The sequence below is a fragment of the Electrona antarctica genome (genome assembly GCF_951216825.1).
Source record: "Electrona antarctica genome assembly, chromosome: 4".
NCBI classification, from domain to species: domain Eukaryota; kingdom Metazoa; phylum Chordata; class Actinopteri; order Myctophiformes; family Myctophidae; genus Electrona; species Electrona antarctica.
The window spans coordinates 55,823,514-55,895,602 of record NC_136809.1 but is presented as its reverse complement, the minus strand read 5'-3'; the positions used below and the strand labels follow the sequence as shown (position 1 = coordinate 55,895,602).

General features: G+C 44.8%; 2 protein-coding genes across 2 annotated transcripts; both read right to left on the bottom strand.

The window, feature by feature from the left end:
- Positions 1-1,108: 1,108 nt before the first annotated feature.
- Positions 1,109-2,185, bottom strand: LOC306922137 (kelch domain-containing protein 3-like; the record flags this gene model as incomplete). Its single annotated transcript, XM_079499532.1, has 1 exon — positions 1,109-2,185. One exon carries the CDS (start codon positions 2,183-2,185, stop codon positions 1,109-1,111), a length of 1,077 nt encoding a protein of 358 aa, XP_079355658.1.
- A 37,300-nt stretch (positions 2,186-39,485) lies between these two features.
- LOC306921518 (uncharacterized protein) lies at positions 39,486-64,839 on the bottom strand. The gene is made up of 10 exons (XM_079498673.1): positions 64,202-64,839; positions 51,358-51,470; positions 50,772-50,897; positions 49,841-50,050; positions 48,440-48,649; positions 47,039-47,248; positions 45,663-45,872; positions 41,445-41,516; positions 40,530-40,658; positions 39,486-39,860 (listed from the first exon to the last, which is right to left on the bottom strand). Exons 1-10 carry the CDS (start codon positions 64,807-64,809, stop codon positions 39,580-39,582), a joined length of 2,169 nt encoding a protein of 722 aa, XP_079354799.1. The 5' UTR covers positions 64,810-64,839; the 3' UTR covers positions 39,486-39,579.
- Positions 64,840-72,089: the final 7,250 nt, after the last annotated feature.

Below are 72,089 nucleotides of genomic sequence, written 5' to 3'. Positions count from 1 at the left end.
ATATTTTCAGATGGGGGTCGGCGGCCAAATACATAATATTTCTGGGGGTCCTTGACATGAAAAAGGTTGAGCAACACTGACAGAAACATGGGTTTTTCTGAAAACTGTCAGAATTTAGAAGGCATTTGTAGAATCGTCCTCGGGTCTAAATGGGTTAATAAACTGGACCCGAGTCAGCTCTGCATGTATTGGACCGCTATTTTTTATTTTTTTGTCTACACACCATACTGTATGAATGTACCAAGAAGACCGCTGGACGTTGCACGTAAACAGAACTGCTATACCTTTTAAACAGATCTTAAATCTGAGTGTTTCCTGTAAAAAAGTAAGACGTGCGAACGCGGGAAGCGAACGCAGTTTTTTTTAAACGTTTTCTTTCTTTTTTTTAAAGTTTTTTTATTTTATTTATTTTTTCGTGTGTGTGTGTGTGTGTGTGTGTGTGTGTGTGTGTGTGTGTGTGTGTGTGTGTGTGTGTGTGTGTGTGTGTGTGTGTGTGTGTGTGTGTGTGATACAGCTGCGCCCTCTGGTGGCGGGCGGGTGGTGTGACAGACAGACAGACAGACAGACAGACAGACAGACAGACAGACAGACAGACAGACAGACAGACAGACAGACAGACAGACAGACATGCCTATGTTACATAGTAATCGCTCACTGGGTATAGATATTCCACAATTTAGAAATTTAGCAGACTCTCTTAATCCAGAGCGATTTACATTAACAAAAAATACCTTTTTTGCTTTGAATGCCAGCATCAGTTTTTTTTATCCACTGTTAGGTTCATATAAGAACCTGATGTTGGATAGGAAATTGTGGAGGGCAGCGATCCAGGAATCCCGAGTTGGTGTTGGCTAGACCTCACTCTCGCAGCAACTTAACTTAACATATGATTTTGATGACTCGTTTTATGTGTTTGATGCATTACAATGTTTTTGTTCTTGCTTACTGTAAATCGCTCTGGATTAAGAGCGTCTGCTAAAGGCCTAAATTGTAAATTGCATTGGTCCACCCAGAAGGAAAGCATGTTCTGTGGTCAACAGTCTGTCTAGGAACACCTGCAGGAGACCCGGGTATGAATCCCTCTGTGCGTTCTACATGATTACCATTTTTATCCTGTTTCTGTCGTCATGGCTGCCAGTTCCCACCTGATGTTGTGTGGGAGTCCAGACTGCTCCAGACCGTTCTGAACAACAGCTAGTTTGCATAATGTCTTGAGGCTGGGACTGAAGTGTAAGATCTGTAAGATGAGTCGTGATCCATAGAGGACGATGTGATCTCCCACCAGGCAACAGTACATTAAACCAAACCAATCCGGACCTTTCCCCTTGGGCTCAACCTTCGTCCAGGAGAAGGTATTGGGATTAAACTTCCACAGATCATTGAAGACTTGCTTCTGCTTATAGTTGGCGCCACCAAATATGTACAGCTCTCCATTGTAGACCAAAGCTGCATGACTGTAACGCTGTTCTGGAAGAATCTGTGCAGAAGGTGTGTTCACCCAACAGTTGGTCTCTGTGTCAAACACTCTGATGTTCTTGTTCTCGCAGCCCCCAAATACAAACATCTTTGTCCCGATGATGTTGGCAGAGTGAAGAGATGAAGTCGGTGCTGGTGTGCCACTGGTGTTGATTAGAGACCAGGTCATCGTGGTGGTGTCCAACTTATAGATGTCATTAGTGCGTCCGGTCAGCTGGGTATATCCTCCATGGATAAACATGACCTTCTCCAAAACACAGGCTGAGTGGCGGTACCTCTCCTCTGGAACAGTTCCAGTTACGTTCGGCTTGAACCATCTGTGAGTGTCGACATCAAATGCATAAAGAATGTTGACCCAGTCCCCCGTTATGGTAAACCATTTGTTAACCTCTTTTGTCTTACAGTTCACAATCCCTCCCCAGATATAGATTGTATCTTCTATCAGTACAGCTGTGTGTCCATAGCGCATGGAGGGAACCTCAGGGGAACATTCTCCTCTTCCGGTTGTCAACGGGGGCAACGTCATCCAGCACAAAGTCATTGTGTTGAAGACGTGAACATCAATCTGATCCTTGTTGCTGTAGGTCTTCCAGTTATAGAAGAACCCTCCAAAGGAATACACCTTGTCCTCCACTGGTCCAGCAACACAACCAAAGAAGCATTGGGATGTCTGTGGTCCTCTTCTCAGGGTCGATGTCCAGGTCAACATCTCTACCTGACTGTCTCTGTCTAGGTCTTCAAAGTCAATTATTCCCTTCAAAGTGTCTCTCCAGATGTGAGCGACATCTTATATAGGCCGACAAACTCTACTGTGACGTCACTCATAACACAAACTGATGTCGTGCATAGTCAGTGTTGGGGAACGGCGTTATAAGTAAAGGCATTACTGTAATGGAATACTTTTTTGTAACGGGTTAGTTTGCAATTACTATTATTAATCTGTTACCTAGTTACCTTTTCCAAAAACAATGGTGTTACTTAATTACATTTAACTATGAAATCTTGCGTTTTTTTGACACTCAAAATCCCCATACATTTTTGTCACTAAAAATCCCCACACATGGGGAAAGCCCCCATACATTGTGCCAAGGTCTCGTGACATCACTATGACATCATCATCCCCATAGATGGGGAAAGCCTGCCCCAAAGTTTGGTGCGCAGCCGCGCCCGGCAGCCGGAGAAAAGTAGAGTTATCCACAGGGCCGAAAATTAAGGCCCGGCCCTACCTGGGCCCTCGTCAAACCCTGTACATTCAAGACACTAGCCCCCACTGCCACCCTTAGATCTCCATATATGGAGCTGACCCGTTCTGACATTCCATATGTTGATCTGACCTCGTCACACCCTGTACACTCAAGACCAGGGTTTAATGGCGGGATCCCCGGGTACAGCGCACGAAATGTCCCGCAAAATAACAGATATGAAAGCTGTCAACACGCATTGAAACGGCGTGTCGACATTTTTCATCGTCTGTTTTTTGGGGGGTAGCCGACCCAACGCACGTTACGCATTGGAACAAGCTATGGGTTTGAGAGGCTGATTGATGTAAACCGTAAACTTACAATATTAGATATTTAATAGCCTATTTAAAGTTGTCACTTGTCACGACGATATAGCTGTAGCTCTGTTTTGGAACATTGCACGAATAAGATGAATGAAAGAGGTAAACTTTTCGAACAGAGACACTAGCCTACTTGGACATAACTCTGTTGGCGTTACTTCAGTGAAAACTAAATGGACATATATTAATCAGACTCCTGTCCTGGAAATATAATGGAACGTGAGTACCGTAAATCCTCCAATAAAGTCCTCCTTTCTATTAATTACTGGGCCCCTATTAATCACCGGGAATGGCGTTGAATTAAGTATATAAATTCCGGCCTCCTTTTATTAGCCGGGTTTTTTTGCGTTTTGTTTTTTAAGTGCCGTATCTGTTACCTTCGCTGCTCTGGCTGGCTGTGCCTGTCACGTCAGCGTCCAGATGCGGTTGGTCGCGCTGCTCGATCGGCTCGCGCACAATACAACAACAATGTTAACTTCGGGAGAGAACGCCAATAAGCACTGTTCATGGCCACGGACAATAAAACTACCGGTAATGAGCGCAGCAGTCTAACTGCAGAGGAGGGAGGAAAATGACAAAACCAAGCAAGTGAAATCTATCCCACAGCCTACTTGTCACAGTCTCTCTCCCTCAGTCTGTGACTCCAGCATGGCCACTCCCACATTAATTTCCACCACACTGCAGTCACACCTGTCTTCAACTCCCTCGTCAGCCAACCTGTGAACACTTTGCCAATCAACCTGCTCCTATAAAACTGGACTCTTTACAAACTCTTATTGTCAGTTCATAGTTTGATGTCATGGTTGCTTGTCCCTGGATTCCTGTTTTGACTACTTTGTCATTTTGCAATTGCCTGATTCCTGCCTACTACTTCAGCGTAAGATCTGCCTTATTCTTTATTAAATACGTATACATCTATTATTGTTTGTTGTTACTCTGCACTTGGGTTCGACTCTGTCTACATCCATGACAGTATGAACTGACCACAAATATGAACCCAGCAGAGTTACAACTATTCAAGAGGAAGGTGGGGGAGTTTGAAAATGTTGTGGATCATCTCATGGCCTCTCCCCCTAACCTGCATGCTAGACTTCAGGAGGAGATTTCTATTCTGCAACAGTGGTTCAAAGAGAAGCCATGGGTTAGCCATTTTGTTACACACTTGGATGTTGTCCGTAGGAGGCTTAATGATTTTGAGACTAGCTTGCTTCATGCTTCCCAGCCAGCTCCTCACTCTATTCGGCTTGGAGTCATGAGTCTGCAACCCACCAGCCCTGTATCTGCTACCAGGTCTCCAGTGATGCAGTCCCTGTCTCAGCCTGCTTCCAAGCCTGCCCTTCAGTCTGCCATCAGTGTCACTCAGCCTGCTGACACCCAGCTAGCAGCTTTGCCTCCTGCAGCTCTGCCCGCTGCAGGTCCAGCTCCTGCAGGCCCGGCTCCTGCAGCCCTAGGTCCTGCTCCTGCAGCCCTAGGTCCTGCTCCAGCAGCCCTAGTTCCTGCTCCTGCAGCCCTAGTTCCTGCTCCTGCAGCCCCAGCTCCTGCAGTCCCACCTGCAGCTCCGCCCCCTCCACCTGCAGCTCCGCCTTCTCCGGCTGCAGCTCCATCTCCTCCGCCTGCAGCTCTGCCTGCAGCTCCGTCTCCTCCGCCTGCAGCTCTGCCTGCAGTCCCTGCGGTGTCGCCTCCAGAGCCTGCAGCACCTCCGGCGTCGCCTCTGCCTGCAGCACCTCCGGCATCGCCCTCCAGAGCCTGCAGCACCTCCAGCGTCGCCTCCAGAGCCTGCAGCACCTCCGGTGTCGCCTCCAGAGCCTGCAGCACCTCCAGCCTCGCCTGAGCCTGCAGCACCTCCGGCATCACCTCCAGAGCCTGCAGCACCTCCAGCCTCGCCTCTGCCTGCAGCACCTCCGGCGTCGCCTCCTGAGCCTGCGGCATCCCTGCCTTCGGCCCAAGTGTCTCCTGCCTCGTCTCGGCCTCCTGGCCGTCCGCCAGACGACCCCTCCGCCTCGTCTCGGCCTCCCGGTCGTCCCCCTGATGACACCACTGCTGCCTTGTCTCGGCCTCCAGGCCGCACTCCAGATGACCTCTTGTCGGCCTCGTCTCGGCCTCCTGGCCGCCCTCCAGATTACATTTTGTCGGCTTCGTCTCGGCCTCCCGGTCGTCCCCCTGACGACCTCTTGTCGGCCTCGTCTCGGCCTCCTGGCCGCCCTCCAGATGACATCTTGTCAGCCTCGTCTCGGCCTCCAGGCCGTCCCCCTGAAGTCAGCAGCTCTGCCTCTGGCCATCGTCCCGGCCGTCCTCCAGAGGTCGTCTGTTCTCCCACGTCCCGGCCCCCCGGCCGGCCACCTGACAACACCCACTCAGCCCTGGTCCATCATTCAGGCCGCCCACCTGAGATCACGTGCCTGGCCCCTGTGTCCCTCCTCCAGACCACCTGTTTTGACTACTTTGTCATTTTGCAATTGCCTGATTCCTGCCTACTACTTCAGTGTAAGATCTGCCTTATTCTTTATTAAATACGTATCTATTCTTGTTTGTTGTTACTCTGCACTTGGGTTCGACTCTGTCTACATCCATGACACTACTAGGCTACTACAATGAGTGAGTAATGAGTTTGTGACATGATGATTGGATCACTGCAGTGTTGCACTGTTCTGATTTGATATTATATGAAATAGCCTATCATACATTTTATTTTTACGTTATTATTTGCATCTGAACTTGTCAGTAGCCTAACTGTAGGCCTTTACATATATTTGAATGTTAAATAAATAGGATAGACCACAGTACTGTGGTAGTCTATCTCAGTTGAAGTTATATACCGGTATATTTGTGACCAGATTTGACTGAGGGACTGCCATTGTATTTTTATTTTGTTCACGATGAAAGCAGGGAATCATATAGCTTCAAATGACAATGACATTGGTTGTTCAAGTTAAATTGATGTGTTGATGTTATTATGGTATTTACCATAGGCAATATGCCAATAATCGAACAGTTAAAATGACCATTGAGCACCTGCAACTGCACTGTTTAATATTTCATGAGGACTTGGTTTCAATAGGCTACATGAGCCCAATACATTTTACTGGGTTCTAACTGACCCAAAATGTGATTTGTTCATTATGATCAGTTTGAAAAGTAGAAATATAGGCCTCCTTCTTATAGCTGCCTCCTTCCAATAAAAGCCCGGTATCGGGATCGGTTGAGACAAATAAAAGCCCGGGTTTCTAAAAGAGGATTTACGGTAGTAGGCTACATACATTGTGACTGAACAGCGGGGAATGTCGATGGATGCAGTGCGCAATTGTCTTTGATTTGATTGATTTTAAGATAGACGCGAAGAGCGGCAGAGCCTAAATCAATGTATAGTGTCATACTATATTGATTTAGGCTCTGCCGCTACATAATATTAGTATACATACTATTATTTTCTTTTGGACGGGAATTCACAGGATTTCCCGGGCAAAGGTTGGAAAATTCCTGGGATTTAAAATTAGCCAAATCCGGGAAAATATTAAACCCTACTCAAGACATGTGGTGTCTAGTTAGTTAATTACTGCGAGAGCAGGGCTCGACAGTGCGACTAGGTACTCGCATATGCTACTAAAAATAGCACCGTGCGAGTTGTAAAATTCAATTTGTAGCACCGGTGCGACTACAGAATTTGACCATTCAATCGTGATAAAGACAAGGCAAGTGCACATTCTATAGTCGCGGTTCTATACCTAAATTTATATTTCTTAGTATGGCGGTGTCGTTCGCCAAAAAGAGCAGATCTACAAGCTAACAACGTGTCGAGGCTCAATGCAGCGTTCATTTGAAGATCTGTCCCCTTTGCTCCCACCGCCCCGCCCCTCCCTGTGTTGCTGGCTGCAGTTCTCTTCCCTGTCAGCAGCGAACGCAGCAGGATAGCATGATAGCATAGAAGGAGTTGCTTGGACCCCGACACGTTGAATACTAAACTTATTTGGAAAGTTTGGAATGTTCAAACATCACTCGATATAACTTTTACCAAACGTGGGTGAAACAGTGTGCAGCCGTGCACGCAAAGAGTGCACGTGCGCACGCACATGGAGTGGACGGATTGATTGATAACCAAAACAACCCTTGCTTAGCACCTCGCTTACAAAAGTGTGTGCGCAGGCTGCGCAACGCAATACGAATGACCGACCTGTCACCTGGCTGCCGCTGGATACATATTAGTCAGTGGCCTGCATAACGAGCAACGGAAAAAAGGCAAAGATCCCCCCACCACCTCCTTCCACCACGCCGAGGTGTATATGTACGAATTGTTTTGTCTGAACTGAAGCAGTCAAAGCCAAGGAGAATGTTACAATACTAGTCTATCAGCATAAAAACAAATTGATTAGGCTATAGATTATATAAAAATCACACCCGTGTGAACTGAGTGGTGCAAGGTCTTATATAGCCTGATCAGCTGTGGTCTGACGTAATGTCAGTGACCATAGTAACCATGCTCGTTTTTTTGGTACGAACAAACACGGGTACAAAGCCAGTTGTTGGAGTGGTTTGCACCACTCAAAAACAACAAAAAATCCAGATGAATATCAATATTGTGATCATTTCTGAAAAGATATTGTCATATAATATTTTGCCATATTGCCCGCCCCTGCCTCACATCACTTTATTAAAGAAAAATCACACCTGTGTGAAGTGAGGGGCACTCTTATCATCATACATCATCATGAATCATCTCATACTGGCCAATCAGAATGCCTGTTGCCTGTGATTGGTTAGCTGATTTGCTTACATATGACGTAAATTTTCCTTTCAATGTCAATGGCGTTTAATGTTTAATGTATGTCATATTTAGCTGAATTTTGACCTAATTTCTCCGTTCATTGTCAATGGCAAATATTGAGACGTGTGGGGACTAAAGCTGTATCAAAAACACATTATTTGCTAACTTTTCATCGTGCTCCTAAAATAATTTGTGTGCTACTAGAATTTTCAACTTAGTAGCACACGTGCTACTTGGAAAAATGCTAAGCGTCAAGCCCTGTGCGAGAGTGAGTAACACCAACTCGGGATTCCTGGATCGCTGTCCTCCACAAATTCCTATCCAACATCAGGTTCTTGAGCTCTGCAGTGTTGTCAGCCAAGCTGTCGCGCCGCAGCACGTCTACATATGTGGTATGCTTCTTTCCCCTCATGGCTTTGCCCTGGGTTGGCTCCGACAGGGTCAATTTACTTGCCTCAAGTTCTGGGTGCCTGACACAGTGCCCTGCCAGCCTCATCCTTCTATCTCTGACTTTGTCTGTGACCCGTGGTAGGTCCCCATAGAGGTCCACATTTCTGATGCGGTCCGTCCATGTGACTAGGGCTGTCGCACTTATCACATTTATCGCATATCTATTACAAGTTGAAACTTGGGGGCAGAAAAAACGCACAGGCGCAATAAACCGCAGGATCCCTGACAGTGGGCCGATGGACGCCCTGCAGCGGCCGTCGCGGCGGCCACGGACGCAGCGAACGCGGAGCCAACAATGCCAATGGCACTGTAGCCTGGAACTCACCTATGCTTTCTATGGCATAGGCAGCTCCCGGCAGGATCCGCCGGCAGAAACTTTGCGCAGCTGCTGGACATGAGACTAATTACTTAGAGCGACAGAGAGAGAGAGAGGAGTGTGTGGGTGTGCGTGTGTGCGTCAATTTAACAAAGGTGCAGACGATCAAAAATCAGCAGAGAGTGTTCGACGTTTGCGCTACTCTATGCCAATTTGAAGTGGACTCGGACCCAGACTTTTTTTTCTCCCTGGAAATAAAAACGTCTGGGTTTCCGAGGCTAGTGGCACTTGGCCACCTCCAGCCAAAAAAAAAAGGACTCTTGGTTAGAGACCTGCTTAAATCAATGACCGATGCTCCTGCGCTGATTGTGCCCAAGAGAGTTTGAGCAGAAACCAAACTCACTCGCTATCTACAGGAGGAATTAATTACCAATGATGATCCTCGTCTGGTGGCGTGAAAACCATGGCTAGATTCCTTCTGCTTTCTAAAATTGTGTAGGCTATTTGTGCACCAACCGAGAGTTTTCAGTGCAGCGGGGAATATCGTTACTGTTCTGTTTGCTGCTTGTTATTATGATAGTTGCTCCATGAGTTTGGAAGTAAAGCAGATTTGTGTTAAGCTGTGTCATGGTCTGCTGATTAACAAGCTCTTCTTTACTTCCAAACTCACGGAACAACTATCATAATAACAAGCAGCAACAAACAGTTACCAATTTGCGTTCCTCTCTGAAGCCATGCACATAACATGCTCATTTTGGTTTTGCTGTTGCGCGGTTATATAGGCAGCTGAGCCTCTCATTTGTATTGAATTAAGTCTAAGACTGATTCTGTCGTTTTGCACAAAACCGTTGCATCATTCACTGTAGACCTACATTCATTTTAGTTTGAACCATGTTCTTATAGCACAATGCTGCATGTGACTTTGCATTTGACAAAAACCTCGTTAAATTAAGACTGATGTCTGAAGTGTTGTGCTGTGAGGCCGCTGAGCCGCCTGTCCCTGTTGGGCCATACGTTACAGGTAGGCTATGAGTCATTTTGTATTAATAAATAAGACCAAGGCAATAGGCCGCCTTTCTGTTTTTGTTAACTCTAAGTTGTATAACGCTGCTGCATTCATTGCACATTTGTGTTCGGGTATAACAAATAGACGGACCAGCTACCTCGTTCAATTAAGATGATGTCTATTAATGTTGCACTTTTATGAAATGGCCTACAGCTGCCTAAACTGCATGTGTGTGCTTTTGTCTCCTTCATGTTTTTGAGGTGGTGGAGGAGACAAATAACGGGTGCATGGTGTCGAGGTACTTTGTACTTGAAGTCCTCGACTGGTTTCCAGGCCCCTCGACTGCTTTCCAGGCCCCTCGACTGCTTTCCAGGCCCCTCGACTGCTTCCAGGCCCCTCGACTGCTTTCCAGGCCCCTCGACTGCTTTCCAGGCCCCTCGACTGCTTTCCAGGCCCCTCGACTGCTTCCAGGCCCCTCGACTGCTTTCCAGGCCCCTCGACTGCTTTCCAGGCCCCTCGACTGCTTTCCAGGCCCCTCAACTGCTTCCAGGCCCCTCGACTGCTTCCAGGCCCCTCGACAGCTTTCCAGGCCCCTCGACTGCTTTCCAGGCCCCTCGACTGCTTTCCAGGCCCCTCGACTGCTTTCCAGGCCCCTCGACTGCTTCCAGGCCCCTCGACTGCTTCCAGGCCCCTCCACTGCTTTCCAGGCCCCTCGACTGCTTCCAGGCCCCTCGACTGCTTTCCAGGCCCCTCGACTGCTTTCCAGGCCCGAGGTACTTGAAGTCCTCGACTGGTTCGAGCACCTTCCTGCACTCCTTTTCTACTGCCAGTCCTTTCTCGACTATAATCCACTAACTGTAAACCTAACTGTATTCCACTGTAAGGTTCTTAGCTTACATATGATTTTGATGACTACTTTGATGTATTTGATGTATTACAATGTTTCTGTTCTTGCTTACTGTAAATCTCTCTGGATTAAGAGTGTCTGATTAATGCCTAAATTGTAAATTGCATTGGTCCACCCAGAAGGAAAGCATGTTCCGTGGTCAACAGTATGTCTAGGAACACCTGCCAGACGCGCAGGAGTCCCGGGTACGAATCCCTCTGTGCGTTCTTTCTACATGATTAACATTTTTATCCTGTTTCTGTCATGGCTGCCAGTTCCCACCTGATGTTGTGTGGGAGTCCAGACTGCTGCAGACCGTTCTGAATGACAGCTAGTTTGCATAATGTCTTGAGGCTGGGACTGAAGTGTAAGATCTGTAAGATGAGTCGTGATCCAAAGAGGACGATGTGATCTCCCACAAGGCAACAGCACATTGTACCAACCCAATCCGGACCTTTCCCCTTGGGCTCAACCTTCGTCCAGGAGAAGGTCTTTGAATTCAACTTCCACAGATCATTGAAGACTTGCTTCTGCTTATAGCTGGCGCCACCAAATATGTACAGCTCTCCATTGTAGACAAAGGCTGCATGACTGTGACGTTGACTGTGAAGCTGTGCAGAGGGTGTGTTCATCCAACAGTTGGTCTCTGTGTCAAACACTCTGGTGTGCCTGCAGCCCCCAGATACAAACATCTTTGTCCCGATGATGTTGGCAGAGTGAGCTGATGAAGCAGGTGCTGGTGTGCCACTGGTGATGATTAGAGACCAGGTCATTGTGGTGGTGTCCAACTTATAGATGTCATTAGTGCGTCCGGTCAGCTGGGTATATCCTCCATGGATAAACATGACCTTCTCCAAAACACAGGCTGAGTGGCGGTGCCTCTCCTCTGGAACAGTTCCAGTTACGTTCGGCTTGAACCATCTGTGGGTGTCGACATCAAATGTATAAAGAATGTTGACCCAGTCCCCCATGATGGTAAAGCAGTTGTTAACCTCTTTTGTCTTACAGTTCACCATCCCTCCCCAGATGTAGATGGTATCTTCTATCAGTACAGCTGTGTGTCCATAGCGCATGGAGGGAACCTCAGGGGAACATTGTCCTCTTCCGGTTGTCAACGGGGGCAACGTCGTCCAGCACAAAGTCATTGTATTGAAGACGTGAACATCAATCTGATCCTTGTTGCTGTAGGTCTTCCCGTTATAGAAGAACCCTCCAAAGGAATACACCTTGTCCTCCACTGGTCCAGCAGCACAACCAAAGAAGCTCTGGGATGTCTGTGGTCCTCTTCTCAGGGTCGATGTCCAGGTCAACATCTCTACCTGACTGTCTCTGTCAGTCTAGGTCTTCAATGTCAATTATTCCCTTCAAAGTGTCTCTCCAGATGTGAGCGACATCTTATATAGGCCGACAAACTCTACTGTGACGTCACTCACAACACAAACTGATGTCGTGCACAGTCAGTGTTGGGGAACGGCGTTATAAGTAAAGGCATTACTGTAATGGAATACTTTTTTGTAACGGGTTAGTTTGCAATTACTATTATTAATCTGTTACCTAGTTACCTTTTCCAAAAACAATGGTGTTACCTAATTACATTTAACTATGAAATCTTGCGTTTTTTGACACTCAAAATTCCCATACATTTGTCACTAAAAATCCCCACACATGGGGAAAGCCCCCATACATTAGTGTAGTTTAGTTTAGTTTAGTTGCACATATGTACATAACAACAACAATATGGTAAAAACAAAGAAATACAGAAAGCAAATATTTCAATAAGAAACAAGATTAGTTACATACTGTACGTGCCAAAAAAACCCAAAGGGGCTTATCGAGTGGCCTTCCTATAGAAGCTACCAGTTGAGCTTAGATAACAGAAAGATTTAAAAAAAAATAATAATATAAAAATATTCCAATAATAAATAACAAATAATAACATGACTAGGGCGTGTTGCCCAAGTTTGTTAATAAAAATTGCAGTAATTGTCTCTTAAAAGAGCTAAGACTAGTACAGACTAATATGAGACGGTAAGTTATTCCAAAAATGTGGTCCTCTGGAAAATTGGGCCGATGTTGTCCTGAAGAAAGCGGAATGAAGATCAATGGATGCTCTGGTGTAATGATTATGGTTTTCGTTATTAAAATGGAATACATTTTGAAAACAGGCTGGGAGTAGTTTATGAATTGATTGGAATAAAAAAATGCATATTTGAAGTTTGTTTATATCAAAAATGGGAAGAATTTTCAAAGACTGAAACAGAGGAGTGGAACTGGTGAATTTGCTAGAAAAAGTAATCATTTTGATAAAACGTTTCTGTAATAAAAAAATCACACCCGTGTGAACTGAGTGGTGCAAGGTCTTATATAGCCTGATCAGCTGTGGTCTGACGTAATGTCAGTGACCATAGTAACCATGCTCATTTTTTTGGGGTCCCACGTACAGGTACACACACGTACAGGTAAACACATACACACAAACATAGATACAGACAAAGCTGGTTGTTGGAGTGGTTTGCACCACTCAAAAATACAATTGAGATTAGATGTGATTACATTGTGCCAAGGTCTCGTGACATCACTATGACATCATCATCCCCATAGATGGGGAAAGCCTGCCCCAAAGTTTAGTGCGCAGCCGCGCCCGGCACTTGGAGAAAACTAGAGTTATCCACAGGGCCGAAAATTAAGGCCCGGCCCTACCTGGGCCCTCGTCAAACCCTGTACATTCAAGACACTAGCCCCCACTGCCAACCTTGGATATCCATATATGGAGTTTACCTGTTCTGACATGCCATATGTTGATCTGACCTCGTCACACCCTGCACAGTTTGCACTCAGTGGCCTTGTGGTTAGAGTGTCCGCCCTGAAACTGGGAGGTCGGGGTTCGATCCCCGGCCGGGTCATACCAAAGACTGTAAAAATAGGACCCAATGCCTCCCTGCTTGGCACTCAGCATCAATGGGTTGAATTGGGGGTCAAATCAACTAATGATTCCCGAGCGCGGCGCACGCTGCGGCTCACCGTTCCAAGAGATGGGTCAAATGCGGAGAACAAATTTCACTGCGGTAACGTCTGTGACTAATCGTACGACTTTGACTTTGTCTCTGTATGCATGTATAGCTAAATCTAAAGAAGAGCATTCACTTGAAACGTCATTTATTTATGGTGGATGTACCAATATAAAATGCACTTAAGGGAGCAAACGTGTGGCCCTTCTTTCATGTCCTCAAGGTCAACAATTTACTTTATGGCTGCACAAGGCCGGGATGCGGTGTCCATGTATAGCCATTGGTATATAGAGCATGTGAAAGGAATGCACAGAACCATTTAAAATAAGAGTTATCCTCAATGTAGTCCCGCGTTACCAGACTGTCGCCTCTCGCCATTTCCAAATGCTTTCATCATACAGTCTTGGAGCAACAGAAGAGCCGTCATGAGTGAACTATAAAGCGGAAGTGGAGCCTCCTCGCCAATTCCGTTTCCTCTTTACAGTCGTGCACATTTATCCTAATATGAACAGAAATCATCTAAGCATCTATAGCTTGTTGCTTAGCAGAAAAGGAAATGGCAGCTTCCGGACTCGGATTTCGGGAGGTGTAGTTCCAGACTCTATATAGCATTCTGAGATTGTGGAATACTGCAGTTGTCTGGCTACGCGAGACTATCCTCAATGTAGTTATGAATTGATGTCCTACCATATCCATATATATATAAATCAGGTGGCCTGATTTATACAAGTGATCGTTTGGAACCATATGGACCCTTACGGGTCTGTAACTCTGAGAGTGTACAAATGCAACCAGTTGTACACTCTCAGAGTTAAAATATCATTGATATAAATCGGGGTCTCAGAGATAGAAATGCCATTAAATGGGGGTCCGTAGACTAATTCATGTCAAACTGGGGGTACTTAAACGGGTTGAGAATCACTGCTAGAGCCGTAACAATCGTCTCTTTGCATTGCAAAACGATTCGATACAAAGTCAATCTTGCTGTTAACAGTTCAATATACTTATGCTGATTATTGAAATTAAAATAGTTTTTTCGGGAGCGTACCTATGTTCCCCAGGTTCTATGTTCCCCACTTACCCCCGCAAAAAAGGTTCTATGTTCCCCGCTTACCCAAAAAAGGTTCTATGTTCCCCGCTTACCCAAAAAAGGTTCTATGTTCCCCGCTTACCCAAAAAAGGTTCTATGTTCCCCGCTTACCCAAAAAAGGTTCTATGTTCCCCGCTTACCCAAAAAAGGTTCTATGTTCCCCGCTTACCCAAAAAAGGTTCTATGTTCCCCGCTTACCCAAAAAAGGTTCTATGTTCCCCGCTTACCCAAAAAAGGTTCTATGTTCCCCGCTTACCCAAAAAAGGTTCTATGTCCCCCGCTTACCCAAAAAAGGTTCTATGTTCCCCGCTTACCCAAAAAAGGTTCTATGTTCCCCGCTTACCCAAAAAAGGTTCTATGTTCCCCGCTTACCCAAAAAAGGTTCTATGTTCCCCGCTTACCCAAAAAAGGTTCTATGTTCCCCGCTTACCCAAAAAAGGTTCTATGTTCCCCGCTTACCCAAAAAAGGTTCTATGTTCCCCGCTTACCCAAAAAAGGTTCTATGTTCCCCGCTTACCCAAAAAAGGTTCTATGTTCCCCGCTTACCCAAAAAAGGTTCTATGTTCCCCGCTTACCCAAAAAAGGTTCTATGTTCCCCGCTTACCCAAAAAAGGTTCTATGTTCCCCGCTTACCCAAAAAAGGTTTTATGTTCCCCGCTTACCCAAAAAAGGTTCTATGTTCCCCGCTTACCCAAAAAAGGTTCTATGTTCCCAGGGTTCTATGTATTAATATCATCTCTAAACACACATAACGGAGCATAATGGGGAGAAATTACTATCAGAAACTTGCCCTTTGGGCCTACTTTTGGCAACGCTCTTATCATACGTGTATGATATCACTGATAGACTCAGTGTTCTCGGCTATATTCATATAATCCTTAATCCCCATGTACGTACTCATTTAGACGGAAGTTTGCAATTGTAACAGCTGAAATCAATAATAGCCAGTATCAGTATTCCGATATTAACCTGCAGGCCAAGTACCACCAAACCAAGTACCACCTCAGAAAAAATGTGTCTCCCCAGAGTCCCCAGGTACCACCATTATAACTTAATGTTAACCCATTGAGACCTGGAACGCATCCATGTCACGTTAGCGTTTAACCACATTAACCATTAAAATACAGTAGAGCAGACTTCCGGCCTACCCATATTCAGCTATATCGCTGATATCACACAGGAGGCAAATGTAGTCCTAATAAGAATTTGATTCAGGTTTCTGTTTGTCTGTTTGTTCTCTGGTATCTGTTGGTTTGTGTGGCCTTTTAAACCCTCCAGGTGCTCCTAATTAGCAGCGGCCATTTTGCTGGGAAGTGTAGTGTTGGCCATATATGAAAGATGCCTATACTCCTGAGTTTTGACTCAACACCTCCAGTCCCACTTCGTGAAAATGCGGCACAAATCTTTGAATTATATATTCTTTCAGAAGACTTAATGGGTTAATGTACAACGCCGCATATCCACCGGTTGTGATTTCAACCGTTATGGGGCTTCCAAAGCAGCTGGGATAGAACATTAAAGGATGTTTGACACAGACACTTGTGCTCTATACAACAACAACATCAGCATCAGCCTTGATTGTACAATGCTTTTATGTAGCTCGCCTGCATTGAGAGCTCTTAGGGGGGAAATGTTTGTTCCTTTTTGTTGTAACCACCCTCATGGCTGGCGGGCTGCAAGTAAGGCTGAAGTAGATTAAACTCTTTTAGGCCTGACGTCAAAATTAAAAAAAAAAAAAGATTTTTCAAAAATAGCAGACCTACAAGCTCGTAGCGCGCCACTCGGTGGCGCGCTACGAGCTTTTTGCAATTTCTCGATTCATCAAAAATGGCAGATCAACGAGCTCGTAGCGCGGCACTCGTAGCGCGGCACTCGTAGCGCGGCGAGCTTGTAGATCTGCTATTTTTAAAAGAATAACACGATGCTTATAACACCAACAGGGGCTCCAGCCCTGAATGGTTTAATTCACGGCACCGTCGTCTGCAAGCAACATACAAGCCAGTACAACTAAACCACCACACCATACAATGACAACATATACAGTACAATATGTCACTTTTAATGCACGTCGTCCTGTCGGGATTGTGCCAGGTGTCGTATTGCTTTTTGACCCTATATATATATATAGCTGCCGCCATGCTTTATTTGTTGGCCCGTCGTCACTGCACCGGCTATAATGTGTCTGTCGCCCGTTTGTCTGCGAGACTGTGTTTCTGTGACCCCCCCCCCCCCCCCTTGCAGACCGTTGCACGGGGCGATAAGGTCTAAATATCTGATGCCATCTCGATATCTCATCTCCCCTTAAACCATTCAGGACGGGAACTCCCTTTTGGTGCTTTAAGCATCATGTGTTATAGCTATCGGGAAAAATAGCACATCTACAAGCTCTGTGCCACGCTGCGAGCTTGTAGATCTGCTATTTGTTTTGAAAAAATCGTGAAAATGTGGTGCAAATCTTTGCATATAGCCTATATGCATTCTTTCACATGTTTTTTAACTCAAATCTTTGCTTCTGGGGATGGCCCTGGAACAACATAATTATTGTCTCCACCAGGCCGAAGGCATGGGGAGAGAGTATGTTTTCTTTTGAATATGGTTTGCTAACGACTGACATAGAAACATGCGTTTATTTTATTTTTTTTCCAGAAAACTGTCAGGATTTTAGAAGGCATTTGTAGAATCTGTTCTCAGGTCTAAATGGGAACCCCTTTTGGTGTTTCAAGCATTAAGTTATACTTTAGCTATTGAAAAATAGCAGATCTACAAGCTCATAGCGCGCCACCGAGTGGCGCGCTATGAACTTGTAGATCTGCTATTTTTGAAAAATCGTGAAAATACGGCACAAATCTTTGAATAGGTATATATTTTTTCAGAGCGAACGTTTTTTTTTATTTCGACGTCAGGCCTAAACGGGTTAAGGGCTCTTTTGTCAGCCTCTTATCTGAATGTCAGCGCTCTCCTCCTCTGCCTGAATAAGCAAACAAACAAGCGGCAGAGAGCCGAAATGATGTATCAGAGAAGTGCCAGCGGTTTGGGGAGAAGCTGTCAGTCGCTCTGTTGATCTAATGATCACTGCTGGAGGATGAGGGAATTGGAGGTCTCTGATTCGGGTCACGATTTTTATGATTTTCTTTTTTTTCTTCTGTCGATTGCGTCTTCTTTTTTTTTTGTCTTTGGAGGATCATAAAGTCCATGTTTGGTTGTTAAGACATTTAGGCCCGGATTCTAAAAAAACAAATGGCTTCTAAATCAGACAGTTTTCTGGAAAAAAAACTATGTTTCTATGTCAGTGGTGCTCAAACTATTGTCAAGGAGCACAACAAATTATATGTAAAAGGGCCGCCGACCCCCCATCTGAAAATATGTTGTAGTGTTCCAGGGACCTCCCCAGAAGCAAAGATTTGAGTTAAAAACGTTCACTGTGAAAGAATATATATTCAAAGATTTGCGCCACATTTTTTCAGAAATAGCAGATGTACCTTGTAGATCTTCTATTTTGTTCAATAGCTAAAGTGTAACATTACACAATGCTTAAAACACCAAAAACCGGTTCCCGTCCTGCTTGGGTTAAGACTGGTGATATATTGTCGTCGCTGCTTTTTAGATTAGGCCAGGAGACTTGGAGAGTGGGGATTTATGCATTATATATTTCTTCCCTCAGCATTATTCCATTTATTTTGACCCAGCGCTGTTCTGTAACACACACAACATGGCCCCCGATAAGTCGCGCATACGTCAGTCAGCCGTACATTGATACGAATGTAAATGCGATAACATGAACACAGATGAGTCACCAGTATACTCTTATATTTGCATGTTAGACACACAACCATTTCGGGAGACCTCATTTCCTGCATGCGCCGATTCACCTCGGGGCAGTCAATCAGGAAGTGTTACACGTTAGCTAGCTCGCCAACTTGTGGATGTTATTATACCCTGGGATTCGATCAACCCCTCCAATGAGATTCCTATATCAAAGACAAGCCTCTCCACTCACTCCTATAGCCCATTATGGACGGGAACACTACCCCTTATGGTGTTGTAATGTAAAGCATTGTGTTATACTTTTAGCTGTTGGGAAAATAGCAGATCTACAAGCTCATAGCGCGGCACCGAGTGCCGCGCTACGAGCTTGTAGATCTGCTATTTTTTTTTTTAATCGTGAAAATGTGGCGCAAATCTTTGTGTATATTATTCTTTCAGAGCGAACGTTTTTAACTCAAATCTTTGCTTCTGGGGGGTCCCTGGAACAACATATTTTCAGATGGGGGTCGGAGGCCAATTACGTATCATTTTTGGGGGTCTTTTGACATGAAAAAGGTTGAGCACCACTGATACTAATATTATGGGTTTTTTTTCTGAAAACTGTCATGATTTAGAAGACATTATTTTGTAGAATCTGGTCTCAGGTATAAATGGGCTATAGTATGACCCCCCAGGAAGGCAGATTGCAAATGCGCAGTTCGTCCAAGCATGCATCCCATCATGGAAATGTCATATACAGTAAACACAATCTCTGTGGGGTTTTTTTTTCCCCCCACAATATTTGATATCTTTATCTAGCTGTAGGATACAGTGTATAATCACAGTCCATGGGCCATTGGGTGTTTAGTTTTTTCTCACGTAGGTAGTCATCTGCAGAGAGAGAGAGAGAGAGAGAGAGAGAGAGAGAGAGAGAGAGAGAGATCTTTCGTTGGGGATCGGGGGTGTGTGAGTGGTGTACAGGTAGTTTGTAGGCCTGGTCATTTACAATTTATATGTACAATTATAGTTATATGTAGAAATAAGGCTTAGGTGGGGGACCCACACCCACACACACACACACACACACACACACACACACACACACACACACACACACACACACACACACACACACACACACACACACACACACAGCCAAGGATAGGATTTACATCTTCAACTGACACAAATGGAGTGCAAAAAAAAAACATCTGTTCACAAAGGTAAAGAAATACAAGAAAATATAACAGTGTGACTGACGACGAGCACAGCAACATGCTGTTGTCATGCATGCTTCGCTAGCTTTCATTCCTCGCACCTGTTTTAGTTTTTACTGCACGTTATGTCGTATGTTTTACTATTAGTAAAACATTTGAGCACATGTTCCACCACCGCTGCTGTCATTCTGTATCTTTGTTCCACCCAGTGTTGTTTTTGGCAGCAAATGTCTATTTTAGTTTTAGTCATAGTCTCTTGAATGGCTTTCATTTAGTTTTAGTCACATTTTAGTCACCTGGAATGTTTTAGTGTTAGTCTAGTTTTAGTCGACTAAATATCGTAAGATTTTAGTCGACTAAATCTACAGTTGATTTCGTCGACTAAAATGTATTTTGGTGGGCCTTGATGCCGTCGTAATGACTGTTTTTACACTTGCTGAAAATAGTCGATCTACAAGCTCAGTGTGACGTTGTGTACTAATAGTATGTTGTGTACTATTTTCAGCATGCAACCAAGTGTAAAATGACTTATATAATACTGGATCTCTTGTCCACTAGTCCCTTCCTAACATTTTAGTCTAGTTTTTATTTGTTTGTCATCGTAGCTCAGTTTCCATTTAGTTTTCGTCAGTGAAAAAAGGTCGTCGACGAAGGTAGTCGTCTTAGTTTTAGTCGACGAAATCAACACTGGTTCCACCTCGCCCATCAATCTGTAAATGCACCAAGTCTCTGTACGCGCGTGCGTGCGTGCGTGCGTGCGTGCGTGCGTGCGTGCATGCGTGCGTGCGTGTACGTCTGTAATCCACATAACTCGAAAACCGTACGCCCCACCGACTTCAAATTCGACACATGCGTTCCACACCACCTCTGCTCTAGTCCTTACAAAACAAAATGTGGTGGTTTTGGTGCATATATCCCGCCTCCTGTGAGGTCATATACCATGTAAAGTGCATATAACCCATTCTGGACGGGAACCCCTGTTGGTGTTATTGAAAAATAGCATATCTACAAGCTCATCGCGCGGCACCGAGTGCCGCGCGACGAGCTTGTAGGTCTGCTATTTTTGAAAAATCGTGAAAATGTGGTGCAAATCTTTGAATATATATTCTTTCAGAGTGAACTGAAATAACTGAAATAAACTCAAACTAAAATTAACTCAAATCTTTACTTCTGACTGAGGGGGTCCCTGGATCAAACATATTTTCAGATGGGGGTCGGCGGCCAATTACATATAATTTTTGTGGTGCTAAACATGAAATATTGAGAACCACTGATATAGAAACATATATCTTTCTGAAAATTGTCATGAGTCTTTTTTTTTCCTTTTTTTTACGTCAGGCTTAAAATGGTGCATTTATATAGCGCCTTTATCCAAGGCGCTTTACATAGATTGTGCATTACATTCACCCATTCACACACACATTCATACACTGATGGCGGAGGAAACCATGCAAGGCACCAATCAGCACATCGGGAGCAATTAGGGGTTCAGTGTCTTGCTCAAGGACACTTCGACACTGACTCTGGGGGAGCCCGGGTTCGAACTGGCAACCTTGCGGTTACCATCCAGCCACTCTACCCCTGAGCCACCGCTGCCGCTGGCTTAAATGGGATAACCTCATAATAGGAGGCGTCAGCAGGGACGGATTAGCCCCACAAGGGCCCCTGGGCCGGTACATTTTTTGGGCCCCCCCTAGCGTGCGTGCGCGCAGAAATTTTGAGGTTTTTTGTGTTTTTATCATTTTTTTACCTAAATTTAACTAAATCAATGGCCAATGAAGGTCCCCAGCTTTTTTCAGGGCCTCAAACCCATTACAGGGCTTTACATTTTCCCAGAAGGGCCCCTCAGAGCCAAGGGCCCCTGGGCCACGGCCCCATTGGCCCAATGGATAATTTGGCCCTGGGCGTGAGTAGGTTGAATGGGTCATTTATATGTTATCCATCGCTGCTGCACGGGTTCGTCTTGAGTTCTGACACAACCAAGTCAAAAGGAGAATTCTGCTTTCATAACCAGCCTCAGTATACATGCTTTGTTTGTTCTCTTGTTGAGCTCTGTGTCCTTTGTCTTTGTTGTTTTTTTTTGTTTTTTTTATGTAATCATGTATGGTTGGTGGCAGCATCAATTGGTTGTTTTTTTATTTATTTTTATTTGATGTAATCATGTATGGTTGGTGGCAGCATCAATCAATCAAATAAAAATCAAAAATAATAAGTACAAAGTAAAAATTAATATGATCATGTAAAACCATAACTGAAATGAAATAAATAAATATGAAATGAAATGAAATAAATTGGACGCCTATATAGAATACACAGAGGTCGCAGGTCAAAGAGAACTCAAAGAGTGGATGTTTTATTTTGGCAGAGCATCTGAAGGACTTCTAGTGCATGCGCATTCTTCTAAAAGGAAAGACACATCGCAGGATTGACTCGGAGATGTAGCGGAGTAGAATTAAAAGGTGTTGCAAATTGGAAATATACTCCAAAACCCCTTTTGGTGTTAGCATTATGTTATGCTTTAGCTATTGAAAAATAGCAGACCTATACAAGCTCATAGGGCGCCACCGAGTGGCGCGCTACGAGCTTGTAGATCTGCTATTTTTTTTTTAAATCGAAGAACGACTGACATAGAAACATAGCTTTTTCAGAAAACTGTCAGGATGTAGAAGACATTTGTAGAATCTGATCTCAGGTCAAAATGTTAAGTACAGTACTTAAGTACTTAAGTAAATGTACTTTCCACCACTGCTGTTAACCCTGCGATGTTTTCACTGACAATCACTGTGTTGACTTATTTATATCCACATTCATACATTTTCCCTTAAAAAACATGCACTATATCCACAAGTTTCGCACATATTTGACTTCTTTGCTGAATAGTTACTGTATCGTTTTCAAATCGTCTAATCGTATCGTCATAATGAACCAATATGATCCATGTATCGTATCGTCAACCATGTATATCGTGATACGTATCGTATCGCTGTTAACTACTGAACACGAGTTACAAGAGCTAATTGAACATTGAGTTGCCCGAGTTATGTTTTCATTGTCTAATCCACGTTTATAATCAGTTTTATCTGGGGTGCATACTTAGTTTAGACTAGTCATTGGTTAGACATGGGTTAAGGTTAGGTTTAGGTGTGCTGCCCCCGTGGGAGGTTAGGTTTAGGGTGAGGGTTTGAGATGGGTTGTAGTTGTAGGACTAATGACTGGTCTAACCCAGGGGTTCTCAACCTTTTTGGCCGGGGACCCCCGGAAATGCTTTGGCAATGTCTCGGGACCCCCGCCCCGCCCCCTCCCGACCCCCAATATAAATTGACTGCTACAATAACCTTAAACCATTTTGGGGCGGGAACCCCTTTTGGTGTTTTAAGCATTGTTATAATTTAGCTATTTAAAAATAGCAGATCTACAAGCTCATAGCGCGCCACCGAGTGGCGCGCTACGAGCTTGTAGGTCTGCTATTTTTGAAAAATTGTTAAAAAAAAAATTTTTTAAAGATTTTTTTTTTTTTAAATAATTTTGGGACCCCCTAAAATAATTTGGCGACCCCCCGAGGGGTCGCGACCCACGGGTTGAGAACCCCTGGTCTAACCAAATGACTAGTCTAAACCAAAAACTGTCTAAACTAAGTACTGCACCCGTTATATCTAAGTCATACGGGCTATCCACCGGACAGAGTGGGATAGGAGACGCCTTTTGATGACGTCATCGCAACATGTCTGTCGCTGTGGCGTGCAAAGGGTTATGGGAAATTGAGTCCCTGCATGTGCATTACAATGGCGGGGGTGCTGCTGTGCGGGGCGCTTCCTCCTACGCGCTGTTGTCGTGGTCTCCACTTTGGAATATTTTTTTAACACTACGACAAGCGTTAAAACACCGTTTTAAAGTGGACGTTCATGACAAGCTTTTGATGTTTTATGCATTATGTTATGCTTTTGCTGTTGAAAAATAGCAGATCTACAAGCTCACAGAGCTATGAACTTGTAGGTCTGCTATTTTTGAAAAATCGTGAAAATGTGGCGCAAATCTTTGATTATATATTCTTTCAGAGTGAACGTTTTTAACTCAAATCTTTGCTTCTGGGGGGGGGGGGGGGGTCCCTGGAACAACATATTTTCAGATGGGGGTCGGCGGCCAAATACAGATAATTCTGGGGGTCCTTGACATGAAAAAGTTTGAGCACCCACTGACATAGAAAGATAGGATTTTCAGAAAACTTTTAAGATTCAGAAGACATTTTTTAAGAATCGTCCTCAGGTCTAAATGGGTTAAAACATGGCAGTGAGACCTGAAACACAATCGTTTAATCCTGGCATTAAAACTGTTAAAATGTTATCGTTACACCCCTGTGGATAAGTGAGTTGTGGTCCTCCCTCAGGGTGGTTCAAAGCAGCAGGACAGGACAGGTGCAGCGGGGTGAAATCAACCCTCAACGCCTTCTGACAGAAATACTCGGGTACGACCGCAGCTGCACCCTCAGGGCAGGCAGCGGGGTGAAATCAGCCCTCAACGCCTTCTGACAGAAATACTCGGGTTCAACCGCAGCTGCACCCTCAGGGCAGGCAGCGGGGTGAAATCAGCCCTCAACGCCTTCTGACAGAATTACTAGGGTTCGACCGCAGCTGCACCCTCAGGGCAGGCAGCGGGGTGAAATCAGCCCTCAACGCCTTCTGACAGAATTACTAGGGTTCGACCGCAGCTGCACCCTCAGGGCAGGCAGCGGGGTGAAATCAGCCCTCAACGCCTTCTGACAGAATTACTAGGGTTCAACCGCAGCTGCACCCTCAGGGCAGGCAGCGGGGTGAAATCAGCCCTCAACGCCTTCTGACAGAAATACTCGGGTACGACCGCAGCTGCACCCTCAGGGCAGGCAGCGGGGTGAAATCAGCCCTCAACGCCTTCTGACAGAAATACTCGGGTACGACCGCAGCTGCACCCTCAGGGCAGGCAGCGGGGTGAAATCAGCCCTCAACACCTTCTGACAGAATTACTAGGGTTCAACTGCAGCTGCACCCTCAGGGCAGGCAGCGGGGTGAAATCAGCCCTCAACGCCTTCTGACAGAATTACTAGGGTTCAACTGCAGCTGCACCCTCAGGGCAGGCAGCGGGGTGAAATCAGCCCTCAACGCCTTCTGACAGAATTACTAGGGTTCGACCGCAGTCGACAGGAGAGCTTACAGGCAGGAGGAAGAAGACATACAGCACAGACAGGTGATGTCTGGCTTTGGTGGCAGCTTGTTTGTAAACGTTGTATACGTTTTATGTGAAATTTGGTAGTTTTACTATACATTGTTATCAATATTGGGTATACCGGTACTTTCCATACAGTAGGCTAGTCCATTTACTAAGGCGTTTAGTGGGTAAGCCTAGTCCACGCCTATTTCAGACCACACAGCGTGCTTGCACTGTAGTTCTCAACTGGTTCCTGCTCGCTCCGGCCGCCTCCTGCTACAGCACTGAAAGCGCCGCTTCCACTTTGCCGTAGACGTGTAGACAATGGATTGAACTTCGTAGATTTCTCAGAATCCAGTATACAGCTGTGTTACGAAACCCCTAGACCAAATAGTCTTATGACATGTCTAGAGGCTAGGGTTTCACAACAATGTAAGAAAAAGGGATATCAAGCATTGGAGTTGCAAATAAACAGGAGTCAACACAGGTTTAGAATCACCAAAGGTGATGTGCTTTTTTACTCTTGATTTGAGGTATATTTAGAGGTGGTCAAAAGTATATGCATGAAGCATATAATAAAGCAAAAACAATTAAGCCACTGCCAGGGGACACGAGTGTTGCCAAAATAACAAAAGAAGCAGCTAGGGAAACAAAAGACAGACTAACTAACTATCTAGACAATTAGTAAAACAAAAGCCTGCCTACCTAACTACTCTAACCAAAACTTAGTTCAAAATACATGTGGTGGCAAACACCCCTTACCTAGTGTGCTTAACAAGGTTCTACCTACGTGGTGCCTATGTATAGAGGCCTCTGTCTTACCTGTCCCAAGGCAGGGCATATAGTATAGAATTTACATTAGTAGTAGAACAATACACTAAAACATAAGGTTTGCTCTGGGACACAAAAGGAGACAATAATGATGCAGGGCCAGGACTACAAACAAATGAACTGCACTGAGAGAGTGAGCCCAGGTGGGACTCAGCCTTTTATGGGCAGCAGGTGGTGGTGATTGGATGAGGGAGGAGTCAGGTAACAGGCTGATTGACAGATGAGGTGACTGGGGACTTCAAACCTGCAGAGAATGAGAGAGTGGAGGGAAGGAGAGACAGGGGAGGAATACAGAGCAACCCTACACAAACTACACTACGTGGCACGTAACAAGCTGCTGGAGTAAACGCAAGGCGCAATTAGGCCCCCAGGACAGCGGCATAAGTTGCTTGATCGCCTGGTGGTCAATTCCGCATTTAAAAAACGATACTGCGGGCGCGTCTACCGTTTGAAACCCTTGCGTGCGTCTGCTCTGTGCTCAAGTCTTTCCTAATGACTTTTGGGGTGGGCTCGTCTAGAGTTTGAATGGACGGGTATCAGTCAAAAAGGGAGACATCGAAGAGGAAGGACGGATGGGGAAGAATCAACATATGGAATGTCAGAACAGGTCAGCTACATATATGGAGATCTAGGTGATGATCCAGTCTTCTATATGTATGGCTATCCAGGGTTTGATGAGGTCAGTGTCGTGATCTTAAAGATGGAGTACCGTGATTTTTTTCCACCCTAAAACATGATCATCACTTGTCTTATTGTTATATAAGGAGGTATATTTTTTTCAAAAAAGTGTACAGTATTTGTTAAAATGTTGTTTTTATGTGGTCACGCCCACCAGTTCATTAAGTATGCCTGGTATGCCTGGTGGGTGGTGATGGGTGGTGATCCACCTGAACTGAAGCCGCACTCACAGCTGTAGTTGTATGATAAAGGGGGAGGGGATAGGGGAGGGGCTGATAGTGTGATGTCACTATATTACTGTTTATTTCATTGGCCCGTTTGACCATCAAGGGTTCAGCAGGGAGAAACCCTAAATACAAAGTTAATACACCATTGCACATAAATGAAGTACTGTCAGCTCATAGACACATGAAAAACTGGAAAAATACAAAAAATGTGGCACTCCACACTTTAATATATGGAAATGGCCACATATGGAGCGTGTCACGAGGCGTGACGACGAACTGGCGGACATATATGGTGGCGTGTCGGACGGACTGACCGTTTTGCAGGTTTTCATAGTAAAGTAACCTACGGTCGCAGTAACTCATACGGCATGTGATTAAAAAGAGGAAAAGTGCTTTTTCATGAACGGAGACAAAAAGTGGCCCGAGCTAGTGGGCTCGACACGGACAGCCACTAGAAAAGGCAATGCAATCAAAGCCCAGGCCTGCGGGCTTAGAGGTCTGATTTGACCAATCAAAGCCCAGGCCTGCGGGCTTAGAGGTCTGATTTGACCAATCAAAGCCCAGGCCTGCGGGCTTAGAGGTCTGATTTGTCGTTGCTCTTAGAGGGACATGTTTAGCCCATTTAGGACCTGACGTCGAAAAAAATAAAAATAAAAGTCTTCTAAATCCTGACAGTTTTCTGAAAAATCTATGTTTCTATATCAGTGGTTCTCAACTGACCCCCCCCCCCCCCCCATCTGATAATATATTGTTCCAGGGACCCCCACCGCCCCAAAAGCAAAGATTTGAGTTAAAAAAACGCTCTGAAAGAATATATATATATATATATATATATGCAAAGATTTGCGCCACACTTTCACGATTCTTTAAAAAATAGCAGACCTACAAGCTCGTAGCGCTCGTAGTGCCGCGCTATGAGCTTGTAGATCTGCTATTTTTTCCCAATAGCTAAAGTATAACATAATGCTTTGAAACACCAAAAGGGGTTATTATATATACACCGCCCAGAATGGGTTAAGGGAAGGCCCTGCATGCCAAGCTGGCCGGGGGCCGATGCTCTCGAGAGATAACGCTGCCAAAGTGTTATTTACGGACGCCCGTTAGGATTTATGTCACAGACGTATTTCATGTCAAAGCAGGCGGAGCTGTGGACGGTGGAGAAGGAAGTTTGAGCATGGCCTCTATATCAAAGATAAAGCCCCGTTCGTGTCTGAAGGGGGGACATGTTGTTGTTACTGTGAGGCATAGCCCCGCTGGGTATATGGTGGTGGGGAACAAACAAATAGATACTTTGTGAATGTTTTATTTGCCTAGATTGTTTGCCTTTTTTTTTATGGGGTTTTAAGCGCATAAATAAAGCCATATATCCAAAGAGTCTACAGAACAGAAGCTGTATCCCCCAAGCGTTTAAAGAAGACGGGGTCTGCGTTACATACAGGGGAACATTTCACAGCGTTGTTGTTAACCCACTTTAGACCACGAGACCAGATTCTACAAATATGTCTTCTCTAAATCGTGACAGTTTTCTGGAAAAAAAACCTATGTTTCTACATCAGTGGTGCTCAAACTCTTTCACAAAAATGGAAGGGCCACAAAAGGACGACAAAAATTCTATGTATTTGGCCGGCCCGACCACCATATGAAAGCAAAGGTTTGAGTAAAAAAAAAAACGATCGCTCTGAAAGAATATATATATATATATATATATATATATTCAGATATTTACGCCACATTTTCACGATGTTTAAAACAAATAGCGGATCTACAAGCTCGTAGCGCGGCACTCGGTGCTGCGCTACGAGCTTGTAGATCTGCTGTTTTTTTCCCAATAGCTGAAGTATAACATAATGCTTTCAAACACCAAAAGGGGTGCCCCGTCCTGAATGGATTAAATGAGACGACTGGAGCTATAAGCCACGAGAGAGAGAGAGAGTCGGCCCTGGGTATAGTTTTGCTTTGTTCTGCTTTATTCAAGCAAATCCACTTTAAAGTCGAAAAAAAGATGATAGTATTTCGCGAGGAGCCCACAGACTGGCTTTCAGGGGCTGCAGGAAAAATGAGACAAACTAAAAATGTTCAACTCCAATCAACTGGCCCAATTCTATTTTTTAAAGGAGCATTCAGTGATTTGGGTGATTTGGAAAACCACCCCCCCCCCCCCCCGGTCCGCCCCGGTAACAAGATGTGCACATGTATGCACACGCTCAACAGTGCAGGGGTACGTGCAACAGGCCAACAGCACGCACACCAAGGCCCGCCTCCGCTCGATCATCATTGGAGGAAGGCCCCTCTCTATCCTGATTGGATGAAGGATATGGGCCACCTAGCCAAAAACGAAACCTAAGCTTTTTTTTTTACCCCTGCAGGGGTAAAGATATCCAGTATACATTTTGTTGACGAAATTGTCAATATATATTAGTCTTAGTTTTAGTCATCATAGCTTAGTTTTCATTTAGTTTGTGTCAGTGAAAAAGGGTAGGCTAGTCCAGGGCTTCTCAACCTTTTTGGCTGGGGACCCCCGGAAATGCGTTGGCCATGTCTCGCTCCTCTCCCCACCACCAATACAAACTGGCTGCAAAAATAACCTTAAAACACTTTGAGGGCTTTAAATTGATTGATCAAACTATATGCCCTGCTTAATACGATATACCCGACATGTGTTTAAATCGCCGTATTTTAATAATTAAAAAGAAACTCCGTCTTTGCCGCGGAGCTGGTGGATAGACCTTCATGTTATGATGACGAAAGCGGAAATCAACCCATGCGCTGGGCTGCTATAGGGCTTCTGGGAAATTGAGGCCAATGCAAGTGAACGGGGGTTTTGTCTCTACTACAACACCTCTTGGAGGCGGATCTTTTGGCGTACCAACATGGGTGCTGGTGTGGATCATCATAACAAGCCGACGGACTATTTCTTGCCGGATTTTCACCGATCAAAAGCCCAAATACTTCAGCGTATGATCTAAAGGTAATAAAACAATCTCGGCAGCGTAGAATATTTGATTAAAATACGGGTAACGCGTAGTAGGCTACGCAGTAGAACTGTTAATAATAGAGAAAATATATCATAAATTAATACTGGAAACAGATATAATCATTAAGGAAAGTTTATGCATGCACCACGTACTATGTAGACTCTTAATTCCCATTTGCCAGCATTCAGTTGGGAAAATAATTTGGTGACCCCCCCCCCCCCCCCCCCCCCCCCCGAGGGGTCGCAACCCCCGGGCTGAGAACCCCTGGGCTAGTCGACGAACATTTTTCATCATAGTAGTAGCTAGTCGACAAAATCAACACTGCATCAGAGGTGATCTCCCCTCCCTCCCTCCCTCCCTCCCTCCAGGACACGCTGGGCGATGCGTAGCCAAGGGAAAATGGATGATTGCAGACACTAAGCACCCCAGGCACAATCTGTTCACACTGCTACGACACATACCACTGTATCACAAGACAGCCCGGCCAGGACATCAAGCTATGCTGAACAGATGCTGCTGATTCGTGATATTACAGTCGCACACATAATTCGCCCTGGCCTATATATATACTTCACCTGCTTTGCATTTTTAAGACCGTAATGTGCTCTTGGGCTGTTTCGGAGAAGGTATACGTATACTGTACATTGACCTGTATGCCCTTAACGAACCTCGGCAACCACAACACAACACAGATAACCTTCTGTTAAATCAACCTTTGGAATTGATGGCTGTTTATGTCAAAGCCTAAAACCTCCTCTATCTCGAACCAAATGAAAGCTATAGCAAATTCACTCATAGGATTATTGAAGTGATCAAGAGCCACATACACACATGCTGTTCTCCGTTACTAGCATATATACCTTCAACGCCCCGATACAACACAACATACAAACTGTAGATTCACACCAGCATTCAATTCCAGAGCCACAAACGGTTATTCGGCTCATTCATAGTCTGGATTTTCGGTAGTGAGGTGACCACCGCTGACCCGAGCTGAGATAACGTTGAGCGGTGGTGAGTAAAAACAGAGAGAAGGCCTGGGGCGGTGGCGGTGGTTTGCTCTTCACCGCGGCTCGTGACGTCATGTTGTAGTTCGGTGGTCACCTTCACCACCGAAAATCCAAACTATGGGCCGATTCATACTCCTATTTTACCGCTGTTTCGGCGCTGTAGTGCCGAAATGATTTCGGCTCGTCAGAAATTTTCAGTAGTGAAATTTACCGAAGAGCCGACTTTAGGACGGTACCTGGGAGGCATACTATGGTCCGACGGAGCATTGGTTCGATATGCGTCCGCACCTCGGACTAGCGCCTGCTCCCGTGCTTGCGGTTATGGTTAGGTTAGGGGTTAGGGGTATCGGATCAATGAATCGTCGGACCAAACACATGTACCCACGGTACCTGCCCCCCCCGAACCTAAAATTACGTCACATTGTAGGCTCTACAGAGCCGAACCGACTTTTATTCGGCTCTAAAATAGGAGTTTGAATCGGCCCTATGAATGAGCCTTTACTGAACATGTGGCATTGCCACCCAGTCATTGGGTCCCAAAATGACAGCAATAGTACACCAGCTTCAATCACACTAGTACACACACACACACACACACACACACACACACACACACACACACACACACACACACACACACACACACACACACACACACACACACACACACACACACACACACACACACACACACACACACACACACACACACACACACACACACACACACACACACACACACACACACACAAGCAGCAGCAGCCAAGAAGCAAAAAAATACAAAGTTCCTACCTTGACTTTGTCAGTTGTGTAGTGATGCCACGTCAGGGTCTCAGGGGCAAACTGTGGCTCTCTCTCTCTCTAGTTCATGATGAGCCATCCAGCGCCGTCACTCTCCACTCATCCCCATCCTCCAAACATCTGGCTAGCTGGCGAGTAGACTCTCCTCCCAGCATCAATGGCGCACCGACCAGCCTTCATTCTCCTGGCTGCCATCTTCTCACTCAGCCTTGGATGTTTAGTAGGCCTACCGTACGTCACATATAGCATTGTGGTGTAGTGCAGTGGTCAGGGGTTTAGGGCAGGCTCTAGGGTCCAGCATGCTGGTGTAGTGCAGTGGTCAGGGGTTTAGGGCAAGCTCTAGGGTCCAGCATGCTGGTGTAGTGCAGTGGTCAGGGGTTTAGGGCAGGCTCTAGGGTCCAGCATGCTGGTGTAGTGCAGTGGTCAGGGGTTTAGGGCAGGCTCTAGGGTCCAGCATGCTGGTGTAGTGCAGTGGTCAGGGGTTTAGGGCAGGCTCTAGGGTCCAGCATGCTGGTGTAGTGCAGTGGTCAGGGTTTTAGGGCAGGCTCTAGGGTCCAGCATGCTGGTGTAGTGCAGTGGTCAGGGGTTTAGGGCAGGCTATAGGGTCCATTGTGGTGTAGTGCAGTGGTCAGGGGTTTAGGGCAAGCTCTAGGGTCCAGCATGCTGGTGTAGTGGAGTGGTCAGGGGTTTAGGGCAGGCTCTAGGGTCCATTCTGGTGTAGTGCAGTGGTCAGGGGTTTAGGGCAGGCTATAGGGTCCATTGTGGTGTAGTGCAGTGGTCAGGGGTTTAGGGCATGCTCTAGGGTCCATTGTTGTGTAGTGCAGTGGTCAGGGGTTTAGGGCAGGCTCTAGGGTCCAGCATTCTGGTGTAGTGCAGTGGTCAGGGATTTAGGGCAGGCTCTAGGGTCCATTCTGGTGTAGTGCAGTGGTCAGGGATTTAGGGCAGGCTATAGGGTCCATTGTAGTGTAGTGCAGTGGTCAGGGGTTTAGGGCAAGCTCTAGGGTCCATTGTGGTGTAGTGCAGTGGTCAGGGGTTTAGGGCAGGCTCTAGGGTCCAGCATTCTGGTGTAGTGCAGTGGTCAGGGATTTAGGGCAGGCTCTAGGGTCCAGCATTCACAGCATGTCAGAGGAGAACGGACTCAGGGCTGCCGAAAAGAAGCTGATGGGGTCTGCATGGGGTCGTCACCCTGGCTGGTGGAGCAGGTTGAGAGAGACGCCATTAGCTCTGAGTAGAAGTAATAAAGAAAGGGCCACATACTGTACAACAGGGGTTCTCAACGTTTTTGGCCGGGGACCCCCGGAAATGCTTTGACAACGTCTCGGGACCCCCTCCCGACCCCCAATATAAATTGACTGCTACAATAACCTTAATAATAGAGACAATACACCATAAATAAATACTGAAACCAGATATAATCATTAGGAAAGGTGTATGCATGTACTATGTGTACTATATGTAAACTCTTCATTTCCATTTTCCATTCATTTCCATTTTCCAGCCATTCAGTTGCATTTTCTTTTTAAATTTATTTGGGGACCCCACAAAATAATCTGGCGACCCCCCGAGGGGTCGCGACCCACGGGTTGAGAACCCCTGCTGTACACCAGTGGTTCCCAAAGTGGGGTCCGGGGACCCCCAGGCGTCCTTGAGGGAGTTCCAGGGGGTCCCCAGCTAAATGATAGTTTGGAACCAAATCCAGGTGGTTCCATTTGTACACTCTCAGAGTTAAATTAACTTTGATTTTACAATATAAATCGGGGGTCCCAGAAATAGAAATTATAGAAATGCATGTCAAACTGGGGGTCCTTGAAATTGGATTAAGTTTGGATTTGTATTAAATAAAGCACTCGTTTTTAGTAACTCGTCGTGCTGCTGCCTCCTGCATTATGTGCAAATGCGAAACAGGTTGTACACAGGGCCGTTCGATGACTTCAACGAGTGCTTCTTGACAGAAAGTAGCTCATAACATAACATGTCTACGGTGGATTTTTATGAAACAAAAGCTAGGCAGATTGAAATAGGATAATTCAAGCTTGCCCTACAGCTGCAATGTTGGTGATTTTAACGTTGTTTAATTCAAGCAGATCGCAAAAGCAAATTGGATGAGTGGGGAGTCAACGGAGGGTATTGTAACTCTAGATTCATCCCATTATAAAAAAAAACTTTTAGTTGCAAATTGCGGCTAATGGGGGTCCGCGGGCTAATTAGTGTCAATGTGGGGGTCCTTGGCATGAAAAAGTTTGGGAACTGTAAAGTTTTGGAATGAATCCCCAAAGCACTGCTTTAACTCCAAAGACTGGTTTATTGACTTCTCTTGATAGCAACACATGAATCAAATGCAAGAGTGAATGAATCAACCTGCTTCACCGACAACATACAACATACTGACATCCGGGGCCTTTTCTTTTAGTGGTGTTACTAGTATTCAATGCCAATAGCGCCCCCTTATGGATGAAAGGTTAAACTGTCCAATGGATAAACATTACAGGAACCACTGCTGTACACTAGTCCCTGTCACAACCATAGAGTATATACAAGGATAGAGACTGAACTGGCGCGAAGCTCCGCCCCCCCCAGCTATTCATGTCAATGGAAGTTGCTCAGTGGCGTTTTGAAGCACCTGGAAGACTACCGGAAGTCCCTCCTCCGGACCTCAACTTTGAGGTCCGGGGTGACGTATGCAACCGAGCGCTCAATGTTAAAGCCCAGCTGCACGGGGTTTCCCGGTCATGAATCCACGGGTCCGCCTGTAGTCCCTCCTCCTACCACTAGGACCCAGACCTTCAACGTTGAATAGCCTCACTGGCCCCTTGGTCACAACTCACTAGCAACAGCAACAACAGCCTGTATGCGTACAAGGCAATTAGCCTAGTAGTACACAGACATACATAGAGCATTTTATATCCTGTCACAATTAACATACACAGCCTAGTAGGCCTAAGTAGGTGTACATTATACGTAGGCCTGATGTTAAGTTTTATATCACATAACTATTATAGGCCTACATTTTTTTTATAGGAAGGAAGCTGTGGGGACTTTGGACATGCCTGGACTATAGCTACAGGGAATGCATTGAAATACATTGAAAGATATAGCCCAGCCCACAGGACACTTTTTACAGTTAAACAAACAATGACAATAAAACGACATGATTAAACCATCATTGGTATTAAGAGTTAAGAATTACATACTAGGATTTGGTACTGTGACGTCCCAAACAAAACATATTGCGTCTGTATGTCCTATTCTATAAATGTATCGACCCATGCACTGTGCGTGCGCACGCACGCACACACGCACACACACACACACACACACACACACACACACACTTCAAGCACATTTGTTTGTTTGTTCATCTCTCTCTCTCTCTCTCTCTCTCTCTCTCTCTCTCTCTCTCTCTCTCTCTCTCTCTCTCTCTCTCTCTCTCTCTCTCTCTCTCTCTCTCTCTCTCTCTCTCTCTCTCTCTCTCTCTCTCACACACTCACACACGTTAATGCTTAGCATAGGTAGCTAACTCACCTGCAGAATAAAAACAAATCCTCCAGCTGGTTGTTGAAGATGGAGATGAATTAACTTGAACTCCTTCAAACTGAGCAGTTTTCACTTCCCAACAACCCAACCCATGCAGACTACTGCACTCAACTTCTATGAGGTGTAAACAGTAAACTTACATTAGAAGTTGTTCATTTTCCAGTTTTTACCACCAAACATAACATAAGCTGTGTGTGTGTGTGTGTGTGTGGGGGGGGGGGTACTGCCCTTTAAGAGCGCGCTTGAATCCTGCCCATGAAGGGAGTGTCTACCAATTAATGCACTGAATCCTGCTTAGGGAGGGCCTACCAATCAATTCAATGCATCCTGCTTAGGCAGTGTCTACTTTATATAGGTCAGTGGTTCATATATCAAGGTTTATTCAGCATTTAAGCCACGGACCCCCATTTGATGACATTTAGCCTCTCAGACCCCAACACTTTTGGACTTCTTGTAATTTAAGTAATGCAGATGTTTTATCAATGATTAAACTTGTTACATAATCGGTCTGATTATGGTAATTCGGTTATTTATCAGTTGCATGCTGTTGTATAATATAGAGGAAGGTGCTGACTCAGTTTTCAGTCACAGGTCCTGCTGCTGCTACGGTGTTCGGGGGCGGAGATCCATCCACCTTCTACATACCCACCTCGTCATCGTGGACCTTTCACCAGCGGAGGGCCGGCCTGTGGAAGCCTACTTAAGCACAGCTGTGACTTGAATGAATGAATGAATGAATGAATAGTTTATTTCGATGCTTTACATTTACATGTTAAGTTTCATCATTTGCATTTAAGTTTTTTACAAAGAGGTAGCACCGTAAGCCGAAGCTTATTTTGCCTAGCCTTTTTTAAGAAAAGAAACAAAAGACAAAATTAATACAAAGAAAAGAAACAAAATACAAAGGAAACAGAAAAAGATAAATAAAGCATTTTTTTAGAACTTAGTCTTTTTTAGAACTTATAATAATCTTATGTTAATGTTTAATAATGTTAATAATAATGATCTTATGATAATAATAATAATAATGATGATATGATAATGTTTTATATCTATTTAATACCCTACTTTTAAATTTGATAAGTGATGTGCATATAGCTTTAGTTCATTATCCAGGCTATTCCACCAGTCTACCCGTATTTTGGATATACATCTACCCTTTGTGTTGGTCCTTACCCCTTTTTGTTTTAATACACATGAGGTTGTACTGGGATTCTCTCATTTCAAACAGCTCCTGTATGGATAATGGTAGTATTTTTATTTTATTTTGTTGTACATCCTAAACACGTGACTATTGCAGTGTTTAGGTTGACTATAATATAGTCAAGATATACTATCTGCAAACACACACTAAAATTCGAAGATATTATCTTCGAATTTTAGTGTGTGTTTGCAGATAGTGGGTTTGTAGCTGCAAGATATTCAGTTTTATTTATGATTCTTATGGCGCTTGTTGGCATTGTGTCTCCGTCTGTCATACGGTGCACATACTGTCCAGGGCGCTGTTGAACGATCATTGTCTAAAGTCATAAACACTACAGGGACTCTAAATGTTTAGAGCACCCAAAGTGGTTTATTGTTCTCATTCTCTGTCTCAGCATTGAAGTTACATTGAATTATACTTAGGCCTATGTTATGAATTGAGTTGGTAAGGTATAATTTAGCAAATTCCCATATTTAGCATATGGGAGCTTGCTTTTTGTAAACGTCCATCTTTGGTTAGGATTAAGTTAGCGTAGCGAGTTCATATAGTTTAAAGGTAGCCTATATGGAGAGCATCTATGTTTTGTTGTAAGTGTATTGTGCTGTGTCGACATGTTTAATGTATTGTTTTGTCTACTTGTATGTACTGTATTCATTGTGTTGTGCCCGAGGACCCCCTCTAAAACGAGTTGATACAACTCAAGGGGCTATCCTCTAAAGAAATACAATTTCAATATATATATATTCAGTGATTTCACTTAATTCAATATCACTTCTTTTTTAGTTTTGTTGTGATAATCCTACTATAGAGTGTGCTGACCATATAAGGAGTTCCTCCCGGTCCCCAGTTAACCCCTGGGGTCAACAAACCTTAGGTTGCATTTTTGGCCTAGGTGGCCCAGCCTTCATCCAATCAGGATAGAGAGGGGACTTCTGCCAATCATGATCTTGCGGGGGTGGGTCTTGGCAGGATTCAGTGCATAAACCTGCTCTGGCGTTCCATATGTTGACCTGACCTCATCAAACCCTGTACACTGAAGACACGCGCCATATATGGCCGAATGAGATGACCGGAATGTAGTCTCGTGTTGCCAGACTGTTGCCTCTCACAATTTTCAAATGCTTCCGTGATACAGTCTGGAGCAACGGAAGCTCTGATCATGAGTAAAATATAAATGCTTCCATCATACAGTCTGGACTCCAGAGGGGCCTTTTATGGCCATTGATTTTGTTAAATTTAGGTCAAAAAGATGATAAAAACACAGAAAAACACAAAAATGTCACACGCTATGGGGGACCTGCAACCCCCACTAGGGGACGCGTGTTTATGGATCCTGCCGCAAAAAGAACAAGGAGGCGCGGTCTTTGCGCTTAGAGGCACGCCCACGGCCGTCTTGAGTGACAGGCTGTCAGCTGCGCACGTGCAGGCAGGCAGGCAGACACGCACCGCTGTTAAGAAGAAAAGCGCCATGCGTTTTTTAACAGAATAGCCTTTTTAACGTGTATTAGTTTTAATAGTTATATTAGTTCGTTTTTTGAATTGAATTGTGTCCACAATTCCATGTTGTATAAATTGCTGTGGTACCATAGGACAGGGGTTCTCAACGTTTTTGGCCGGGGACCCCCGGAAATGCTTTGGCAATGTCTCGGGACCCCCACCCCGCCCCCTCCCGACCCCCAATATAAATTGACTGCTACAATAACCTTAAACCATTTTGGGCGGGAACCCCTTTTGGTGTTTTAAGCATTGTTATAATTTAGCTATTGAAAAATAGCAGATCTACAAGCTCATAGCGCGCCACTCGGTGGCTTGTAGGTCTGCTATTTTTGAAAAAAAGTGAAAATAAAATTTTAAAATAAATCTTTTTTTTTTTTTTTTTGAAAATAATTTGGGGACTTCCTAAAATAATTTGGCGACCCCCCGAGGGGTCGCGACCCACGGGTTGAGAACCCCTGCCATAGGAGAGAGACACAAATGTTGATCAATAATAATCCAGGCTATATGGTGCTGCGTTGCCAACCAGCCATGGCTCTTTAGTCGACGGGTAACGTACTATGCCTTTGGAACGGGGAACCCGGGTTCGCCTCCCGCCCGAGGCCACAATATAACTCTTATTAACTCTCCATCATTTAGCTGGGGAACACCTGGAAACCACTGGTATAGATGGATGGATAGATATAATAAAACAATCGTTCTAATTAAGGTATGGCCTACTTCAATTTTCATGGCTGCATGGATAGATAACATGCTAAAGTAGATAGATAGATAGATAGATAGATAGATAGATAGATAGATAGATAGATAGATTAGATCTTTTTTGCAGCTATTTGTTATTCACTAACAAATGCCTCACTCCCAAATACCCAATCTTCCGCCGTAGTCTGAAAACCCACCTTTTCAGACTCCATCATGGCCCGTAGCACTTGCCCTAGCCCCTTAGATAGCACGCTATGTAGACTCAGACGTATAGCATGTTACGTAGACAGCACTAGAATTGCATGTTATGTAGTCATATCATAGCACTTTATTGTATGTATAGTATGTATAGTTTATATGTATAGTTTCATTACAGATACGCCACTGTTACGTTCTTAGCTTACGCTTGTTTCATGATAACTACTTTGTATGTATGTGTGATGTATTGCCATGCTTTTTGTTCTTGCTTAATGTAAGTCACTCTGGATTAAGTGTCTGCTAAATGCCTATATTGTAAATTGTACAGTAAAGCTTACTTCTTAGCAAAAATGGAAATAAAAAAAAATCAGACCCATGTGAAGTGAGGGGCACTCTTATCATACATCATCATACAGCATCTCAATCACAATTTGCGTCCTCACTTTTGTCTTCAATGCTTGTGTTCACACAGACCCTCAAAGCTGGACATAGGAGGGGATAGCGCCCCTCAAAAATACACATTTTTCAGGAAATGTAGAAAACCTTTGAAAGCAAAGGCAAGCAATACTGCCTCATCAAAGTTGGTGTTTATATATATTGTCAATTACTTTGAAGGACAGAGGTGGTGGAGTTGGCTGCTTTAGCAGACAGTTTGAGAGGTGGTGGAGTTGGCTGTTTTAGCAGACAGTTTGAGAGGTGGTGGAGTTGGCTGCTTTAGCAGACAGTTTGAGAGGGGGAGAGGTGGTGGAGTTAGCTGATTTAGCAGACAGTTTGAGAGGGGGAGAGGTGGTGGAGTTAGCTGCTTTAGCAGACAGTTTGAGAGGGGGAGAGGTGGTGGAGTTAGCTGATTTACAGTTTGAGGGTCCAATGGAGTTAAGAGGTTTTGTCCAAAGCACTTTTTAATACTTTCCATTGGTTCAATATTTTTTAACCAACACTATACACATAAAGGGTGTTTAATAGCTCTGATTTATGCAAAGAAAGTCAAAAACCTAAAAAATGGAGTTTGGTGGTTTCCTCCCGACAGCAATACTGTAATTATTGACAAAAACACTTAATCACTGTCTTCTAGATGTGTTATAGTAAAACAGTAAAACAGACTATAAACAACAGTACAATTTTAATACGTGTTTATTCCTGACAGAATGTATACATTACGGGGCCAACAAACACGTCTCTTTAATGTAACGTTACCACAAACCGTGTTACACAGAATGTAATGGTAGTAACAGAGTTACATAGCATAGAGCAGAAAACCACTGAACACACTGTGGTTGTCTACATCATCATAGAGCTTGTTCCCACCAGGTATACGCATGTAAACTGTGTCTCCCTGCTCCAGCTCTAGGATCATTCCATTAGACACAGATTCCCAATTAGCAGTGTTCCATGCAAGGTTATAAAGGAGTCTCTGACCATTTTTATACATCTGGATACGCACCCACTCTGATGACCTGGAGCCTAATGCTGAGAATCTGAACTGATAAACGCCTTTCACAGCTGATGTAAAGATACCTGAGAGAGAGAGAGAGAGAGAGAGAGAGAGAGAGAGAGAGAGAGAGAGAGAGAGAGAGTCAGAGGACACACACACACACACACACACACACACACACACACACACACACACACACACACACACACACACACACACACACACACACACACACACACACACACACACACACACAGAGAATACAGCTGTGTGAATGAACCATCCCACCATGTATAGAGTCAGACTCTTAGAAATATCAGATCTATACAAGCTCACAACCAATGACATTAAACTTCACTCATCCCATCCTTCCTGCCTATTGGTTTAAATAGGAAACTAATTAAACTATGAAGTCAATTAACATGAATGAACCTTAACCAACCTGTAGATGGATCGTAATGAATCATAACCAACCTGTAGATGGATCGTAATGAATCATAACCAACCTGTAGATGAATCATAACCAACCTGTAGATGGATCGTAATGAATCATAACCAACCTGTAGATGGATCGTAATGAATCATAACCAACCTGTAGATGGATCGTAATGAATCATAACCAACCTGTAGGTGGATCGTAATGAATCATAACCAACCTGTAGATGGATCGTAATGAATCATAACCAACCTGTAGGTGGATCGTAATGAACCATAACCAACCTGTAGATAGATCGTAATGAATCATAACCAACCTGTAGATAGATCGTAGCCGTTGCCCACGTTGGTGATGACTCTCTGGTAGATCAGAGTGGTGTCAGAACTATACGGTCCAACTTGTCCGCTGTTACTCAACCCAACAGAGAACGCCACCTTTGGTGGGTCTGTCAACACAGAGACATTATCACATTGTTAATAACATTAATATTAATAAAATCAACTATCCTAAGCCTGTGAGCTTGTAGCTTGTAGATATTTATATGCAATTATCATGACCAATGGCATTGCAATGAACATCAATGATGACGTTTAGGTGAAAAAATAACAAAACAAATTTAATTAATTAATGAATTAATTAAAATATGTTGTATTATTACAACGCTGGGTGTTACAGGGTTCAGAGTACATTCTAGTATCTATATAGTATTCTATAGTACTTCAGAGTACATTCTACTATCTATATAGTATTATATAGGAGTTCAGAGTACATTCTAGTAGCTGGTGGTACTAGAATGTATACTTTGAAGTACTGTAGAATACCACTAGATACTAGAATGTACTCTGAAGTACATTTGAGGTACATTTTGTCAACCAACTATTGGTTGGCAAAATCTTCCTCCTTAGTCTGAAAACCCACCTCTTCAGACTCCATCTTATCCCATAGCACTTGCCGTAGCACTTGCCTTAGCCTCCACGACCTTACAGGTGTATACAAAGGCTCAACTTGTAACTTATATAGAACTTATATTGTATGTAGACATAGCATAGTGTATATGCATAGTTTCATTATTATATAGACTATTTATATGGATTTGATGTATGACCATGTGTTGTTCTTGCTTACTGTAAATCGCTGTAAAGTGTCTGATAAATGCCTACATTGTAACCTTAACACCTACTATATTCTTTAATCTTTAATTTATAACATAATGTTTAATAAATAAACTCACTCCTCAGATCCTGTACTTGGTTGTCAGTAGCAGTCAGGTGTGTTTCCACGGTGGACAGCTGAGCAGCATGAGCTGAAATCAACACAACAAGATTACCATTAAATCAATTCAATAATGTATAATAGTCATATAATCCAAATCATTGAATGTAGTTTAGGGTGCTTTCTCATGTGTGGATTGTATGATTAATACAGACAATTATTATCAACACACTATTTCTGTTCTCTGAGCTCATCTGAATTATTGAACACTCAGAGGACACTCAGACAAGCCCTCCATCGTCACTTCATTCACACATCGATGGCGGAGGAAACCATGCAAGGCAGCAACCTGTACATCGATGGTGGAGGAAACCATGCAAGGCTCCAACCTGTACATCGATGGCGGAGGAAACCATGCAAGGCTCCAACCTGTACATCGATGGCGGGGGAAACCATGCAAGGCACCAACCTGCACATCGATGGAGGAGGAAACCATGCAAGGCTCCAACCTGTACATCGATGGTGGAGGAAACCATGCAAGGCTCCAACCTGCACATCGATGGAGGAGGAAACCATGCAAGGCACCAACCTGCACATCGATGGAGGGGGAAACCATGCAAGAAACCAACCTGCACATCGATGGACGAGGAAACCATGCAAGGCACCAACCTGCACATCGATGGAGGAAACCATGCAAGGCACCAACCTGCACATCGATGGAGGAAGCCATGCAAGGCTCCAACCTGCACATCGATGGAGGAAACCATGCAAGGCTCCAACCTGCACATCGATGGAGGAAACCATGCAAGGCTCCAACCTGCACATCGATGGAGGAAACCATGCAAGGCTCCAACCTGCACATCGATGGAGGAAACCATGCAAGGCTCCAACCTGCACATCGATGGAGGAAACCATGCAAGGCTCCAACCTGCACATCGATGGAGGAAACCATGCAAGGCTCCAACCTGCACATCGATGGAGGAGGAAACCATGCAAGGCACCAACCTGCACATCGATGGTGGAGGAAACCATGCAAGGCTCCAACCTGCACATCGATGGAGGAGGAAACCATGCAAGGCACCAACCTGCACATCGATGGAGGAAACCATGCAAGGCACCAACCTGCACTTCGATGGAGGAAACCATGCAAGGCTCCAACCTGCACATCGATGGAGGAGGAAACCATGCAAGGCACCAACCTGCACATTGATGGAGGGGGAAACCATGCAAGGCACCAACCTGCACATCGATGGAGGAAACCATGCAAGGCACCAACCTGCACATCGATGGAGGAAACCATGCAAGGCACCAACCTGCACATCGATGGAGGAAACCATGCAAGGCACCAACCTGCACATCGATGGAGGAAACCATGCAAGGCTCCAACCTGCACATCGATGGAGGAAACCATGCAAGGCACCAACCTGCACATAGATGGAGGAAACCATGTAAGGCACCAACCTGCACATCGATGGAGGAAACCATGCAAGGCTCCAACCTGCACATCGATGGAGGAAACCATGCAAGGCTCCAACCTGCACATCGATGAAGGAAACCATGCAAGGTTCCAACCTGCACATCGATGGAGGAAACCATGTAAGGCACCAACCTGCACATCGATGGAGGAAACCATGCAAGGCTCCAACCTGCACATCGATGGAGGAAACCATGCAAGGCACCAACCTGCACATCGATGGAGGAGGAAACCATGCAAGGCACCAACCTGCACATCGATGGAGGAAACCATGCAAGGCTCCAACCTGCACATCGATGGAGGAAACCATGCAAGGCTCCAACCTGCACATCGATGGAGGAAACCATGCAAGGCACCAACCTGCACATCGATGGAGGAGGAAACCATGCAAGGCACCAACCTGCACATAGATGGTGGAGGAAACCATGCAAGGCACCAACCTGCACATCGATGGAGGAGGAAACCATGCAAGGCACCAACCTGCACATTGATGGAGGAGGAAACCATGCAAGGCACCAACCTGCACATCGATGGAGGAAACCATGCAAGGCACCAACCTGCACATCGATGGAGGAAACCATGCAAGGCACCAACCTGCACATTGATGGAGGAAACCATGCAAGGCACCAACCTGCACATCGATGGAGGAAACCATGCAAGGCTCCAACCTGCACATCGATGGAGGAAACCATGCAAGGCACCAACCTGCACATCGATGGAGGAAACCATGCAAGGCACCAACCTGCACATCGATGGAGGAAACCATGCAAGGCTCCAACCTGCACATCGATGGAGGAAACCATGCAAGGCACCAACCTGCACATCGATGGAGGAAACCATGCAAGGCTCCAACCTGCACATCGATGGAGGAAACCATGCAAGGCTCCAACCTGCACATCGATGGAGGAAACCATGCAAGGCTCCAACCTGCACATCGATGAAGGAAACCATGCAAGGTTCCAACCTGCACATCGATGGAGGAAACCATGTAAGGCACCAACCTGCACATCGATGGAGGAAACCATGCAAGGCACCAACCTGCACATCGATGGAGGAGGAAACCATGCAAGGCACCAACCTGCACATTGATGGAGGAGGAAACCATGCAAGGCACCAACCTGCACATCGATGGAGGAAACCATGCAAGGCACCAACCTGCACATCGATGGAGGAAACCATGCAAGGCACCAACCTGCACATTGATGGAGGAAACCATGCAAGGCACCAACCTGCACATTGATGGAGGAAACCATGCAAGGCACCAACCTGCACATCGATGGAGGAAACAATGCAAGGCACCAACCTGCACATCGATGGAGGAAACCATGCAAGGCACCAACCTGCACATCGATGGAGGAAACCATGCAAGGCTCCAACCTGCACATCGATGGAGGAAACCATGCAAGGCACCAACCTGCACATCGATGGAGGAAACCATGCAAGGCTCCAACCTGCACATCGATGGTGGAGGAAACCATGTAAGGCACCAACCTGCACATCGATGGAGGAAACCATGCAAGGCACCAACCTGCACATCGATGGAGGAAACCATGCAAGGCTCCAACCTGCACATCGATGGAGGAAACCATGCAAGGCTCCAACCTGCACATCGATGGCGGAGGAAACCATGCAAGGCACCAACCTGCACATCGATGGCGGAGGAAACCATGCAAGGCACCAACCTGCACATCGATGGAGGAAACCATGCAAGGCTCCAACCTGCACATCGATGGAGGAAACCATGCAAGGCTCCAACCTGCACATCGATGGCGGAGGAAACCAAGCAAGGCACCAACCTGCACATCGATGGAGGAAACCATGCAAGGCACCAACCTGCACATCGATGGAGGAAACCATGCAAGGCTCCAACCTGCACATCGATGGAGGAAACCATGCAAGGCTCCAACCTGCACATCGATGGAGGAAACCATGCAAGGCACCAACCTGCACATCGATGGTGGAGGAAACCATGCAAGGCACCAACCTGCACATCGATGGAGGAAACCATGCAAGGCTCCAACCTGCACATCGATGGAGGAGGAAACCATGCAAGGCACCAACCTGCACATCGATGGAGGAAACCATGCAAGGCACCAACCTGAACATTGATGGAGGAGGAAACCATGCAAGGCACCAACCTGCACATCGATGGAGGAGGAAACCATGCAAGGCACCAACCTGCACATTGATGGAGGAGAAAACCATGCAAGGCACCAACCTGCACATCGATGGAGGAGGAAACCATGCAAGGCACCAACCTGCACATTGATGGAGGAAACCATGCAAGGCACCAACCTGCACATCGATGGAGGAGGAAACCATGCAAGGCACCAACCTGCACATTGACGGAGGAGGAAACCATGCAAGGCACCAACCTGCATATCGATGTGAACTCCCATGCAGCATAGCAGCTCCCCCAGACCATTAAAGTCTGTTCGGTATCGATTTGTTCTCATTGTGTATCTCATGTAGGCCTACGGTGGACATTGTGCGCCCGACTTTTTCCACAGAACAGGACACAAAACGAACACTTAAAATAAACACTTGAAGAAACACTCGGACAAGCACTCCATCGTCGCTTCATTCACACGTTCACACACCGATGGCGGAGGAAACCATGCAAGGCACCAACCTGCACATCGGGAGCAATTTCTTGCTCAAGGACACTTCAACTCTGGGGGAGCCCACAGGGAAGCTTGCGGTTCCCATCCAGCTGTTCTACCGGCCACTCTATCCCTGAGACACTGCCGCCCCCAAAATTACCTTCACTTTCTTTCTCCAAGTCTGCAACCTGGAGCTCTGTAGCATCTAGTCTGCTCTGGTGGTCTTCAGCGTAGCCCTCTGTAGCATTCAGCCTGGCCTGGTGGTCAGTAACCTGGACCTCTGTGGCATCCAGTCTGGTCTCTGTGGCGTTCAGCCTGGCCTGGTGGTCTGCAACCTGGGACTCACTCTCACTCACTTTGGCAGCCATTACTGGAAAAAAAATCACACCTGTGTGAAGTGAGTGGTGCAACTCTGTGTGGGGGTCCTGGTTGAGAAATTACAGAGTTACCGTGTGGGGGTCCCTCTACTGTAGGCTACTGTACTGTACTGGCACACCCAAAATCACCATATATACAGTTAATATGTGCATGTGTGTTTGTGTGTGTTGCGCACAGGTGGTGAAAAACAACCGTGCTGTTTTCGTGCTCAGACGCACCCACCCACACACATAGCTCCGTAAGGGAGTCAAAAACATACCACAGATACATAGATGTATGTTAACTCGTTTTGTGCCACTGACCAATAAAAACGTAATTTTTGTTTATTTCTGTTGATTAAGTTAGATTGAGATCGTCGCCACCGTCTCAATGACCCTCGGTTGCTAGGCGATCGAGTAAACATGCAGGACATAAGCAGAAGTTAAAAGTCAGCTTGTCGTCTGCATGCCTCCAGCAGCAAGATGTCGGCCCATACAGCGCCGTCCCTAGGCATATGCAAGAGACGCGCTGTGTGTAGGGCAACACGCCCGAGGGATGCAGCGCAAACATTATGTGTAGGGCAACCAAATCAGCGATGTCCCTGGGCCCATAACGAAAGCGTTGATGTTTCACGCTTACAAAATGTTTCGGTATGTTTAAAGGTAAAACACTAAGATTGTGGGATGGTTTTACACAGACGTTTTATACGGACATTTCAAGTAGCATTCAGGTGTGTTTCTACGGTAGACATCTGAGCAGTATGGGCTGAAATCAAAACAAGATTACCATCAATCAATTAAATTATTGATAATAGTCATTACATCATTAATCACAATCATTAAATGTAGTTAAATGTACTTTATCATGTGTGGATTATATGATAAATACAGTAAATTACATTATCAACACACTATCTATTCTCTGAGCTCATCTGAATTAATAAACACTTAAAATAAACACTTGAAGAAACACTCGGACAAGCACTCCATCGTCGCTTCATTCACACGTTCACACACCGATGGCGGAGGAAACCATGCAAGGCACCAACCTGCACATCGGGAGCAATTTCTTGCTCAAGGACACTTCAACTCTGGGGGAGCCCACAGGGAAGCTTGCGGTTCCCATCCAGCTGTTCTACCGGCCACTCTATCCCTGAGCCACTGCCGCCCCCAAAATTACCTTCACTTTCTTTCTCCAAGTCTGCAACCTGGAGCTCTGTAGCATCTAGTCTGCTCTGGTGGTCTTCAGCGTAGCCCTCTGTAGCATTCAGCCTGGCCTGGTGGTCAGTAACCTGGACCTCTGTGGCATCCAGTCTGGTCTCTGTGGCGTTCAGCCTGGCCTGGTGGTCTGCAACCCGGGACTCACTCTCACTCACTTTGGCAGCCATTACTGGAGAAAAAAAATCACACCCGTGTGAAGTGAGTGGTGCAACTCTGTGTGGGGGTCCTGGTTGAGAAATTACAGAGTTACCGTGTGGGGGTCCCTCTACTGTAGGCTACTGTACTGTACTGGCACACCCAAAATCACCATATATACAGTTAATATGTGCATGTGTGTTTGTGTGTGTTGCGCACAGGTGGTGAAAAACAACCGTGCTGTTTTCGTGCTCAGACGCACCCACCCAGCCACCCAGCCAGCCACCCACCCACCCACACACATAGCTCCGTACTCAAAAACATACCACAGATACATAGATGTATGTTAACTCGTTTTGTGCCACTGACCAATGAAAACGTAATTTTTGTTTATTTCTGTTGATTAAGTTAGATTGAGATCGTCGCCACCGTCTCAATGACCCTCGGTTGCTAGGCGATCGAGTAAACATGCAGGACATAAGCAGAAGTTAAAAGTCAGCTTGTCGTCTGCATGCCTCCAGCAGCAAAATGTCGGCCCATACAGCGCCGTCCCTAGGCATATGCAAGAGACGCACTGTGTGTAGGGCAACACGCCCGAGGGATGCAGCGCAAACATTATGTGTAGGGCAACCAAATCAGCGATGTCCCTGGGCCCATAACGAAAGCGTTGATGTTTCACGCTTACAAAATGTTTCGGTATGTTTAAAGGTAAAACACTAAGATTGTGGGATGGTTTTACACAGACGTTTTATACGGACATTTCAAGTAGCATTCAGGTGTGTTTCTACGGTGGACATCTGAGCAGTATGGGCTGAAATCAACACAAGATTACCATAAATCAATTAAATTATTGATAATAGTCATTACATCATTAATCACAATCATTACATGTAGTTAAATGTACTTTATCATGTGTGGATTATATGATAAATACAGTAAATTACATTATCAACACACTATCTATTCTCTGAGCTCATCTGAATTAATAAACACTTAAAATAAACACTTGAAGAAACACTCGGACAAGCACTCCATCGTCGCTTCATTCACACGTTCACACACCGATGGCGGAGGAAACCATGCAAGGCACCAACCTGCACATCGGGAGCAATTTCTTGCTCAAGGACACTTCAACTCTGGGGGAGCCCACAGGGAAGCTTGCGGTTCCCATCCAGCTGTTCTACCGGCCACTCTATCCCTGAGCCACTGCCGCCCCCAAAATTACCTTCACTTTCTTTCTCCAAGTCTGCAACCTGGAGCTCTGTAGCATCTAGTCTGCTCTGGTGGTCTTCAGCGTAGCCCTCTGTAGCATTCAGCCTGGCCTGGTGGTCAGTAACCTGGACCTCTGTGGCATCCAGTCTGGTCTCTGTGGCGTTCAGCCTGGCCTGGTGGTCTGCAACCCGGGACTCACTCTCACTCACTTTGGCAGCCATTACTGGAGAAAAAAAATCACACCCGTGTGAAGTGAGTGGTGCAACTCTGTGTGGGGGTCCTGGTTGAGAAATTACAGAGTTACCGTGTGGGGGTCCCTCTACTGTAGGCTACTGTACTGTACTGGCACACCCAAAATCACCATATATACAGTTAATATGTGCATGTGTGTTTGTGTGTGTTGCGCACAGGTGGTGAAAAACAACCGTGCTGTTTTCGTGCTCAGACGCACCCACCCAGCCACCCAGCCAGCCACCCACCCACCCACACACATAGCTCCGTACTCAAAAACATACCACAGATACATAGATGTATGTTAACTCGTTTTGTGCCACTGACCAATGAAAACGTAATTTTTGTTTATTTCTGTTGATTAAGTTAGATTGAGATCGTCGCCACCGTCTCAATGACCCTCGGTTGCTAGGCGATCGAGTAAACATGCAGGACATAAGCAGAAGTTAAAAGTCAGCTTGTCGTCTGCATGCCTCCAGCAGCAAAATGTCGGCCCATACAGCGCCGTCCCTAGGCATATGCAAGAGACGCACTGTGTGTAGGGCAACACGCCCGAGGGATGCAGCGCAAACATTATGTGTAGGGCAACCAAATCAGCGATGTCCCTGGGCCCATAACGAAAGCGTTGATGTTTCACGCTTACAAAATGTTTCGGTATGTTTAAAGGTAAAACACTAAGATTGTGGGATGGTTTTACACAGACGTTTTATACGGACATTTCAAGTAGCATTCAGGTGTGTTTCTACGGTGGACATCTGAGCAGTATGGGCTGAAATCAACACAAGATTACCATAAATCAATTAAATTATTGATAATAGTCATTACATCATTAATCACAATCATTACATGTAGTTAAATGTACTTTATCATGTGTGGATTATATGATAAATACAGTAAATTACATTATCAACACACTATCTATTCTCTGAGCTCATCTGAATTAATAAACACTTAAAATAAACACTTGAAGAAACACTCGGACAAGCACTCCATCGTCGCTTCATTCACACGTTCACACACCGATGGCGGAGGAAACCATGCAAGTCACCAACCTGCACATCGGGAGCAATTTCTTGCTCAAGGACACTTCAACTCTGGGGGAGCCCACAGGGAAGCTTGCGGTTCCCATCCAGCTGTTCTACCGGCCACTCTATCCCTGAGACACTGCCGCCCCCAAAATTACCTTCACTTTCTTTCTCCAAGTCTGCAACCTGGAGCTCTGTAGCATCTAGTCTGCTCTGGTGGTCTTCAGCGTAGCCCTCTGTAGCATTCAGCCTGGCCTGGTGGTCAGTAACCTGGACCTCTGTGGCATCCAGTCTGGTCTCTGTGGCGTTCAGCCTGGCCTGGTGGTCTGCAACCTGGGACTCACTCTCACTCACTTTGGCAGCCATTACTGGAAAAGAAATCACACCCGTGTGAAGTGAGTGGTGCAACTCTGTGTGGGGTTCCTGGTTGAGAAATTACAGAGTTACCGTGTGGGGGTCCCTCTACTGTAGGCTACTGTACTGTACTGGCACACCCAAAATCACCATATATACAGTTAATATGTGCATGTGTGTTTGTGTGTGTTGCGCACAGGTGGTGAAAAACAACCGTGCTGTTTTCGTGCTCAGACGCACCCACCCACCCACCCACACACATAGCTCCGTAAGGGAGTCAAAAACATACCACAGATACATAGATGTATGTTAACTCGTTTTGTGCCACTGACCAATAAAAACGTATTTTTTTTTTTAATTTCTGTTGATTAAGTTAGATTGAGATCGTCGCCACCGTCTCAATGACCCTCGGTTGCTAGGCGATCGAGTAAACATGCAGGACATAAGCAGAAGTTAAAAGTCAGCTTGTCGTCTGCATGCCTCCAGCAGCAAAATGTCGGCCCATACAGCGCCGTCCCTAGGCATATGCAAGAGACGCGCTGTGTGTAGGGCAACACGCCCGAGGGATGCAGCGCAAACATTATATGTAGGGCAACCAAATCAGCGATGTCCCTGGGCCCATAACGAAAGCGTTGATGTTTCACGCTTACAAAATGTTTCGGTATGTTTAAAGGTAAAACACTAAGATTGTGGGATGGTTTTACACAGACGTTTTACACAGACATTTCAAATTACCTTCACTTTCTTTCTCCAAGTCTTCAACCTGGACCTCTGTGGCATCCAGTCTGGTCTCTGTGGCACCCAGTCTGGCCTGGTGGTCTGCAACCTGGGACTCACTCTCACTCACTTTGGCGGCAAATACTGAAAACAATATCACAGATAAAAAAAAATGTATGTTGAGACTACTACTGTATATGAACGGGGCGGCGGGGCCTTCTGCTCAGCTGCTCCTCGGCTGTGGAATGCCCTCCCCTACCACCTGAGGGCGCCACAGCCCGTGGACTAAAAGACCTTCCTTTTTCACAAGGCATTTGCCTATAGATGGACTTATAGATGCCCTGTGTGCTTTTAAAACATTTTAGCTGGGTATAGGTGAACACTGACGGGAAAGCATTCACTGTTTTTATTCGCATTATTATCTTATTCCTAATATTTCTGTGTTTTATTTTTCCTTCTTGATGTAGCACATTGAGATTTGCTTCAAATGTAAAGTGTGCAACAAATAAAATGTATTATTATTAGTATTTGTATTATAAACAGTTAAGCCTGTACAGTACCGTAACAACATCTACAAGCTCCAGTCCATGTGGACCATCCTTACCTCTCACTAAGCTCCTCTGCTTCTGGACTTCTCCCTCCATGTTGCTGAGCTGAACCCGTTGTTCCACCACGGTGTCTCTGAGCTCCTTGGCTTCTCCCTCGCTGGCTGCCACCCTTAGTTAGGGAAAGTTAAAGAAAGCAAAATAAATGCTTACCACTATTCTTCACAAATTAGTTCATAAAGGTATATATACTATCTTTTACAGTAGCTACCAGCAGCAGCAGGCTCAACCAGGCTAGCAGCAGGCTACCCGCAGGGGGAACTGCCCATAGATCCGAAGTCCTGTTAGTCCGAACATGCATTAAGGTGCTAGCAGCACTGCTAGCGGCTAGCAGCAATGCCCCCCCCAATCTGGGGGCCAGTAGTACCCCCTACCCTATCAATATTTTCATGTTTTACAAATGTTAAATCTATAAGTTCTCCATGCTTATTATAAATATATACATGTTCAAATTAATTGAATAGAAATACAAGGTATGCATGCAGAAGACATTATAGGCCTAATGCTCAACATATTTGTATTTCTTTGTTTGTTGTTTGTGCTGCTGCATAATTGTATAGCCTACTTGTAGCCTTTTTCAAGCATCACTTTGTTTGTTAAAAAAAGTGTTGGGACCGTTACTTTTAAAAAGTAACTAGTTACAGTTACTAGTTACATCATTTCAAAAGTTACTTTACTGTTACTTAAACCAAAAAGTAATGCGTTACTGTGAAAAGTAACTTTTTCGTTACTAAAAAAAAAGAAAGTGGGGGTCCCCGTAAATTCCAGACCCACAGGAACGCGCTCAGGGTGCCAGCCCGGTTCAGGTGAAATGCCCCACGTCCAAAACTGTCAAGAAATGACAGAGTTACCGTGTGGGGGTCCCCGGAACATCCAGACCCCCAGGGAACACGCCCAGGGGGCCGGGCCGGTTCCGACAAGCCGCCCCGCATCCAAAACCCTTGGTGGAGAAAATATGCTATTTCCGTGCTCAGACACAGGGACACAGCCAACCAGCCAGGGACACACATATAGCTGTCTATATAGGAGTGGTTGCACCACTCAAAAAGAAAAAAGGGCTCCCACTTCCAGGCCATTCATTCATGCCTTCATTTCAGTACAGTTAGTGATAATAATACCAATTCCAGGGGGGACTGGTGGTGATTTTGATGATGCTATGTAGGCCTATCAATACATATTTATAGCAAACAACACAAGTAGGCTACAACCAACACAACATGGGGGTTCCAGTTCCACTGCTCCAGTGAATGTTGTATGTGCAGATAGGCTGAGATAGCTCATAGCTGCTCTTATTGGTGGTGCATGGTGGCAATACAAATTTGAGTCTGGATTTATAAACAAAGTAAGACCAAAACCAGAATTAATATTTGATTATCAAACACACACGTGCGCGGCGCAAAGTCTCTGTCTGTCTGTCTGTCTGTCTGTCTGTCTGTCTGTCTGTCTGTCTGTCTGTCTGTCTGTCTGTCTGTCCGTCCGTCCGTCCGTCCGTCCGTCTCTCGCTCGCTCGCTCGCTCACATGATGTGCATGCGCACGGCGCACACGTCTCTCACACACACACACACACACAGACACACACACACCCACGCACGCACGCACGCAATCACGCACGCAATCACACGCGCGACCTACACAAACAAACAAACAAACACATGCACGCAAAAGTTGAGCAAAAGTCTTTGTGCTATTGGAGCAGCTCGCAGGTGAAGGAATTAAGGAATAGGCCTATATCCATAGACATATATACATATGACAACGACATCGAGGCATGACATCTTCTCCCATGGAGAAATAAGGCAGACAAACCAGCTGTAATAAAATATAATGTAATAATCTGCTTAACTAATAGGAAGAATAAGAATGCACTCAGACATATCAATTTGATCCAAGCCAACTCAAGGACTATTGTACGGCTGTGTGTTCGTTCGTAACTCCCTTGGGAAAAGTTGTGCCATTAACAACCATTATGCAGGCAAAATGTACACAATTTCACAAAATATTCTGTTTAAGTAGCATGTGAAACTAGTGGGTTTTCATCATTCTGAATCCATTGCAGTCCATCACAAATGTGATGAAGTCATAACATTTGGAAAAGTATACTGTAAAAAGGGAACAAGCTCTGCCATTCATTTTAATTGTTTTTTATGCTTGATCGGACATACTAAAATTACTTTTCTCAAATTTAACTGAACTAAGAAACTGTGAACCCAATGTAAATATTTTATATGCATGTATTTACTGAAATTGCGTTTTTGGTTTTGCAATTATACAATGTTGTGGTGACTGACTGTCTGTGAATGCTAATGCTATAGCATGATGTGGCTAGCTACTAGCTAACTTGGTGTGGCTATAGCCAGAACAGCTAACTTGAATCACAGAGTTGCCGCGTTTAGCACGGCACTTGTTGGTGTATGAAATTAGTTTAGTTGAAACGTGAGTTGGCTCGTAGCCTCTGTGTTGCGATAGTTTTGTGTGGTTTTGTTCGCCATTATTATCATCATTATTATTGTGAATGCTAACGCTATAGCATGATGTGGCTAGCTACTAGCTAACTTGGTGTGCCACTAGCTATAGCTAGAACAGCTAACTTGAATCACAGATTTGCTGCGTTTAGCACGGCACTTGTATGAAATTAGTTGTGTGAAGATGAAATCTACAAGCTCACAACGTGTCGCAGCACAGGGCTTGTGCTTGTAGATCTGCTATTTTCATAGATAGAAAGTAAACATGCAGCTGTTGAATAAAGGAGAGGATGTTAAATTGACTAAAATAATGAAGTAAACTGACCCTGTTGACTGTAAACCATCCCAAAACATTTTATTTGTATTGCATTTGGACCTGTTGCTTGCCGAAACAAGCTGACCTGTTTAAAAAATCACACCTGTGTGAAGTGAGCGGCACTCTTATCATCATCCATTCATTGTTATTCCATTTCATCCCATTCATGGGAATTTAATGTAGGACAAAAATGGCTGATATATGACATTAATTCTCCATTCATTGTCAATGGTATTTAGGACAAATCTACACTATAGCTGAATATAGGAGGGGCTAGCGCTCCTCAAATTGTTGTTGTAAATGATCATCTGTCATTTGAGTGGTGCAAACACTCCTATACACAGCTGTGTTTGTGGCTCTGTCCGTGGCTCTGTCCCTGGGTCTGTCCCTGTGTCCCTGGCTGTGTCCCTGTGTCCCTGGCTGTGTCCCTGGCTCTGTCCCTGGCTGTGTCCCTGGCTGTGTCCCTGTGTCCGTGGCTCTGTCCCTGGCTGTGTCCCTGGTTCTGTCCCTGTGTCCCTGGCTGTGTCCCTGGGTCTGTCCCTGTGTCCCTGGCTGTGTCCGTGGCTCTGTCCCTGGCTGTGTCCCTGGCTGTGTCCCTGTGTCTGTCCCTGGCTGTGTCCCTGTGTCTCTGGCTGTGTCCCTGGCTGTGTCCGTGGCTCTGTCCCTGGCTGTTACCCTGGCTGTTACCCTGGCTGTGTCCTTGGCTGTGTCCCTGGCTCTGTCCCTGGCTCTGTCCCTGGCTGTGTCCCTGTGTCCCTGTGTCCCTGGCTGTGTCCGTGGCTCTGTCCCTGGCTGTGTCCCTGGTTCTGTCCCTGGGTCTGTCCCTGTGTCCCTGGGTCTGTCCCTGTGTCCCTGGCTGTGTCCGTGGCTCTGTCCCTGGCTGTGTCCCTGTCCCTGGCTGTGTCCCTGTGTCCCTGGCTGTGTCCGTGGCTCTGTCCCTGGCTGTTACCCTGGCTGTGTCCTTGGCTGTGTCCCTGGCTCTTTCCCTGGCTGTGTCCTTGGCTGTGTCCCTGGCTGTGTCCCTGTGTCCCTGGCTGTGTCCCTGTGTCCCTGGTTCTGTCCCTGTGTCCCTGGCTCTGTCCCTGTGTCCCTGGCTGTGTCCGTGGCTCTGTCCCTGGCTGTGTCCCAGTGTCCAGGGCTCCAGCGTGCGACCTATTAGGTCGCATATGCGACTTAATTTATTAAGGGTGATACTTAAAATTGAATGAGGTCGCACAGGTGCGACTTGCTGGAAGGATGAGTGGAGGAAAAAAAAACATCCCGCAGTGCTTGCCCGTTCCATTGATTGAAAACATTGGACTTTCGCCTGACGCCCAGTGTTCAAAGAACGATCGTTCACGAAAACCCACAAATAAGCCCTTCAGACTTGGATGGTCAGAGCGGCGCGATTACATACAAAGTCAATTCAAAGACGAGAATTGCGCAAACGGGCGCGGCGCGACCTGCCGCGGTACAAACTGGACGAACCGAGGCGAATATATATTCAGGTCTGAACGCAGCTTATCCGACACAAATTAACTAATCTTTCTCAGCTGTACAATTTCACTGGAGCGCGCAGCGCGCATATCTAACTGCATGATGATCAGTCATGATCTACACAGACAGCCGACTCCCGACCCAAACACTGAGTGAAACTTAGTAAACGTGTTGTTTGATTAAACATGTGCCACGAAAAATAGCTTCCAAAGCTTGTTATGTTTGCATCGAGGAGGTAGCCTATGTGTCCATACCATACGTGAAAATAGCTGATCTACAAGCTCACAAGCTTGTAGATCAGCTATTTTCAGCACGCAGAGATATGCAGGCTCTGAGAGCATTCCGAAACTTTTGCCTTCACAATAAAAGCATGCAGCTTTCACAAGTTGGCCCATAAAGACAAGGAAAAGGATTAAGAATTTGGTGGCATTTCACCTTGCAAAAGATTTTTTCCAAAATGTAGAAATATTATAATAAGGAATTAATTTGGATAATGGTAATGGAGATATTGTACAAATTGTCACTTTATTAATCCAAAAGGTTTGGACTGCATTTAATTTTCAACACAAAACCTTAAACTGACTCTGTGTGTGGAATATAAATATTGCCTTTATTGACTGAGTGACTTTGTGGTGGGTTGAAACCATCTACAGTGTTTTGAAGTATAACCAGGTAGGTTGCTGTTTTTTACACAGTGACCTTTGTAGGGGGTTTTATGATTCAAACCTTTAATGGTGGAAACCACTACATAAATAAATGGCGCCCGATGTGGGGGCATGATAAGATCATGTATTAATACCACGCTATACAAAGAAAAAAATGGTGCTACCTAATTTGTGGTGGCGCTACCAAATGAAAAGGTAGGTGGCACCAGTGCTACCTGTGAAAAAGTTAGTCTGGAGCCCTGCCAGTGTCTGTCCCTGGGTCCCTGGGTCTGTCCCTGTGTCTGTCCCTGGCTGTGTCCTTGGCTGTGTCCCTGGCTGTGTCCCTGGGTGTGTCCCTGGCTGTGTCCCTGGGTCTGGGTCTGTCCCTGGCTGTGTCCGTGGCTCTGTCCCTGGCTGTGTCCGTGGCTCTGTTCCTGGCTGTGTCCGTGGCTCTGTCCCTGGGTCTGTCCCTGGCTGTGTCCCTGGGTGTGTCCCTGTGTCCCTGGCTGTGTCCCTGGGTCTGTCCCTGTGTCCCTGGCTGTGTCCCTGGGTCTGTCCCTGTGCCCCTGGGTGTGTCCCTGGCTGTGTCCCTGGCTGTGTCCTTGGCTGGGTCCCTGGGTCTGTCCCTGTGTCCCTGGGTCTGTCCCTGGGTCTGGGTCTGTCCCTGGCTGTGTCCGTGGCTCTGTCCCTGGCTGTGTCCGTGGCTCTGTTCCTGGCTGTGTCCCTGGCTGTGTCCGTGGCTCTGTCCCTGGGTCTGTCCCTGGCTGTGTCCCTGGGTGTGTCCCTGGCTGTGTCCCTGGGTCTGTCCCTGGCTGTGTCCCTGGGTCTGTCCCTGTGCCCCTGGGTGTGTCCCTGGCTGTGTCCCTGTGTCCCTGGCTGTGTCCTTGGCTGGGTCCCTGGGTCTGTCCCTGTGTCCCTGGGTCTGTCCCTGTGTCCCTGGCTGTGTCCCTGGGTCTGGGTCTGTCCCTGGCTGTGTCCGTGGCTCTGTCCCTGGCTTTGTCCGTGGCTCTGTCCCTGGCTGTGTCCGTGGCTCTGTCCCTGGCTGTGTCCGTGGCTCTGTCCCTGGCTGTGTCCGTGGCTGTCCCTGGCTGTGTCCCTGGGTCTGGGTCTGTGTCCCTGGCTGTGTCCGAGTATTTTAGTCCTTAATGGCATTTAAATGGTTGGTTGCATGCAGAAATGAAATGGCCAATCTACAAGCTCACAACGTGTCACAGCACAGGGCTTGTGCTTTTAGATCTGCTATTTTCATCATGCAACCAAGCATAACATGACTTGTCCCTTAGTACAGTGGTTCCCAAAGTGGGGTCCGGGGACCCCCAGGGGTCCTTGAGGCAGTTCCAGGGGGTCCCCAGATATAATGATAGTTTGTAACCAAATGAACCCTTATGGGTCTGTAACTCAGAGAGTAACGGGTCCATTTGGTTCCATTTGTACACTCTCAGAGTTAAATTAACTTTGATTTTACATTGGGGGTCCCAGAGATAGAAATCCCATAGACCGTATAGACTAATGCATGTCAAACTGGGGGTCCTTGACATTAAACGGGTTGAGAATCATTGCTAGAGCCGTACAAATCTTCTCTTATGAAACGTGATGAGGTCATTTGGGCAATTTAGCCCAAGGAGTGTTTTTAGTGCAAAACTAATGCCACACTAATGTCACATCGGCCCAAAATGTTGATGTGCTTTTATTGTGAAGGGAAACGTTTCTGAACATCTCAGCCTGCATATTTCCATGTGCTGAAAATAGCCGATCTACAAGCTCACAACGTGTTGTGCCTCTTTCTCTCTGTAGGCCCACATGCTGTTCTGGACGGACTGACCTCTGGCCCTCTGCAAGTCAGACTCTCCACTGTGAGGAAACGCAACTCAGGCATACCTTGTGAGTAAGGCTAATAGATCATTACATCGCCATACTTAACCCATTTAGACCTGAGATCGATTCTACAAGTCCTGGCAGTTTTCTGAAAAACCCATGTTTCTATATCAGTGGTTCTCAAAATATTTCATGTCAAGGAGCCCCAAAATTATATGTATTTGGCCACTGACCCCCATCTCAAAATATGTTGTTTCAGGGACCCCCAGAAGCAAAGATTTTAATTAAAAGCGTGAAAACTAAACAAATTTTAGACTTGTTTGCATGCAGAAATTAGTTCAAATTACGTGTTGGGCCTCTTTCTCTCTGCAGGCTTCCATGCTGTTCTGGACTGACTGACCACTTCACTGTCGGTCGACATTGAAGTGGTCAGTCACTTTGCAAGTCACACCCTATTCCAACAGAAATCGGAGGTCCCCTTTCCACTGAAGAGTTACGGAAGGCAGGTGTACTAGAAAAAAACATTTTGACAAGTAGAAAGAGTGTGCTTGAATAGACTGTGATGCTAATAGGTCACTTCAGTACATTCCCATACTTAAATCAAATTACAGAGCAGGTGATTTAAACCTGTTATATGCAGAAATTAGCCGGTCTACAAGCTCACAACGTGTTGTGCCTCTTTCTCTCTGTAGGCTTCCATGCTGTTCTAGACTGACTGACCACTTCACTGTCGTGTTACCGCTGTTAGTAATGAAGGCTCTGTTCCATTCTGGTCAAACAGTCAGTGTGAATGACGCTAATGAAGGCTCTGTTCCATTCTGGTCAAACAGAGTCAGTGTGAATGACGCTAATGAAGGCTCTGTTCCATTCTGGTCAAACAGAGTCAGTGTGAATGACGCTAATGAAGGCTCTGTTCCATTCTGGTCAAACAGAGTCAGTGTGAATGACGCTAATGAAGGCTCTGTTCCATTCTGGTCAAACAGAGTCAGTGTGAATGACGCTAATGAAGGCTCTGTTCCATTCTGGTCAAACAGAGTCAGTGTGAATGACGCTAATGAAGGCTCTGTTCCATTCTGGTCAAACAGAGTCAGTGTGAATGACGCTATTGAAGGCTCTGTTCCATTCTGGTCAAACAGAGTCAGTGTGAATGACGCTAATGAAGGCTCTGTTCCATTCTGGTCAAACAGAGTCAGTGGCTGCAGTTACATGAGGGCTGTTTCATTCAGAATGAAAACTTCAGAATTAATTAATTCAGAAGTAAGGTTTTTTGCTGCGTGTTTACATGGGAAATGGTCATTCCGAATGAGTGTTTACATGGACGATACTTTTAAATCCTATTATTTCATTCCACATCAGGTTTGGGGCTGGGAAGGCTTCTGATTGGATAGGGGACGGGGCGATTATGTTTACGTCCAGTGGTGGAAAGTAAACAAGTAAATTTACTTTAGTACTCTAAAGTACAATGTTGAGGTTTTTCTACTTTACTTGAGTATTTCCAATTTCCAATACTTTTACTTCTACTCCACTACATTTCAGGTGAAACAAAACAAAATTACTCCACTACATTTCAGTAAAACAAAATAATAATAATAAAAAAACACTTATGCTATTTTACTTTATAGTTGATGTATCCTGTAGCCTATCAGAGGTTGCTCTCATAGATGTGAAATTAAACATGTCTAGTTACTTAATAATTAATCGCAAAACAAGAGCATAATATATGCCATACCAATTACATGGAAACAAGCATGCACAGAAAGACCAGAATGAACTTAAGTGTTTACATGAGTCCAAAATTGTTTCAATAGGATTTAAAAATGGAATAAACCGGTCAGTTACATCAGATTTAAGTTTAAATCAGATTGGCCATTTTCATTCCGATTTAAGTTGGATTTAACTTTTAACCAAATGGACCCATAAGGGTCCATTTGGTTCCATTTGTACACTCTCAGAGTTAAATGGAACAGAGCCTTATAGTAGGCCTATACCATCCGTAACACCTGTGAAGGAAGTAGGAAGCATTATTCTGTGTGCATAGAGCCCATTCTAGATGCCTTCACAGACTTGTTTTATCAACCTCATTGTCATAATTTGGTGTGATTTGCAAATGACTTTAATGTCTGTCTCTCTGCAGGCTGCTCTGGACTGATTCCGGCTTGTGGCGATTCCTGCTTGGCTCCTCACAACGTATTCCTGCCCGGGCTCAGCCTCATTGGTAAGTAAATTTAATATTTATGTAGAATTGTAATGGTCTCTGCATACACACCATTTTGGAAAGACCTTGGGCTCCTTTCCTACTTCCTTCACAGGTGTTACCGCTGTTAGTATTGAAGGCTCTGTTCCATTCTGGTCAAACAGAGTCAGTGTTAATGATACTAATGAAGGTTCTGTTCCATTCTGTAATCTGGTCAAAGTGTCAGGGTGCTGCTATTGATGATATTCACATGGCTGCTATCTTGCCAGCAAGGTGATACCTAGGTGACACTTCCCACAGAGAGCCCATTCATCCAAACAGAAAAGTCCTCTCTAATTATATTAAACACCGTCAAAATCACCAACATTGCAGCTGTAGGGAAAGCTTGAATTATCCTCTTTCAATCTGTAAAGTTTTTGTTTAATAAAAATCCACCGTAGACATTTTATGAGCTACTTCCTGTCAAGAAATTCCTTGCAGATGATTATTTTAGAGTATCAGAGTATGGAAGTGCTCATTATCAGTAAAGCAACCTCCTGCTACCTCCTGCGTTATGTGCACATTCAAAACAGGTGGTACGCAGGGCCGTTGAGTGATAGTCAACGAGCACTTCCAAACTCCAGCACTTTGAAAAAACATCATCTGCAAGGAATTTCTTGACAGGAAGTAGCTCATAAAATGTCTACGGTGGATTGTTAGGGAAGGAAAGAAACGGGCGCAGTGGGATATATGCAGCCAACACTTCCGCGTTCAGCTTCCTTGGTCTCAACTGCGCATGTTTCTTTCCTTCCAAGGAGCAACATGGAGTCCACTGTACGGTCTTCGCTTCCCGTCCTCTTTAAATAGTCTTTGCCCTGAAGTAGGAAGAGAAGAGTTATTCTGTGTGCATAGAGCCCATTCTAGATGGCTTCATAGACTTGTTTTTATCAATCGCATTGTCATAATTTGGTGTGATTTGCAAATGTCTTTAATTTCTCTCTGCAGGCTGCTGTGGACCGATTCCTGCTTCGCTGTTCTGGAGCTGGAGTGACAACTGCTTCGCTGAGCTGGAGTGACAACCGCTTCGCTGAGCTGGAGTGACAACCGCTTCGCTTTCTGGAGTAAAGACTGCTTCGCTTTCTGGAGTAAAGACGGCTTTGCTTTCTGGAGTAAAGACTGCTTCGCTTTCTGGAGTAAAGACTGCTTTGCTTTCTGGAGTAAAGACTGCTTTGCTTTCTGGAGTAAAGACTGCTTTGCTTTCTGGAGTAAAGACTGCTTTGCTTTCTGGAGTAAAGACTGCTTTGCTTTCTGGAGTAAAGACTGCTTTGCTCTTCTGATAACTGCTTTGCTGTTCTGGAGTGATAACTGCTTGGCTTTGGCTGCTCGGTAAGTCATAACAAGTGAGACTGGTATTGCCAAATAAAGAAGGTCGGAGCTTCTCAAGCACTACGAACTTGATCATAGATATTATGACCCATGCACATATTAAACGTGCCCTTGCTCCGGCTTCAACACATTTAGAACCTGAGGTTGGTTCTACATAATGTCTTCTAAATCATGATCGCTTTCTGAAAAACCTAAGCTTCTATATCAGTGGTGCTCAAACCTTTTCATGTCAAGGACCGCCAGAATTATACGTGTTTGGCCACAGATCCCCATTTCAAAATGTTGTTCCAGGGGACCCCAGAAACAAAGATTTGAGTTTAAAATGTTCGCTGTGAAAGAATATATATTCAAAGATTTGCGCCTCATTTTCATCATTTTTTCAAAAATAGCAGATCTACAAGCTCATAGCGAGTACAAGCTTATAGCGAGGCGCTCTTAGCAGAGCCTCATGGACCGAGCAAACATATCTGCTCTGTAATTTGATTTCAAATTGATTGCTTTGTCAAGTATTGACTCACAATCAATCTGCTGCAAAGATTTAAGTATGGGTAACACAATTAAATGATCTCTTATCATTGCAGTCAAACACTAAACTAACTAAATGTTCTACAGCATCAAAATGTTTTTGTATGCATTCCATTTACACACAGGGGAGGGGATAGCTGTTGGAATGGCGTGTGACTCCCAGAGAACAGAAGCCAATTCCTGCACAATAGCTGCATCAACCTGTTCTACAATAGCAGTGTTATTTTTTGATATCGGAGGGACTGAAACTGTACTTGACAAATACCATAGATCCTGCAAGAGGTAACTAGCCACACCAGGGACAATAATGCTCCAACTTCAATAAAACAGAGGCAAATTTACGCTCTATAGAACTGGACACAGCTTCAATATTTTGCGTTTTCATGGAAAGAAGCATTGGACTCAACTGAAATATCCTCCTGCAATTAATTGCTAATAATTTAATTTTCAGAGGGGTGTTTATGCCTGGTCTGGCCTTAAGCCATTCTTAACCCCTGTTGGTGTTTTAAGCATTACGTTATACATTAGCTATTGAAAAATAGCAGAGCTTGTAGGTCTGCTATTTTTGAAAAATCGTGAAAATGTGGTGCAAATCTTTGAATATATATATATATATATATATATATATATATTCTTTCAGAGCAAACATTTTCAACTCATATCTTTGCTTCTGGGGGTCCCTGGAACAACATATTTTCAGATGGGGGTCGGCGGCCAATTACATATAATTTCTGGGGTCCTTGACATGAAATATTGAAAACCACTGATATAGAAACATGAGGTTTTTCAGAAAATTGTCATGACTTAGAAGACATTTTTTAAATTTCGATGTCAGGCCTAAATGGGTTAAAGTCTGAGCAATCATTTATAGAAGATGCCTTGTGTTTTCTGGACATACGAGTCCTGAAGGATCCATTCATATAACCTGAAATATACATGTAACAGTTTCAAAGTTCTGCAGATGCTGTTCAATGTGATGCAAATACTCTTTCAAAGTTGTGCTTTTATATTCACACAAGTCATCAGTTCAGCTTTTTACAGTGGTAAGTTGACAGTGACTCCTTGGTAGATGACTCTTAAGAGCATATTAAAGACTTTAATATCTATCCATTTAATTATCTTACAATAAACAAATGAAGGGAGTGGGACAGAATGTTCTAAACAGTATATGTGATCTGTAAGGCTCACAATTAACCCTGCTCCAAGTAAAGACACTGACACTTTGTCTCACTTTTTGCTCAGTCTTTGTGTGCAAGTGTTAATTGTTTGATCTGAGATTTGTTTGATTTGCCAGACCCAGAACTGAATGTACAATTGTTTGATCTGAGATTTGTTGTAGGTTGTGCACATGCACAGGACACTTTGTTAAAAATGCACTATTCTATTTATGGTTATGTTCTGGAAGAGAATAAATGTTGAACTTGAGAATATAAATCTGTGTCTCTAGATGAACCATGATTTGGTTCAAATGAAAAATATGCATTGGTTGAACTTAACATATAAGCTTAAACTAAAGTGAAAAAACAAGTTCATACAAATACGTTTTTTTAACTTAAGGTAACTTAAAATATTAGCTTAAACAAAAGTGAAAAAAACAAGTTCATACAAAAGTTTTTTAACTTAAGGTAACTTAAGATATAAGTTTAAACGAAAGTGAAAAAACAAGTTCATACAAAGAGAGTACATTGGTTCAATTAAATCTTATTTGATTAGAATAAAAAATATTCATTGGTCGGAAGTACTTATTTCATTTAAAGTAAGTGAATATATTTGCTTGTATGAAGGTATTTTTCTTAATTGAGATAAAGTAAATATATTACATGTAACAAGTTGACAGAGGTTTATTAGTTTGATCCAATGGAACAATTCTTGCTATATGGTAGTTTTTCGTGCCAAACAAGTGTTTTTCGTGCCAAACAATGCTTGCAATGGATTTTGAATCATGAAACCCCCCTAGTTTGACCCGTCACATGCTACTTAAAAACAGAATGAAATGTCGATAAATGTACGTAATTATATAAAAAAAACATCCCTAATTCCCATACCTGGCCTCCGTGTTGCTGAGCTTCTCTCTCTGCTGGACCACGGTGGCTCCCAGACGAAGCACCTCGTCTCTGAGATCCTTGGATTCTCCCTCGCTGGCTGACACCCTGGCCTCCACGAGGCTGAGCTGGACCCGTTGTTCCACCACGGTGTCTCTGAGCTCCTTGGATTCTCCCTCGCTGGCCGACACCCTGGTCTCCACGTTGCTGAGCTGGACCTGTTGTTCCACCACGGTGTCTCTGAGCTCCTTGGATTCTCCCTCGCTGGCCGACACCCTGGCCTCCACGAGGCTGAGCTGGACCCGTTGTTCCACCGCGTTGTCTCTGAGCTCCTTGGATTCTCCCTCGCTGGCCGACACCCTGGCCTCCACGAGGCTGAGCTGGACCCGTTGTTCCACCACGTTGTCTCTGAGCTCCATGGAGTCTATCTCCATGTTCTTCAGCTGGACTCTCTGTTCCACCACTATGTCCCTAAGCTCTTTTAGCTCTGCCCAGAGAAGGTCAGGTTGTTCTACGAAGTAACCAGCTGGTCCAGCATGAGTCTCATTAGTCTCATGGTGAGCCGCAGACAGACAGAAGAGTAACAGCAGAACAGCCACGCAGCACTTCATTCTGGAACAGAGTGACCGCGTCGGCGTCTCACAGCCTCCTTTTATGCCCCAAAAAGACACGTACTCGATGAACCAACGTTGGACGCGTGGTCGTTGTTAGATAAATTGTTGTTTACACGTCATGTCAAGTTAGCCACAACACAGATAGAACTTTGGCCCAGACCGTGTTCCATATAGGTCATATTTTGTCATCTTGCTCCGTTTTATCATTGTACCCTTAGTCTACTGCATGTTTACACCGGATTGTTCATCTTATCCTTTATATTATTTTATTTATATTATGGATTTCCTGACGCCACATTCAGATTTAATATCGTATATCTTGTTGACTCCTGTCTGTTTGATGAATTGAACATTGTGGACCCTATTGGAAACAAGTGTAATGCTTAATTGGGTCGTCCACTCACAGTTAACAGCCTTTGTATTGAGCTTGAAATGTACTGTAATTCTGCAAACTGTTAATACATTTTTCAATCAATCAATCAATCAAAAGTCCCCAGTCAAGTTAACTCGCATACTGAGAGGCCTATTTTGTTTTGAGACTACATGTATTTGACCTTGATGCCCAGTGAGAAAGTAGATAGCCGGGCATTTCTCTGGTAAGAGTTCACAGCTAGCACTCAGGGAAAGAATGTTATCTTCAGGTTGCCATAGCAACGCCAGCCTCTCTGCTTTCCCGGTCTATGGCCCTCAATGACTGAACCAAGGAAGATGAATTCTACGTCACGATACCATCCATGTGCTGGTCCAATGAGTGCTCGACAACCAGCGCCACCGTGGGATTTCTGCTGTGCTGAGCATGACTTCACCCCAAAGCACACCAACCAAGGAGTCCCAACCGGTGTGGTTTGAGCTTTCAGGTGTTCAGCTAAATATACAAAATCACACCCGTGTGAAGTGAGGGGCGCTCTTATCATTATACATCATCATACATCATCTCATGAACAACTGAATTTACCGGTATGTGATTGGTTAGCCGATTTGCTCGTCTACATTTTCCATTCATTGTCAATGGCATTTTTGTTTTGCCACAAATTTATGTCATATTTGAGGCACATTTGACCTAATTTCCCCTTTCATTTTCAATGGAAAATATGAGAAGTGTGGGGACCAAAGCTGTATATAGGAGGGGATAGCTCCCCTCAAAAATCAGACCAATCTGAAGTGAGTGGTACTGTACTGTACTGTACTGTACTGTACTGTACTGTACTGTACTGTACTGTACTGTACTGTACTGTACTGTACTGTACTGTACTGTACTGTACTGTACTCCTCCCTGGCCTCTGCGTGCGTGCGTGCGTGCGTGCGTGCGTGCGTGCGCTGTACTGGCCACTTTAGGTGTTGCAGCTATGCATACATACACACATAGCTCCGCATAGGAGTGGCTAGCTGTGCTCAGACACACATGTAATAGATATTTATAAAACCACAAAGGTGGGGGGGGACGACACAAACATATGAGCAGGGCAACCAACATGGTCAGCGACGTCCCTGATTCACAATACATCAGAGGATTAGGAGAAGAAATACAGGCATAAACGTGAAATATAGGTTTATATAAACCAATACGAATATAAAACCATTTTAACAGTTACATTGGCATGGGATTTAATTGGCATCTGTTTGGTCACCAAGGTGCTCTAAAATGACTTAAGGGCCTACCGGTCAACCATTGAAGATGATAAAAAGTGAGGACGCAGATTATGATTGGCTGGAATGACATTTGTGATGATTTGATTGGTTGAGCACGGAGTGTGATGTATGATAAGAGTGCCCCTCACTTCACACAGCTGTGATTTTTGAGGGGCGCTAGCCCCTTCTATATACAGCTTTTGTCCCCACACGTCTCATATTTGCCATTGACAATGAAAGGAGAAATTAGGTCAAATTTCTGCCAAATATGACGTAAATTTGTTTTTGACGTAAACATTACATGCCATTGACAATGAAGGGAAAATTTACGTCATGTGTAGACGAGCAAATCGGCTAACCAATCACATACATTCGGTTGTTCATGAGATGATGTATGATGATGTATAATGATAAGAGCTCCCCTCACTTCACATGGGTGTTATTTTTCTGTCTAATAAACTATCCAATCAATCAATCAATGGGAACCAACGTGGTTCATCTCAATGTAGTCTGCAGCTCATTAAGTTCAGAGTTGACCTTTCACCTTTGGCACCTTGAATTTGTAGAAATTTGACTTGATCAGTGTGTTAAGAGTTCAAATCAAATCAAACTTTATTTTGTATAGAGCGTTGCAGTCCCGCCCCCTTTCAGTACGCAAGAGCAACAGAAGAGAATTTCCCATTATTTTTTCCATAGACTGTAATGGGAATTTTAGAACCAATGTGCTCAGTCTAATTCATGCAGCTGTCAATCTAACAGCTGACTTGACTCCTCCACGCTGTCAGCAAAGGTATACTTCAACCCAGATTCGGCACAACCCAGATTCGGCACAAACAAGGGACTAAATTCTTTTCGCTCCTATGCCACCAAAATGTGGAACGCCCTACCAACAGTCATTAAGACATGCGAATCCCTTGACTCCTTCAAAACCGCTCTCAAAGGGCACCTACGGATGGCTGCAATTCTAAACTGGCCCCCGTAAAATCTGAATCCCCCCCCCCCCCCCCCTTTTGCCCCTCACTGTATATGTTTCTTTTCCCTTTTTACCTCCATTATGATGAATTCCTGTACTGTTCTTTGTCTATATAGAAGTGTCTATTTGTACGTCTCTAAATGTTTTGATGAATTGAACATGGTGGACCCTGTTGTAAACAAGTGTAATGCTTAATTGGGTCGTCCACTCACAGTTAACAGCCTTTGTATTGAGTTTGTGCTTGAAATGTACTGTAATTCTGCAAACTGTTAATACAATTTTCAATCAATCAAAAAAACGTATTTGTGTGTCGTCCTTATGTTTAGCGCATGTCCATATATGGACATTCAGTATACCATCTCTGTTAAGACAAGACTATAAGAACTCTCTGAGAAGGGGGGTTGGGGAGGCTTGCGCCCGGAGGGGCTGGTGGAACAGGCAAGGAGGCCTGTTCCTCACTCTCTGTATATCGTTTCTCTGCTGAATCTTCTTAATAAATTCTCAATACTTCACCCTGAAGAACTTTGTCATTCCTTCATCTTTGGAAGATTATTTAATCTACAACAAGACGTTTCAACTAGTATTTAGTTAAAGACCTGTAAGCCAAACAGCTGAGTTGACAAATCATGACAATAAACAATTTTTATTGGGGCCAAACAAATAATTAGAAAGAAGAAAAACTCAACAACAAAAAAGTGTTGTACCCTGTAGCCAGGGAGCCACGTTTTTATTTGTGTTTTTGAGTGGTGCAACCACTCCAAGGAACAGCAATGTCTGTGACCTGTGACTATGTTTGTGTGTGACTATGTTTGTGTGTGACTCATGTGTGACTCATGAGTACCAGTAGGGGCGCTGTTGTGCCAGAAACAGAGACAGAGAGATGCACTGTTGCCTGCTAATGAGAGAGAGAGAGAGAGAGAGAGAGAGGGGGGGGGGGGGGATTTGCACCACTCAGTTCACACAGGTGTGATTTTTCTATTCACTTGGTCCACAGAATGAGAGGCCTGCTCTGCCGGAAACATCGCGAAAAAAGGTCATGGCCATTTTTGTATGTACCACACCATAGACAACCAATAAGGCAACATTTTCCAAATTTCATCATACTTTAAGTTGCATGTGACGTGTCAAACTAGGAGGTTGTCATGATTCTGAATCCATAACAAGCATTATTTTATTTTTTTTAAAGATATTTTTTTTGCGGCTTACGCCTTTTATTGGTTTTTGAATGGACAGACAGTAGGCTGACAGGAAACGGGAGAGAGATGGGGGAAGACATGCAGTAAAGGCCGTGTCGGGCTCGGGAGTCGAACCCGCGGCACACTGCGACTGGATTACCAGTCGGGTGCCCAGACGGTTACGCCACCGCCTGGGCACAAGCATTAGTTTTGCACGGAAAATACTCCTTGGCCTAAATTCGGCCATATCCACTTGCCCAAATGTGCCCAAATGTGCTGACCTCATCACTTTTATGATGGTGGCTATCGCCGTTTTTAGGCCAAGGAGTGTTTTTCGTGCAAAACTAATGCTTAGAATGGATTCAGAATCATGAATAACCGCTAGTTTGACATGTCACATGCTACTTAAAGTATGATGATATTTGGAAAAGTTTGCCTATAGGTTGTTATTTTTCGCGATGTTTCCGGCAGAGCAGACCTCTCATTCTGTGAACCTTAATGACCAAGTGAATAGAGAAAACACAAATAGAAAAAGTATGTCATGACATCACAGGTCCTCTCAAATTTTGGGTGACTGGCTCCCCGGCTACTGCCCTTTTTTATTTATTTTTAATTATTTGTTCATCCCCCATGATTTGATTTGTCAACTGGGCTGTTGGCTTTGTACGAGGCTTACAGGTCTTTAAATAAATACTTTTTGAAACATCTATGGAAAAATGAATGGGAAATTCTCTTCCGGTGCCCTTGCAGGGGGCGGGACTGCCACGCTCTATAGCTCAGTGGCAGGGCTGGATTAGCACCTCTGAGGCCCCCTGGGCACTGAAGCACACACATGCAAATCTTATCCAACGATAATAAAATATGCTTTAGTTTTGGGTAAGTAGCCTTGCTGAGCCATGAGGCCCATAGGGCAGGAGCCTATCTCCTGTTTCTGTAGCGTGAGGCAGCTTGATGTACAAGTACACCCCCTGGACATGACGCTAGTATGTCGCAGGGACTTACCCCCAATCCAACCCTTGGTGCTGAGTGTCAAGCAGGGAGGCACTGGGTCCCATTTTTTTAGAGTCTTTGGTATGACCCGGCTGGGCATTGAACCCCGACCTCCCAGTCTCAGGGGGCGGACACTCTAACCACAAGGCCACTGAGCTGGTTAGTTTTGGGTCTGAGAGGCTAAATGTCATCAAACGGTGGTCCGTCCGTGGCACAAATGCTGAATAAATAATGTACCTTGATATGAAAAAGATTGAAAACCACTGGTATAGCACATTTCCAACGGCCAAGGTGGAACCAGTGCTTCACATCACAGAGCATAATAACATACAAAGAGGCAAAAAAAGAGAAAAGAGATGATAAGAACACAGGAGAAAAGCAAAAGAAAAGACAAGGCAATAAAACATGTGAAAACTAAACAATGTATCAAAACAACGTATCAATAAACAGTACAATCAAAGATGCATGGAACATAACCTACTGTAAAGTAAGTTGTTCACAAACAGTTGACCTAACTTTGCTACCTAACTTTACTACAGGGAAAACATGCACATGTACATATGTTAATCTTTTTTGAGTGGTGCAATCGCCAACCACTCCCTTACGGAGCTATGTGTGTGGGTGGGTGGCTGGGTGCGTCTGAGCATGAAAACAGCATGGTTGTTTTTCACCACCTGTGCGCAACCTAACACACACAAACACACACTCACATATTAACTGTATATATGGTGATTTCGGGTGTGCCAGTACAGTAGAGGGACCCCCACACGGTAACTCTGTCATTTCTCAACCGTTTCGGACGCGGGGCGGCTTGCCGGAATCGGGCCGGCTTGCCGGAATCAGGCCGGCACCCTGGGTGCGTTCCTGTGGGTCTGGAACTCCCCCCCCCCCCCCCCCCCCCCGAGGACCCCCACTCACTAACTTTGTTTGCTCTTTCTTGCACTCTATTCAATCCCTTTGTTTGCTGTGTTTGCTGTTTGATGTCATGTTATCTATGCTGCTGCATTGAAGGAAGGAAGCTAATCAAAAACAAGTTTTACTCTTATGTACCATGTGGGCAATAAAAAACAAAACAATGAAAACAAAACAATGTATTAAAACAACATATCAATAAACAGTACAATCAAAGATGCATGGAACATAACCTACTGTAAAGTTGTTCACAAACAGTTGACCTAACTTTGCTACCTAACTTTACTACAGGGAAAACATTCACATGTACATAATGTTAATCTTTTTTGAGTGGTGCAACCACTCCCTTACGGAGCTATGTGTGTGGGTGGGTGGCTGGGTGCGTCTGAGCACGAAAACAGCATGGTTGTTTTTCACCACCTGTGCGCAACCTAACACACACACAAACACACACGCACATATTAACTGTATATATGGTGATTTCGGCTGTGCCGTACATTACAGTACAGTAGAGGGACCCCCACACGGTAACTCTGTCATTTCTCAACCGTTTCGGACGCGGGGCGGCTTGCTGGAATCGGGCCGGCAAGCCGGTTCACTTGGACCGCACACAAGTGGTTATATATGCACAAATCTAACCCCAACTCTAAACCTAACCTCACAAAAACTACTTATGGTACAAAAAAGTAGTCCACAGTTGTCGGAAAAAGTGTACAAAAAAAGTAGTCTGCGGTTGTTGGAGAAATAGTGGTAGCAGCGGGATTTGAGCTTGTGAGGTATGGATTGAAATGCTCCAATGCATTTCCAATGGAAGTCACATGGTTTGAAACACATTTGTTTGACAGGGGCAGGGGGCAGACCACAGCCATTGTGCATTACACACACACTGTGCATTGCTTCTTTGCTCTTTTTTTAATGATTTGAAATTGTAAAGTATTGCAATCATTGTCAAGTGAGATTTATGTTTAGTTATTGTATATTCAGTATAAAACATTGAGAGCTTCTGCTCTGCTGTCTGACAGTGACGCTGTGTTGTGGGGTAGCTGTGGAAAGCTCTCTCTCTCTCTCTCTCTCGTTTATATAATCCATGCTAATTATTACTGAACCATTTTTAGATATTTCACCAATAGCAATTTGGCTAGGAATGTATAAGCCACGTCACTGGCCTAGCTCCATTTAAGTTTAATATCATGGCAACCCACTTGTCAAATCATCTAGGCCTACTCATTGCCTACACATGCATACAATTGTTAAATTCAATAATATGCTAGGTGTTGTGATCTAAATGGAACCTCGGTCTATGGAACCTCGGTTTGGCTCTGACAGGCAGGTAGTGTGTGTGTGTAGGCTGTAAACGTAAACGTAAAACAGTTAACTTATTGTGCACACTGGTGCCTTTGGTGATGCTCGCATTGATGCCTATACCTATTCTCTTCTACTCTGTTGCAGACCATAATTTATGCATGCGTGGTATTATACTGCCCCCCTTTAAAAATGGAAGCCCTCTTTGAACGACTGTGAAATGTGAATAACATAGGTAGGATCAATTGTAACCGTACCACATCAGTACAATTTGGCAGCACGCTATGCAAATATGG

Bases quoted from the DNA above. Each gene is read 5' to 3' on its own strand.
- LOC306921518 (XM_079498673.1), bottom strand. From the start codon at position 64,809: ATGAAGTGCTGCGTGGCTGTTCTGCTGTTACTCTTCTGTCTGTCTGCG. The intron at 51,471-64,201 runs GTATGGGAATTA...TCCCTAACTAAG, and splicing joins CTCAGCAACACGGAGGCCAG to GGTGGCAGCCAGCGAGGGAG. The intron at 50,898-51,357 runs GTAAGGATGGTC...TATTGTTTTCAG, and splicing joins GCAGAGGAGCTTAGTGAGAG to TATTTGCCGCCAAAGTGAGT.